The following is a 70717-nucleotide window of genomic DNA, read 5'->3' as shown; positions in this document are numbered from 1 at the left end:
GCCCATCCTGGCTGTGTGTGCGGCACAAGCAGGTTGTAGACGCTTAAGCATCTGTGTAATGAATGAACGAACAGAGGGGGCCTAGGACTGTGCAAATATTAGTCTCCGTCCACTGCCCCACCCCCAGATTCTACCCTGATTTCAGGAGTTTCCTGGGGGCGCAGGCTGGAGAAACTTCCATGGGCAAAGGCTTGCACATGTCTCCCCATGCTTCAGCTGAGTGTTATTACTACGTGTAGACTTTTCCAAAAGGCCGATGCCTGAGTCCCACCCTCAGAGATTCTGGTGTAGATCTGGGGTGCACTGGACCTCAGCATAATTAAAAGTCCCCCAGGCCAAGCCCTGGCTGGTGGAGAGATTGGGGCCCTGGCAGGGCCCTTCTAACCTGGAGACTCTCTCACTGTGGAGGGGTGGGCTCATAAAGAATGAGAGAAAGCCCAGAGACTACGATGTGCCAGACACTGTGGTAAGGACTAACCCTTAATTAGCTCATAATTGTCAGAAGAGTCTCAGAAAAAGATGGTATAATTTCCCCCATTTCGCAGATGGGGAGACTGAGGCACAGAGCTATCATGTAACTTGCACAAGTTATCCCGCCACTAGGGGGCAGAGCCAGAATGTGAACTCCAGCGGGTTTGACTCCAGCTTCCAGTGCTGCATCACCACCCTATACTGCCTCTCAGAGAGGTCCCTGCTGACCGTCCTTATCCTAATGACTGCTTTCGCATCCTTTGGGGGCGGGGGGGACCGCCGGGGGCAGGGCTGCTGCCCATCTGGCATCTCTGTCCCTTGCCCCCAGAATGTGCCCCGAGCCACCAGCAGGTGTCATGGAGCCGAGATTAGAGGGGCCCGGCTGACCCCTTCTGGGCTGGGCTTCTCCAACACCGAAATCATCCTCCTGGTGACAGGGCCCATTGTCAGCCTTAGGAGGAGATAGGTCGCTATGGAAACCATGGGACTCTCCAGCCCTACCACCAGCTGGCTTCAAGGAAATCTTTTCATGGCTCCATTTGGGGCTCTGCTGTGAGGTGGCCAAGGGGGGCGCTAGCTGATTGGGCCCCCCGTTCGGCCAGGACGTCAGGTTAACTCCTGGCGCTCAGCAGCATCCTTGGACCACCTCTCTTCCCATCACGCGCACAGAGAAATGCTGTTTCCAGCCCTCCCGTGGGCAGGTGCGTTGGTGGGGGAGGTCTGCAGGTGATTGACGTGTGGGGTTGAGTCTTTAATTAAATGCATCATGTGCCCGTCAGAAGAAAAGAAAGTTCAACTCCCTGGCGGGGTCGTTATCCTGAGCATCATTTCAAGAGCTCTTTCCCACGGAGGGGAGTGATCTTGTCTAAAGCTGGGCTGAAATTCTTTTGGAGCTTTACGGCGATGCATCTGACAGTGCGTGGTTGGGGTGCAGAACTGGACTGCAGCTGACAGCCAGCATTGGTCTGACCCTTCACCATAACTCGTGGTTCTCAACCCTGGAGTTTGTTACAATCCCCTGAGCAGCTTTTTTAGAAACACCTCCCATCCAATTAAATAAAATCTTGAAGAGTGGCACCCAGGCCATGGTCTTTGGGAAAAGCTCTGTTGGAGCTGAAGTGCAGCCAGGGCTGAGAACAGGTACACTCCTCTCTTCTCCAGGTGGGGAGACTGAGCCTCCAAGAGAAGGGGCTTGCCTCCCAGGTGGTACAGGGCTCCAAGGCTGGCAGAATGCAGGCCTTCTCCATCCCCCTGATACCCCACAGCTCCAAAGGGGGGGTAGCTGGGAGGGCCTGGCTTAAATAAGTGAGGTGGGTGGCACTGGGGACACCCAGAGCCAAAGGAAGGGTAGAGGATGACGTCATTCCGGTCCCAGCTTGGGGCTTGGGGTGCAGTGGGAGGAGGGGTACAAAACTCAGTCTCATCCCACCCTTAAAAAAAAAAAGCCGGAGTTCCCATTGTGACTCAGGGGTAAGGAACTTGACCAATATCCATGAGGATGAAGGTTCAATCCCTGGATTCGGTTAGTGGGTTAAGGATGTGGCATTGCCATGAGCTGTGGTGTAGGTGATGGATGAGGCTCAGAACCCGTGTTGCTGTGAATGTGGTGTAGGCCGGCAGCTGCAGCTCCGATTAGACCCCTAGCCTGGGAACCTCCGTATGCCGTGGGTGCAGTCCTTAAAAGACAAAAAAAAGTGGAAGATGGAGTTCCCTGGTGGCCTAGCAGGATCTGGCGTTGTTGCTGCTGTGGCACCAGTTTGATCCCTGGCCCTAGGGACTTCTGCATGCTGGAGGTGGATCCAAGAAGAAAAAAATAACATGAAAGAGTTTAAGCCCTTTCTAATAATGGTGCAGTCATTGGCCTGCTGGTTCCACATCACCAGGAGCTTGTTAGAAAGACCCTCGGTGCCGCCCCAGGCCTACTGACTCAGAGTCTGGATTTTAACAAGATCCCCGGGGCTATCTGTATGCCTCCTCAAATACAGCAGCTTTGCAGTGATGGCCCTGGGATGAAAGCTACAGCACTTGCATTCTAGGTACACGACCTTAAAAATGTTTCTCCACCTGTTACATGGAGACACCCGAACCTTCAAATGTCAAAGCTGGGAGGATCAGAGATGGGGAGCGAACTGCCCAAGTGCACACAGCAGAAGTGTGGCAGAGCTCCTTTTTTTTTTTTTTTTTTTTTTTTTTCTATTTAGGGTCACCCCTGTGGCATATGGAAGTTCCCAGCCTCAAGGTCAAATCGGAGCTGCAACTGCCGGCCTAAACCATAGCCACAGCAATACCAGATTGGAGCCTCATCTGTAACCTACACCATAGCTTGGGCAATGCTGGATCCTTAACCCACTGAGTGAGGCCAGGAATTGAACCTGCGTCCTCACAGAGACTATACCAGGTTCTTAACCTGCTGAGCCCCATTGGGAACTCCATTTTTTTATTTTCTTTTTTTTTCTTTTACTTTTTTTTTTTTTTTTTTTTTTTTTTAGAGCTTCTAGAAGCAAGAGCCAAGCTTTCAGTCCAGTGTATTTCCCTCTGCTGTGTGGGACAGGGGCATTGGGATGCTGCAGATTATAACAAGCACCCCAAGAGTCCTCTGAGTTCCTCTTTTGATGTGTCATTTTGTTCTAGCAGATTCATTGCTGGAAGTTGCATCTCCTATCAGTAAAACTTGGGGATTTGGTTCCAGTCCCGTGTCTTTGTGATCTAAAAAAATAACAAAAGATATCAAAGCAGAAGTTGGTGCCAAGGAAAAAAAGTCATCTGAAAGAAGGAGAAGAATGATGTGTCTACCTTCTCCTCCTCCTCTTCCTCCTCCTCACTTGTTCTTGGCAGATTGTTGGGAACGGCTGTGTCTGCTGTATCTGTGCATGCTTGTGTGTGTGTGTTATGGGCGTGCATGTGTGTGCAAGAGTGTCTGCATATGTGCATGTGTGTGCCTTAGGGGGTATCCATGCAGGAACGTTGTGTGTACATGTGCATGCGAGCATTCGTATGTCTGTGTGTGTGTGAGCGTGCGAGGCTGTAAATGCATGCGTGTGTGTGGCGTGCATTTGTGTGTGTGCGTGTACGTGTGGTGGGAGATGTGTGCATGCCTAGGTGCCACATGCACAGATGTGTGTTCATGTGTGAGTGTGAATACGAGTGTCTGTGTGTGCAAGTACGTGCTGTAAGTGCTGGTGTGAATGTGTATACCTGTGTGTGTGTGGCAGCATGTGCCCGCCTGTTCATGTGTGTGCATGTGTGTTAGGCAGTGGGGAATGTGAGAGGAGTTAAAGGCTGCGTTTGGGAGAGGAGGGGGATGGGAAAGCCCAAGATATCCTTGACATTCAGGGTTTAGTATGCAATTTGGGTTCATTTCAAGTGATCCAAAGGTCCATGGCTTGCAATAGTCGATTATTTTTGACGGGGCAAAAATGTCAGCAGGGAACCGAGCTAATGAGTAAGCCTAGCTGACCATTCAGTGATAAACACTGTTCATTTCAGGAAAGTGGCCTCGAAAGAATTCCAATTGCTCGTGCTGATTGTGGAAAGAAAGATGAAGACATCTGAAACATGATCGGCTTTCAGTCTGAAAAAAATAGAAGCAGAGAGTGGATTAAAGAGAAGAGAGCGGAACTCAGCCCAGGCTTAGATCTGGGGCTCCAAATGAGCCCACCATCGGCCACGGATGGTTCTCTCAGTGGAAACCAGAAGCGATTCCCCCTCCTCCCACCCCACCCCAACCCTGAGCTGCTGAGCCAGCACCAGGAGCAGCCCAAGTGATCGAGGAGTCCAGGCAGGACTGACAAGGGATGGAGCTCACGTTAATAACTGCAGAAACGGCTCTGGTCCTGATTTGGTCGCTAAACTTCCAAGACACGTTTCAATGCCACTTTGCTGCTTTTTAGAGGGACAGTTTATGCTGGAGTGCTTCCCAGGGTGGGATTAAAGCTCCCCCGTCTTATTTTTTATGTCATTTTAAGCATCAAAAAAAAGGGGGGGTAGTTCCTCTAGCGGCACCGTGGGTTAAAAATCTGACTGCAACAGTTCAGGCCACTACGGAGGCACGGGTTCGAGCCCCAGTCTAGCGCAGTGGGTTAAGAGATCTGGCATTGCCATAGGTCACAGCTGTAACTCAGATTCAATCCTTGGCCCGGAACTTCCATAGGTCATGGGTATGGCCACAAAATTAAAAAAAAAAAAAAAAACTAGGGAGAGTTGGGTGGAGTCAAACTTATAAATGGATGAACATTATTAGTAATAACATTTTAATGTCTCATCTATATCGAGGGCTGATGATAGGGCAGGCGCTGAGCTAAGAGCTTTTATAGCAAATATAATTGCACTTACATTAAGTAGAATAATAAGTTTCCCCACCTCCAGGAAGCTCTTCCCAGTAAAATTCTATAAATCCTTTAGAGGCAGCTACAATTGTTACCTCCTTGGAGAAAGCCTCCCCTCCCTTGTCAGCTTACTTCCCAGAACTGGGGTACCTGTGTGTTTCCCCCCAACCCCTCCAAGATCTCCTGAGAGCTTATTCATCTGTTCCCAGCTCCAGAGAGAGCTCCGTGTTTGTGGAGTGACTATTCGATGTCCAATGGGCTTTTTCGCTGTAGTTGTCTCTGTGAATTCCATGCCCCAGGCTCCTGGGCTGCAGCCATCCTCTCGGCTCATTACTCATTTTGGATAAAATTGATTCAGGCTTTTTCTACTTGAGGTTTAATTTCTTATAAAAACATTAGAGAGCTGAGAATGTTCTCTTGGGGACCGGCCTCCGTCCCCAGCAGGCAGCACACCAGGACGCCAATTGCTCTGGAAGGCTGAAAAGGCTTTCAGCCGCTCACACTCAGCCCCGGGCAGGCAGGCTCTCTGCTCCCCACCCCGCCCCCGCCTCCCAGGTCATCCTTCTCTCCTGATGGAAGCCTCCGCCCCCCCCCCCCCATCCCCGCCCTTCCCGCGTCTCCTGAGACCCCTCTCCAGCCCTCATCCCTTCCTCCTCTCCTGGCGTCCTCCTCCTCTTCTTCTGGATCTTTCTCAAGGGCATTTCAGCAAGCTGCAGCCTCTCCCTCTTCGAAAATGGTAAGAACAGTCCCTCGTCTCCGTCGCATCTCTCTTCCATTTTCCAGCCATGCTTCTTTACAACGTAAAAAAGACACAACACCGTAAATCAGCTATACTCCAATAAAGAATTTTTTAAAAGAACTTCGAAAGAAAGAGGACAATGTCCCCTTGCTGTCGGCTCGCCACCCCCTCCGCTCACACCCCGTCTGTCCTTTAGTTCGGCTCCTCCTGTCTCGTGGATGCCCTCAGCCCCTTCTCGGCAGCTTTGACACTGGTACCCATCCATTCCTTCTCGAACCGTCCTGGGTCCCTGCTTCCGTGGCTGCACGCTCTGGTTTTCCACCCACCTCACCCCTCTTCCTCTGCCCCGTCCTCCACTCTCTGTCTTCTTTTAAACCTGGTCTTCCTTAGGTCCTTTGTTCCCCTTCTTTTTAGGGCTGCACCTGCAGCATATGGAGGTTCCCAACCTAGGGGTCCAATCAGAGCTGCAGCTGCCAGCGTCCACCACAGTCACAGTGATGCCAGATCCGAGCTGCATCCGTGCCTACACCACAGCTCATGGCAACACTGGATCCTTAACCCACTGAGTGAGGCCAGGGATCAAACCTGCATCCCCATGGATTCGGGTTCTTGGCCCGCCGAAACACAACGGTAAGTCCTCGGGGCCTCTTCTTACTGTCTGATCTGTGCGGTTGACATTCTCCTGCTGCCGACATGACCCTCAGGTTCATCGCTCAAGGTTGGACTCTTTTCCTAAGGTCCAGACCCTCCCCTCCAGGTTCCTGCTGGTCCATTGAAGTTCCCACAGGTGCCTCAAACGCCACATGACTCAAACTTGACCCCCCCTCCCTGTCCTGGACCCCATGCTTATGGCCTTCCAACCTGGACCTTGCCCTGATGGAGCCCCTATTTTGGAGATCGTTACCACCAACCACCCAGCTGCCCAAATGCCAATCCTGAGATCCATCGTTGACTCTTCACCCAACAACTGGCTTTTGATCCCAGGTCTTCGGTTTTCCTGCCGCGAATACCCCCATCTCCTCACCATCCCACGCTACGTCTCAGAGGAGGCCCTTACCTGCCACCGGTTCCCACCTGGATGGATGCAGCCCCCCACCTGCTCTCCTTGGCTCCTCTCACGGCCCTCCAACCCTTCCCCTGCACCCAGAGTGGGCTTCCCAATGTGCAGCTGATCAGGCCCCTCTCTTCATTCCTCCACCCTCTCTGATATATCTACCGAAGACCTACTGTGTGCCAGGTGTTATGCTACCCTGGGAGGACCTGTGTCTTAAGTCTCGGTGGTTCCCATTCCACCAAGAGAGACCTACAAGAAGCATCTACGTTATCAGGAGTTACGTGATGCTCAATGATATCAGGAAAGATAAAGCAGGGAAAGAGGGCGGAGCGTGGTGGATTAGGAGAGCATCTCAAGAAGTCAAGAGAAGCTTCTCTGAGCAGAGATACACATGAAGGAACCAAGTGAGGCCCTGGGGACTGCAGAGGAAGCACATTCCAGGTGGAGATAACCGCGAGTGCAAAGGTCCTGTGGCAGCTGGGCATTTGGTGTGTTTCAAGGAACAGGTGTGCCCCAGGTGTATTGAGCTGTGGTCCCTTGCCACTCCCTCATCCCCCTATTAATCCATTAGACCCAACTCCAACATCACCTTCCCCAAAGAAGCCAATGCAGAATCTCGCACCCAGGCGGGGTTAGGGGTCCTCTCTCTGAGCGTCCACAGCCCCATCATCGCACATGGCAGGCTACACTGCAATCACTGCTACGGGCTGCTGGCTGGTTCTTTGAGGAGGTGGTGGAAGGACCACATCTGATTCATTTCTGGGCCCTGAGACCCACAGTGAGGAGGAGTTTGGTGAATGTTTTAAAGATGTATTGCTGCCTAACAAACCACTCCAACTGCAGTGCCTAAAATGACAGCTACTTTCTTCCGCTCTCAGATCCTGCGGTCAGGAATTTGGAAAGAGCATGGCAGGAATGGCCTCTCTCTGCTCCTCTGCTGTGTTTTCCTGGAAGACCGGGATGGCTGGGCTGGAGTCCCTGAGGGCTCCTGTATGTTTATGTCTGTCCTTTGGACGGGGCTCAGCCAGATCTGTGTCCAGAGCGCCCCCACACTGCCTCTCCACATGGATTGGGCTCCTTACCGTACAGCAGCTGGGTTCTGAAAGGGAGCATCCTAAGATCGAGAGCAGATTCCAAGAAAACCAGGTAGAGCCGCCTGGCCTTTTTGGAGCCACACTTAGAAGTCACATAGCATCGCTCCAGAATATGCTACTGATGAAAGCAGTCAAGCCACATCCGGATCAAGGGGAGGGAACAAAGATCCTACTTCCTTTTTTTTTTTTTTGTCTTTGTTTTAGGGCCACACCTGTGGCATATGGAAGTTCCCAGGCTAGGGGTTGAATCAGAGCTGTAGACCCCAGCTTACACTGCAGTCAGAGCCACACGAGGTCTGAGCTGCGTCTGTGACATAAACGGCAGCTCGTGGCAACGCTGGATCCTTAACCCACTGAGCAAGGCCAGGGATGGAACCTGAGTCCTCATGGATACTAGTTAGGTTCTTAACCCACCAAGCCACAACGGGAACTCCAAGGCCCTACCTCTTAAAGGAAAATTTGTCAAAGAATTTGGGGGCCATGACTTAAAGGCCTACAATCAACACGTGACAAATGATTGATGTTTGCACCCCTTTTACGGATTGCCAAGTGCTTTCGCGTACCCCTTCTTGGGTGGGCCTCCCTGAGATTCAGGGATGCAGGAACGGGGCGCAGATGTGTCCAAGGCTGGCTCATAAGAGGCACAGAGCCAGAGCTGAGGCTGCAAAGCAGGGATCACGTGGGAGTGTGCCCACCCCCGGGGGGCCTGCCGGGAGTCTCAGAGTGGGCAGGTGTGGAGAATTGTCACGTTGGCAGTCCTTGCCTTCCCCATGTTGGAACATCCAGGCAAGCCCTTTACCACCTGACTCCCTTAGAGAGGGCAGAGTCTTTCCCCACCTCAGGGGCTGTGGGCTGGCTCCATGACTTGCTTCGCCCAATGAAGTGACAGTGTGTGCTCCCAGGCTGAGGTCTCAGGAGGCATCTCATGTTTCCATCCTGTTGTGTTCCAAGGGGCGGGGGTGGGGGGGCGGTTTCCAAGAACAAACCCATGGAACAGACCAGAACCTACTTGGTAGCCTGGAGCCAGCCAGGGTGAGTGAGGGTGGCAATTGCCTCGGGTGCAAAAATTTAAGGAGATGCCAGTAAACTCAGGGTTCAAGTTAAATATTTACTGATAGTTTTAAAATAAAAAGTGATGCAAAAAATCCACTGCTGTAGGGAGTTCTCTGATGGCCTAGCGGTTGAGGCTCCTGCATTCTCACCGCTGTGGCTCTGATTGCTGCTGTGCGGCGTAGGTTCAATCCCTGGCCCAGGAATTCCCACATACTGCCTGTGTGGCAAAAAAAAACAAAAAAACAAAAAAAAAAAAAAAAAAAAAACCAAGAGAGAACCTGAAAGAAACGTTGCAACTCTCATTAAAAAAAAAAAAAAAAAAAAAAAATCCACTGCTGTAAACTAAATGTTTGTGTCCCCTCCAAGTTCATGTGTTGAAACCTAACCTCCAGTGCGATGGCATTTGGAGGTAGGGCCTTGGGATGGTGATTAGGTCATGAGGGTGAGGTCCTCATGAGTGGGGTTGGTGCTTTATAGAAGAGCTCCCACAGAGCTCCCTGGCCCCTTCCGCATGTGAGGACACAGTGAGAAGATGGCTATCTGAGAAAAAAGAAGCAGGTCCTCACCAGATATTGGAGCTGCTTGTGTCTTCATCCTGGACTTCCTAGCCTCCAGAATTGTGAAAATATGTTGGCATTTATGAGCCAGTTTACGTTGTCAATATGTAATTTGCTTAGAAGCCAATTTATGTTGTAACATGGGCATGTGGTTAATACCTATTGCATGGTACTTATAGCAGCCTAAAGCGAATAAGACATCCACAATGAACAAAATATCAGTGTTTTAAATAAAGATAGAATCAGTATTGAAGCCAAGCCCAGCAATGTCCAGCCTAAACCAGTCAAACTGCAATTGACCTGGAGTCTGGTAAACATAAGAAGAAATATGTTTCTGGATTTGGGGGTGGTTTGTTACACAGCATTTTGGCAGTGAGAGCTGACCAATACAAAAGAGATTTGCCTAAGGATACTCAACTTGAATAGCAGATCTGAGATTTGGATCCAAAAAGTCTCAGACCAGAGTTAATATTAAAATGCTGTTTTACAATTAAAATGCTGCGCCTCTCTTGTTGACGCAGACATTAAGGTGTGTGCCCAGGATACCTGGGCTGGTTCACTCCTTCCTCTGGACTCTGACCAAGCCTTCTGTCCAGTGTTTCCTGGATGAGACTGGAGAGCCCCTCCTGAGTGCCATTCCCTGACCCCCTCTTACCTGGTGGATGACCCCAGCCCACTCCCCTTCTTGTTGGTTGAGACCCAGTAAGATCGATCTCAGATTCTAAAGCAAGATGTCAAACCAAAGGCAACATTTTCAACGCAGGTGGCTAAGAACCAGCTACTTGATGCTCATACTTCTCACCTACGTCAAAGATATAAAATAGAGTCGGTAGTAAGAGGATTTCTTGGAAAAGAAAATTTTTTGTAGAGCATGATGATATTTTGTGAAAGTATCTGCCTTCATCTCAAGCCTTGAGTGCTTGGCATCTCTGCAGCCGAAGGCTCCATGGACCACTGTCCTGACCCAATATATCTAATGGGTGAAAGACCATTAGATGCTAAAGATGCTAAAGTCGGGGTTAGATGCTAAAGATCCATGGAGTTCCCGTCGTGGCTCAGCAGTAACGAATCTGACTAGTATCCATGAGGATGTGGGTTTGATCCCTGGCCTCGCTCAGTGGGTTAAAGATCTGGCATTGCCATGAGCTGTGGTGCAGGCCGCAGATGTGGCTCAGATCTGGAGTAGCTGTGGCTGTGGTGCAGGCTGACAGCTGTGGCTGGGTTTAGACCCTTAGCCTAGGACATCCGTATACCACAAGTGTGGCCCTAAAAAGCAAACAGAACAAAACAAAAAGATCTTTACTGAACTCAGATCAACTTATACTCAAGCGAAATGGGGCAAATGATGTGAGTTTCATGTGAAGCAGATATGGGGATGCCTTAAGCCCTGTCCAAGGAAGCATCCTGGAGAAGCAAGGGAACTCAGCACAGGCAATCCACGGATGCCAGAACATTCCTAAGGGCTGCACAGGACCAAGCAGGTACGCCAAACAGAGATGCATAGGACCGCGTCAAGATGCCCACAGGGGAGAGATACCCAATGGTAACGGTCTCTGAAACATCTGCAAAATTACGCCTGAGATGCTAATGCCATCATTAAACATCCCCCAAGCTCTGAGCATGACACAGGCTTATCACAAAACCTCAGTGCCTGGCCAGTAAGAAGGTCCCTGCTCCACGTACCTCCTCTCCCCCACCCCGCCCCCACCTCCACCAGACCCACCTGGAGGAGAGAGAAACTGAAATCAGCTACAGGGGACGATGGAGAGTGAAAGAATGGACTTGCCTGCCTTTCTCGCCCCCAAATTCTAGCTTTCCGTGCACAGCAGATCTGAGCTGAGGGAAGGGGTAGGAGGGGAAGTTTTTCCTTCCAATGAGGACAGAAATGTTGATCATCACAAGGGTCAATGATTTTTAATTAAGGGTGACTCAGGCGCCTTTGTTTTACTTTTTTTTTTTTTTTTGTCTTTTTAGGTCACACCCACGGCATGTGGAGGTTCCCAGGCTAGGGGTCTAATTGGAGCTGCAGCCACCAGCCTCTACCACAGCCATAGCAACGCCAGATCCGAGCCATGTTTTCGACCTACACCACAGCTCACAGCAATGCCGGATCCTTAACCCACTGAGCAAGGCCAGGGATCGAACCCACAACCTCATGGTTCCTAGTTGGATTCGTTTCCGCTACACCATGACAGGAACTCCGGAGTGCCTTTGGTATAGAGGAGAAAAATCAAGGGATTGTCCAAGTTCTCATGGAGGGGGGGGGAAGCAAAGCCCAGCGCCACTTTAAATAAGCGGGGGAGGGGGCAGAACTGCTTTCTTTCTTTCTTTGGTCTTTTTAGGGTCACACCCACAGCCTATGAAAATTCCCAGGCTAGGAGTCAAATCGGAGCTGTATCTGCCGGCCCACACCACAGCCACAGCAATGCCAGATCAGAGCCGTGTCTGCACATCACACTGGATCATGGCAACACTGGATCCTTATCCCACTGAGCGAGGTCAGGGATCGAACCCGAGTCCTCACAGATACCAGTCAGGCTCATTACTGCTGAGCCACAATGGGAACTCCAGAACTGCTTTCTGATCGTACCTACTGAGTGGAGATTATTGAAAGTCAGGTTGCTTGGGTGGAGACTGTTAGCTGGCCAGCCAATCACTCCTCTTCTTCCACCGGAATGAGTCACCCCTAGGCACGGGGCCACCTAGAAAGGAACCATGTTTCCCTGCTCTTCTCACCGGTAGGTACTAAGCCTGTCAATGGAAAGTGAGTGGCAGGGATGTGTCCAGGGCCCTGAAAACAGCAGATGTCCATCCTTTAAACTCTCTTCCCTTAACTTTCCTGTTGAACTTGGCTGTGGCAGTGGCTTTGGCCTTGCTGATATGACATGGTCCTAGAGATGGAGGAACCGAAAACCTGGATGCCTGAATGACCAGGTGGAGTGGAGTCACCCTCTGGCCTAGAACACTCACCTTGGGCTTCTCCAGGAGAGAGAAGTTCTCCTCTGACTACAGTGGCTGTGCCCTTGGCTCTGAGGGGCAGGGCATCTCACTCCCAGTGAATGATACCTGCCCAAGTTCTCTCTCTCTCTCTCTCTCTCTCTCTCTCTCTCTCTTTTTCCTGTCTTTTTAGGGCCATATCTACGGTATATAGAGGTTCCTAGGCTAGGGGTTGAATCAGAGCTACAGCTGCCAGCCTACACCACAGCCACAGCAATGCCAAATCCAAGCTAAGTCTGCAACCTACACCACAGCTCACAGCAGCGCTGGATCCTTAACTAACCAAGCGAGGCTGGGGATCGAACCTGCATCCTCATGGATACTAGTCAGATTTGTTTCCACTGAGTCATGACGGGAACTCCGAGTTCTCTGAACCACACTGCTACCTGCTGGCCTCTCCCTCCAGAGAGCAGCCCCTAGCTGGCTCAGCTCTGAAAGATCTGGGGAGAAAAACGTGCTTTGCAATGCAACTTGAATTCTAGCCCAGCTCTGCCACTTACTGGCTGTGCAACCTCGGGCACACGGCTTTCCCTCTCTGAGTCTCAGGTGCCTCCTATGGGGATTCATAATCCTTCCTTATAGCTTTCTATTGAGAATGCAGTGCGAGGATACAGGGCTGAGCACAGGGTTTGGTGCACAGCGGCGTCTCCAGCAAAGGTCAGCTCCCTTTCCCTTCCCCGTTCCCAGCAGCCTTTGCCGCTGAGCCCCAGCTGGCCTCCCATCAGCCCCCACCAAGCCAGGATACAGGCAGAAGTTTGTTTTTACATCTTTGGAGCACGTGACAGGTTCAGAGAAGTGGAACAGAACCAGTACTTAGAGTTCACCGTGCAGAATTCTCTGAAATCAAATTTCCCAATGCTCCTTTCCCAGGTTGGGAATTAAGCCGGCTATCCTGGGCTTGTCTCTGAATGACCTCCCTGGGAGGGGAATTTTCCTACAATCTTATTTCACCCTCCATCCCAGGGCTGTTTGTCAGGGATGTCTTCCTCCTCTGCCACAGCTCTTTGCTTATTAACCCCATTCCAGAGCGAATCTGTGGGATGCAGGGAGTGGGGCTGGGGCTGGGGCTGGAGCAAACGTGTTCTGTTTAGTAATGATCAGAATGCTGTGGCTTATGTAGTAGGAATATTAATTTCTTCCTGCAGAGAATGTAGGGCTGCAAGGGGCTGTTCAGGTATTGTCTGGTCCAGCTGTCCTCCTCTCCACTTCCCATTCAGAGATGGAGAAACCGAAGCCTGGGAGAAGATGGGACCCACTCACAGTCCTGAGTAGAGGGAGGGTGTGGCAGAGGTGCCTGGGCTCCCAGGGGCGGAGGAAGGCTTGCACTGGGTGCACCCAGGTGCCTCCCGGCTTAGCCCTTCTTAGGGCACAGCGTGGACCCGTGATGCGGAAGGGAATGTTCACCTCTGCGTCTCATGTTGACAAAAACCAGGCCTGGGAGAGTCGCAGAGCGGCTCGCCTCCCATCCTGACCTCCTCCAGCTGGCATGGGCAAGGATGGGAGGGGAGCCGGGCTCCCAGGGAGGTAGGGGTTGGGGGCTCCCAGGCTCACCTGGCCCTCCCCCACCATAGCCAGGATCACTCTGCTTTGTGAATATCCATACGGGGGTCTCTCCCTCTGGACCGTGAGCCCTGGGCAGGCAGGGACCTTGACCTTCTCTCTGAACCTCCCTCAGCAGACCTAACCCTCCATGCTCCATGGTGTTTGTTGATTGATCAAAAGCACAGACCCGTCTCCATCTCCCAGCTGCAAAATCCTTTCCCCGCCCACACGGAGCTCAGATGGCCTTGGTTTCCAGTTTCTGACCTGCCACTTCACTAGCTGTGCCATCCTGGACGAGATATTGAGCTCTCAGAACCTAATTCCTCCCCACAGGAGGGGGTGAACACAAGGAGCACGTCTCTGGCGGGACTGGAAGATACGAATGAGGTGTGTCAATCACGCAGCAGGTGTGTGGCTGAGTCCCTCCCCTCCCCTCTGCCCAGGGAGAACCGCAGGGCCGAGAGGGGTGTAACCTCCTGTCTTGGGGTTTTATTCCCCCTCCTCTGGGTACTTAACCTTGAAGGCTGATCTAGGGCTGACACGCAGGGCGAGGGCACCAGGCAGGTGCAATTTGGGAAGGGAAAGGCAGGCTCCTGGTTCGGGGAATAGCCACACCTTTTCTGGGAAATATAGAAAATACACAAAGTCAAGGACACAGCTTAGAAACAAACCCACTTTAATTGAGAGTGTACACAGAGATATGGGGAAGCAGGGGTGTGACCAGGTGAGACCAGCCACACACCTGTCCTGGCCAAGGTACCTGGTCCACGTAGAGGACTGGGGCTGGGGCTGGGCAGGGGCACAGAAGCAGGGTCGGAGCAGCTGCCTTGAGCAGCAGGGCTCAGGGAAGGAGTGGGGGGGTGCAGAGCTGAGGCCAGGCACGTGTGTATCTGTGTGTTCACGTGCATGTGTAGGTATATACATGAGTACAATGTACACAGAATCTACAGGAGCCCTCAGAGGCCGATCTTGGGAGAGGGACGGGGAGACGACACCTCAAATCCCCAGAGTCCCCAGGGGCTGGGACGGCATCAGGAGAGGGGCATGTCATGGTGTGTGCCGAATGCCCGGACCTAACCCTGCTTCTGCCACTCATAGGTTAGCTGTGTGACCTGGGGCAAGTTATGTACCCTCTCTGGGCCTCAGAAAGATTCACTGGATAATCACAGAAGGTTCCCTGTGGACTTAGACTTCAAGAATTTCAAGGAGATTTAAAATATAAAATGCATCTGTTAAGAGCGGATGGCAAGAGCCTTTGGTCCACAGATTCAAAACCCACCACGCCTGATGCCCAGCACAGCCCAATACCTGGCACAAGGAAAAGGCCCACCCTGCATCCTTCTCATCTACCTGTCCTGGGCTCAGCTCTGGCTTCCAGCTGTTCCTCCACGCCTCCCAACAGCTGCATGTGCAAGAGGCAGTGGGACAGGAGGGGTGGGCAGAGGCCGGGGGGCGGGGGAGGCGGGGGAGAGGTCAGAGCCAGGGAAGCTGGGCCTTGGGGTGTAAAGTGCATTGCTCATCCTCTTTGCTTCCACGCACGCAGTGGACTCAGCACCCAAAGGTGCTCAATGAACGCTTGAGGAATAAGCACAGCAGAGGACAGCCTGGCTCCAGGTGGAATTCTGCCTTGAACTAGCCGAGAGGCGGAGCTGGGGCATGTCACTTGACCCTCTGAATCTCAGCCGCCTCCTCTGGCCTCCTCTGTGACCAGGGGCAGGAGGAGAAGCAGCCCCAGCCTGCTCTGACTGTGCACGTGTAAATGCTGAAGCTCGGTAGGCGGGCAGTGTCCAGCTCGGGAACAAGGTCAGGGAGCGGTACTGGAAGGGGTCCCAAGTGGAGACGGGGCGCCTGGCCGCCGAGGGGTCACTCAGCTTGTACAGTACACCAATGTCCATTTCCACTGGGAGCCACATGATGGCTGCGACGACAAAGCACATCCAGCAGACGAGAGGAACCTGGCACAGGAGGCTGAGGAAGGCGGTCCCGGGAGATGGGCGGTCCAGGTGCCGTAGCCACGCCCACCTTCCAACCCCCAGACGCCCCTAGCTCAGTGGCGGGGACAGCGGGGGGCCACCTTGCGAGTTGGGGGATGGAAACAGCTGAGCCAGAGGGTGAGAGCTTCAGGATGGGGTGCGGGGGGGGGGGGGAGGAGGGACTTGCAGCTGCCACCTAAAGCAAGCCGGGACTTCCACCAGGAGAGCAGAGCCCTCTCTCAGCGGGCTCTGGGTATGGTTTCACCTGTGATGTGCCCCATGGCTCCAACAGATGCAGGCGTCCTGGCCCCTCTGGCATCAGCGTTTCTTGCAAGGGTAGGCGAGCTCTGACTTGGGTCCAGGCATACATCCATATGTCACCCAGCCTTACCCCCGCCTGGCAGAGATCCACCCCCGACGGAGAAGCCGACACCAAGGGGGAGCGGTGGAAAGAAGGAATTGGAAGGAAGTGACTGAAGGCAGGAGACTGTATAGAGGTTAGAGGCCGGGGTCCTCCAGTCTGGCGCCAAAGGTCTTGGAACGTGACTGCTGTTGGGGTGTCCTGGGGAGGGGGGTGGATGTGGGCAGCAAGCCTCTGGGGGGGGGTGGCCACCTCCCGTTAGGCACCGCCCAAGCCCCACCCCGGGGTCCCTCCCACTCACTGGATGGTGCATTTGTCCCGCTCTCGGGCCTGGCCCTCCCGGAGGACCTTGGCCTTGATGTATTTGAGGTCACTGTTGACACTGGGGCGGCGGGCGAAGGGCGAGACCATGCCGTAGGCGTCCATGTCCTTGACACGGCGCATGCAGAAGGGCCTGGGGTGGAAGGCGTCCCCGTACTGCACGGAGATCTTGCGGTGCAGCGCGGGGCTCATCTCGTGCGGCAGCTTGGCCATGCTGAAGAGCACGTAGAACATCTCGTCCACGTTGGTGTTCTTCTTGGCCGACACCTCGAAGTAGGCGCAGTTCCCGTCGCCGGACACCAGCAGCTCCGCCTCGGTGGTGGGCACCTGGCGGCACAGCTCGCCGTGGTCGTTCTTGTTGCCGCAGATGACCATGGGCAGCTCCGCCGCCTCCTTGGTCTTGTTCTTCAGGCAGGACTTGACCTCCAGGATCTGCTTCTGGAGGCGCTTGACCTCGTCGAAGGACTCGCGGTTATCCAGGCTGAACACCAGGATGAAGACATCGCCTGGGGGGAGAAGAGCCCCAGGTGAGTTCGCAGGTGAGTTCCCGGCTCCCTGGACTTGACCGTCGCAGTGACCCTGCGGGGGACTGCTCTTATGATATTATGACGCCCCCATTCTCCAGAGCAGCAGACGGAGGCCCAGAGGGTTAAAGCCCTTGTCATGGGGCACGCACGTGGCACAGCCTGGCTCAAACACAATGAACCTGCCCTAAGTTTCCCTGCGGGGCTGGAGATGGCACGGGTGACTTAGGAAATTGTGTGGACAGCTTAGAATAATAATACAATTTCCACGCGAACAGGGGCCTTGCTGTCTTTTTCAGCACATCCCCAAGGCCTGAAATAGCACCTGACGTCCAGTGGGAACTCAGCGTGTTGGCATCAGGCCGGCCTAGGTTAACCTCTTGCCCCATCCACTCACCAGCCACGCAGCCTTGAGCGGGTCACGCCACCTCCCTAAACCTCAGTTTCCCTGTCTGTCCAGTACAGGATGCTTTTGAGGGTTTGACCCAAGATGTATAATGAATGGAGAGTGACACATGCTCAATGATCTTGGGTCTCACAAGGATAAGGAGGACAAGCACCTTCAAGAGGCGCCTGGGTTCCCCTGGACTCCTCACACAACCTCTGTGAGGGAGATGTCACTACCTTCATGTGATAGGTGAGCAAACTGAGGCTCAGAAAGGGTGAGCAACCAGCCCAAGATCACACAGCTCAGGCATGGCTCGGCCAAGAGGTAGAGCCCATTCTATTCTCACCTGGATGGCACCTGGCACACATAGCCGCCCCATGCTTCTGGAACAAATCACGGATGGATACGCGAATGCCAGCCTCTGAGACCTGTGCTACCCCTGCTACAACTTGCTGCATCCCTTAGTGCGGGTCTTTGGAACAGGGATGCTGGGGAGGTCACAGGGGCCAGGGAGGGTGAGAGAGGGCTGGTGCCTCCATCCCAATTTCCAGATCTCACGACAGTGACCACAATTTCACACTCACATCGCCTTTTTGCATTTTGGCATAAACGCTTAAGAACCTGCAGGGAGATGTCAAGATCCCAGGATTCTCAGATCTCAGAACCGAGGCTTGGAGGCGCCAGGGACTGGCCTAAGTTCTCTGAGAGAAGAATCCAGCATTTCCAGGAGCACTGCTGCCTCCTTCCTCTGGACCCCGCCAAACAGCACACCCCACCTTCAGAAGCCCATTCCAGCCACTGATGCACTCTGGACCAGAGGGAGACCTCGCCAGGGCACATGGTGGGTGGCTGCATGAACAGCATGGGACACAAAGGAGGATGGTGTGGGCTGTTCAGAAAGGCACTTGCAAGGCAGCACCGGCCGGCCTGGCAACCGGTTCCACTTGGGCTGCCAAACCCATCCCGTTAGGCTAATCCTGGGCCCCTGAGGACTCGGCGGCCTTGACATATTCAAATGCAAGGCTGCGATGCCAAGCTTCAGTGACGCCTGGCTGGCAGCTGGAAGGAGAGCTGGCAGCAGAATTAATGGCTTTCCGAATGTGCTGCGCACCAGCAGTACCAGGTTGGAAAACGAGGCCCGGGTTGGCGAGGGAAAAAGGCGGGCAGCAGACAGATGTGCCCAGAATGATATGCGCACATAAAAAAAAAAAAAAAAAAAAAAAAAAAAAAAAAAACAGATAAAACACCCTCTGTTATGAGGACACAAATGTGAATACCAATGTGATCACGAGAGGCAGGGGTTGGGGACTGATGAGGTGGCTACCTCTGGGGAGCGGGGGGCAGGAGTCGGGGGTTGGGGGCATGGGTCATGGAGGCTTTTAAACCTTGTCTATAGGTCTAGAGGAGGGTGCGTGTGTGCATTATTTGTTATTTAAAAATCAATTTTGGAACTACACGCATGGACCTCAACATCTCTCTCCCCGCTCTGAGAGCCTTATTTCTGCCCGTGGGCACCCAGTCTCCGCCCCAAGGCAGGGAGAGCTGACACGGGTGCAAGACCCACTGCCTGCTGGACGTGCCCCCCACTCGCGCTTTCCTGCGTCCCGGCAGCCGCACAGGGAGGAAGCGAAGTGAATGCTCGACGTGCAGCAGGGACGACTGAGCTTCGGACTTCCAGTCACGTGTCTAAGCCGCCAAGTGGTAGAGCCAGGCCTGGAACCCAGGTCCCCCCCCGGCTCCTTCTGTCCACACATTCCCGTCTCCAACACGTGGGATGGGGCGGTCCCAGTGTGATCTGGGCCAGACGGCCAGTAAGGACAGCCTGGAAGAGGGAGCTCTCTGCCCAGGGCACTCAAGGAGGGGTCTTGGCTGGGCCGTGGGGGGGTGGGGTGGGCATGGCCAAGGTTTCTTGCTGCAGAGCTATCTCGATGTGCCCGGGTAAGTGATGGCTGGAGGTTACATGCTCATTCCTTCCGTTCATCACCACCCAGCAATGGCAGAGGCGTGGTTTAGGAAATGACCCCGCAGAGACCATCGAAGGCTCACTGCAAATGCTGGCTTAAGACCAATATTTATTTTCATTTCTTTCCTTTCTTTTCTTTCTTTCTTTTTTTTTTTTTTAGGGCTGCACCCACGGCATATGGAAGTTTCTGGACTAGGGGTCCAATCGGAGCTACAGCTGCCAACCTATGCCACAGCCACAGCAACATCAGATCCGAGATGCGTCTGAAACCGATGCCGCACCTCGCAGCAATGCCAGATCCTTAACCCACTGAACGAGGCCAGGGATCGAACCCACATCCTCATGGATGCTAGTGGGGTTCTTACCCTGCTGAGCCTTGAACAGGAACTTCAAGACCAATATGTACTGACCACTGACCTGCTGCTCACCAAGCACTTTTCTATATTAACGCATTTAATTCTCACAAAGACCTTTGGGATGGGTGCTCATGTGATAACATCTTATAGTTGAGAAAACTGAGGCACCAAGAGATAGAGTCACTTGCTCAGAGGTACAAAACTTGCTCATAGGAAGCAGTGGACCTGGGATTCGGATCCAGGCGCACCAGTTCCTGGGCCTGTCCCCTTAGCTCCCACACAAAACTGCTTGAATGACATAACTCATGGCCCCATCTCACATCTCCACCTGCCCTCTCAATGCCTCCAATCGCCCTCAGGGCCAAGAGGCTACAGGATAGCTCAGTGATCAAGCATAATCGCTAGCCTGCCATTTACCAGCTGTGTTACCACTTGGCATAACTCAACCTTTATGAGCCTCAATTTCCCCAAATGGAGGCAAGTATTTATCTCCTAGGTTAGTTGCGAGGATTAAATAGATACATTCCAGGCTGTAAGAACCTGCCCAGGCACACTGCTCTTAATAAGTGTTAGCTATGGTCACGGTCGTTACTGTGATTATCAGGGAGTTCCTAGCCCGGGCAGGGTCCCCACCAGGCCCTTTGGCTGATCACTGCCTGGGTCCTGCCCCTGCCCTTCTGAGAGGTGGCAAGGGCCTGGAGTTTCAACAGACCTAAGCCCAACAGACTGACCTCGGGCCCCAGAGCTCTGCTGGGTCAGCTCCCACAGGAAGAAGGTAGCAGCCCCTCCATTCCCTGGGGAGGTAAAGCCCAGGGTACAGTTTGTATCGAGTGGGTCAATATCGGCCCCTCATCCGGACGGCAACACCGGCAGCCATGAGCAATCGATCCAGAGTCAGACAGAACGGAATCGGGCCCCGGCCCCCATCCTTTGCTCCGCAAGCAGCAACACGTCTCTGACCCTCACTGGGCAAGGAGGCTTGTGAGCTTCCCCTCAGACATGCAAGCACTTTGCACACTGTAAAGTGCCGAACACACACCTGCCCACGTACTCAAGCGCCCATGCCCACCCCAGGCACCCACCTGTGAGGATGGAGAGCCTGCGCATGGCGGGGAAGGGGTGGTTGCCAGACGTGTCCAGGATGTCCAGCTGGTACATGTCGCCGCGGATGTTGTAGACTTTCCGGTGGAAGTCCTCGATGGTGGGCGTGTACTGGTCCTCGAAGCGGCCGTTGAGGAAGCGAGAGACGATGGAGCTCTTGCCCACCCGCGAGGCGCCCAGCACCACCATGCGGTACGAGTTCTTGGCTGGCACGCTGAGCGTGCAGTTCCCGCTGGACAAGGTCTTCATCATGGCTCGGGGCTGCGGCAGAGAGCAGGATGCAGGTGTCAGGTGGCCCGGAGCCTTGGCCTCGCAGCCCTTACTGGAGGCCTCCTGTCCAGTCTCAGTTTTCTGTCTGGACATTGGGAACACTGGACGGGGGTCTCTCTAAGGGCCTGGGAGTTCTGCCTGCCCATCCCTCCCTTGCTTCTTTCTTTCTTCCTTCATCCATCCACCCATGCCCTCACTCACCCACCCTTGCCTTCTGTCACTCCTTCTTTACTCCAGCATGGGACTGCTGGGGTTTGAGTCCTCGCTTTACCCCGGACTCACTACTGTGCTTCAGGAGCTTAACTTGCCCAGGGGTCCCTTTTCTCATCTATAAAATGGACTTGACTTGTAGGGCTGTTGTAAAGGCTCGGCCCATGGGAAGATCTCAAAGACGCTAACTCTTGTTGGAATCTGTTCTCTGTCTGGACCATCTGTCCTTCGCAATTCTGGCTTCCCAGGAGCCTATGTGAGTCCAGGACACGACATGGGGAAGACGCTAGAGAACACTTCTTAAGCAAAGGGGGTGCCAGAGCCTTTCAGCCCTCCCAGGAGGACGCGAAAGGCAGGTCCAGGTCACGTCCTCCGTGATTGCACTCCCTGGGCCCTGGGAATTTGCCCACCTCTAGGAGACTGGAGACCTGGACGAGGGACCCATGAATGACTCAAGTCCCTCACAGCCCCGAGGGTTTATGGAGCTGGGGCATACCCAGAACTTTCTATGGGAGCCTCTTGGTCTTGTGGGAAAAGCCAAAGTGGATCCAAGCTCCAAACCCCAATTAGAGATACGTTAACCTCCAGGGGCTCTAACAGGCCCACCCAAAGGCCGTTCACAGCCCAGCCACGCTCCTTTCCTACTCCAGCACCCACCGGAATCCCCCCAGAACCTTCAGTGAGCTCGAGTTCTGCTGGGACCTGCCTCCAGCCTTCGGCTCATGTTAGCCCCTCCCTCAGAACACCCTCTTCCCCCTGTCTGTCTCCAATGTCATTTCCTCTCTGAAGACCTCCCGGGCTCCCACCTACCCAGCAGGGATCCCTCCTCTCTCTAGAGAAGAGGAGCTACAAACAGCGACAGGCCCGCTGAAGTACCCATCTCCTCGGCCCTCAGCAGGCTGCCGCATATGGTGGTGCAGGCTGGGCACTGCACAAGGCACCCAGGGGGATGTCTTACCTACAGTTCATCTGCTCAGAAAAGGCTCCTTTTCTCAGTTTGCACAAAGGGCTGTAGTGCTTTGACTGGTCCTCAGCCCGGGATGCCCCAGGTTATAAGTGGCCTGGAAAGCCTCAATCATTTGCCCCAAAGCACTCTCGACATCATAAATTTCTACATCAGCCATGATGCTAAGAGGCGTGAGGTGGAGACACCTCCTGCGCATGGGTCTTCCGGCACATGACTTATGCAGGACTCTCGGGCATCTGCATCTGCTCGCTGTGCCAGACTGAGAGCCATCATGCCATCGACCAGCTCCCCAAAAGACCATTCTAAAGAGCTCTGACTGGTAGCCTTTGTCAATTTCCTTGGCGTAATACTCCCGCCAGGGCCGATTCCAAGCTACCAAGGTGATCTCGATGAATAAACTGCTAAGGGACACACACAATCAGCCTGCTCAGCACACCACTGACCCAGGCCTGGAGCCATGACAACCATCACCAGTCACCAAGCCCTGCAGTGTGCCAAGCATGGTGCTAAGTATAGAACAATAATAATAGCTGACATTTATTTTGCAGTTAATATATGCAGAGCACTCTCCGTGCTGAGCATGGATTAACCCACTTCATCCCTCAGCAACCCCAGAAGGTAGGTGGCTACCCCAATTTACAGATGAGGACACTAAAGCACAGAGACGTTTACTGCCTTGCTCATGGGTACACAGCCAGGAAGCAGCAAAGGAAGGATTCAACCCCAGACATTTAGTCCCATGCTAAAGAGTCTTCTTATCACCTCCCTAGAAAGTACAGATCACCTTCCTGTTTCACAAATAAGGTGATGCTTAAAAGTCTACAGGAAGGGCCCATTTTGTTAATAAGGGAGCCAGGATGGTGACTCCAAGTCCACGACTCATGCCTGAGGCTGCCTTTGAATGTATCCCATAGGATTTCAGTGCCTTGTATACAGCAGGTGCTCAATAAATGATCTGCACGCGAATGAACCAAATGGCTCTACCTTTTTTTTTTTTTTTTTTTTTTTTGTCTTTTTGCCTTTTCTAGGGCCTCTTCCCACGGCATATGGAGGTTCCCAGACTAGGGGTCTAATCGGAGCCATAGCCACCGGCCTATGCCACAGCAACACCAGATCCAGCCGTGTCTGCAACCTACACCACAGCTCACGGCAACACCGGATCCTTAACCCGCTGGGCGAGGCCAGGGATCGAACCCACAACCTCATGGTTCCTAGTCGGATTTGTTAACCGCTGAGCCACAACGGGAACTCCTAAATGGCTCTACCTTTTGGAGCTCTTTCAAAACTTTCTTCTGGGGCTTTCTAGCTGACCCAGGGGTTGTGCTGGGTGGGCAGTGGAGATAGGGGGCTATGAGCCAACAGCACTGAATTTTTTTTAGTCTCCTCCCGGTCTGGGCAACCAGACTGGACCTTCAATGGAGGCAGCGGGAAAGAGGCCCCACGCCAGGACAGTCCCCTCCCCAAGTCCCTCTGCGGGGAGCATGACTCTGCTGGTGGTCACCTCCATCTACAGAAAGAGGGAAGGAGGCCAGCGGCCCCCAGGGACCATGCATCTCCATCACCACCTGCTCCAGCCTCTAGCCCAGAGCTCCTGGTACAGACGTGCTAACATCAGCAACTCCATGGACCTGAGGAAGTAGAGAGAGGAAGCAGGGGGTCAGAGGGAGGAGGCAGGGGGTCAGAGAGAGGAGGCAGAGGGTCAGAGGGAGGAGGCAGGGGGTCAGAGGGAGGAGGCAGGGGGTCAGAGAGAGGAGGCAGGGGGTCAAAGGGAGGAGGCAGGGGGTCAGAGAGAGGAGGCAGGGAGAAAAGGGACAGGGCCAGAAAAGGGCAAGGAAGGGGGGGATAAATCTGTGGCTTTCCTCTCTGAGAGAAGACTGTGACTCTTCACAGGGCCCCAGCCATGTGGGGCTGTGTGAAGCACCCAGACACCTGGACATCAGGTGACAACACCTCCATGAGCTCTGCCGCCTGCCCCCCTGGGGGGGGGGGGTGGAGGGCATCTTTCTTCCCGTCTTCTCTCCCAGAGGAGGCACTGTGGGCAGCACTGTGGGCCCAGCTTCTCTCCTCCTTCACTGCCTGCTCCCCTCTCTCCATCCACAGCCAAGCTGACCCTGCACAATGAGGAACAGGCAGGGGTGAGAGCTCAAAGGGCTTTTCAAGAGTGTAGAGTCCCCTGCCCGGGAGGCCCAGAGAGTGGGTCATGGGGACCACTAGCAGCACAGGTCCGCGGATGCAAGTTCTGTGACGCTCAGCTGACCTCGCCCCAGGGTCATTCTGAAGGCACGTGGGGAGGGGGGGCAGAAGAGCCTGGAGCAGAGATGGGGTGGGCCGCGCTGGGGGAACAGTTGCCACAGCCAGGCAGGCTTCCATCATGCTGGGCGCTCTGTGTGTTTTATTCCAAAGACTTCACAAGAGTCCCAGGAAGAGGGGACCGCCATCGACCCACTGGACCGACGGGGACACTGGAGGTCGGAGAGGCTGAGTCACTTGCCCCAGTCCACACAGATGACTGGCCAAGCCAGGATTAGAATCAGGCCATTGGCTCCACAGTCTGGGCTCTTACCTAGAAAAACCCACCCCCTGGCCCAAATCAGTCTTTTTCACAACAGTGTCTGACTCAGTGAAGCCTCAGCTGGCGTCAGGCAGGGGAATGACCCCAGAGGCCTATTCTAATTCCCACCCCCCTCTCTCTGGCTGCAGACGGCTGGGGGCAGGCACCCTGCTCAGGACGCCCCCAAAGCTGGCCCGTCCAGCTCCCAGCAAATGCACCTGCGGGCCTATCTGGAAGATGGAGGAGTCAGAGGGGCAAGGACGGCAGGATGAGAGTCTGGATGCATCCCACCTTTGTGGGGACCCCCTCCCCCTTCCCTCCCCCACACCCTGGGGCCTCCTCCAAGAGCCCACATCCCAGCCTCTCTGGACACATATGCATTCACTGGCCTCCGTGCCCACACCAAGGGGAGTCCTGGGGGCTTGGAAAAGCCAATCTCACCACCCTTGACAGCTCAGAGTCAAAGCGGACAGGACCAGCTTCCAGCGGACCCGCTCCACCTCTCACCCGCCCAGCAACCCTGGGCAAATGACTGGGTCTGGTCATCTAGCAAATGCTAGAAGCAAACCCCCCGCATGGCCCTGGAAACTCAGTGAAAAGTCAAGAGGCCCCCAGGGCTCCTGGCACACAGGAAGCAGGTTCCTTTCTTTGTGGCACTTCCTCTTGGCAATCAGGGGGCTGTCGGGTGGGGAGGGGCTGGAGGGCAGGCAGAGATCCGGGGGGACACCATCTTGTCTCTGTGAAGCTGGGGGAAGCCTGAATCATGGGCTCCGGAGCTGGCTGCCCGACCCCAGCCTGGCCTCCCCTCTTCCCTGAGGTCCTGAGCAACATCCATCCTGCCAGGGCCGGGGGCAAGAGGAGAAGAGAGCCCCACAGAGGTGCTTGGGGGCCCTCTGGCCAGCTGAGCACAAGAAAGCCTTCCTGGGAAGGGGATCACCCAGGAAACCCACCCCTTGCACCAACACCCATCCCCACCCTTGCCCAAAGCTCGAGGAACTCTGGACAGGAAAAGCACTCCTTAAGCGTCCCTTCTCAAAGGAGGTCTTTGCCAAGGCTGGGCTGTGGGGGAGGGGGCACAAACTGGCCCCCTCCCAGCCCCACCCCACCCTTGTTCAGGTTTGCAGGCTGAAGCTGGCTTGGGAAGGGGAGAGGGAATATTTGGGGAAAGGACGGAAATGCCTGTTCCTCTCTGAGCCTCAATTTCCTTATTTTCAAACAGGCTGTTGCTCCAGATCTCTTAAATGGAAAGCTTCTAGCACCAAACCTGGCACACGGAAGAAATTCAGTAAGTCTTTCTTTGCTGGGATAAGCACCCAGCCTGACACATGGTAGGTACTCCACTAATTGCATTTTCTCTAAATAGGTGAAGTTGCGGGATTACCCTGGACCATAGTAGGTGCCCATACAGTTTTAACTTTCGCTGGTCCTCTAAAGCCTCACCTGGCCTCCCCTACCCAAGCTTCAAACCTTTCTTCCTGGCTTCCCGGCTTCCCCAGGCTCCCAGTTCTGATGGAGGGTCTCTCTCCTACCTGGGAATGGCGGGCCAGGCCTCTGGCGCGGCTGGGAGGGATGCCTGGAAGCGCCTGGAGGTGCGGGGAACCGCCTGGCTCTCCAGCCGCCGAGCCTTCCAGAGTCTGCGGCGGCTCCCGGGTCACTGCGCCGGACTCCTCCTCTGCGCGGCTCAGGGCGCAGGGCTGGGCGCGGCCGGGCGAGGGGACACGGGGAGCTGGTGTCCCATGGGTGGGTTCCGAGGGCTCAGTGGGGCCCGGGCTCAGGGCGGGCTCCGGCTCGCCGCCGCCGGCCCTGCCCTGCCCGGACCCGGGGGACTCCTGTTGAGCCAGGTGCCCGGAGGCGTGGGGACGTCCGATTCCGGGGGCCCCGCCTGGGGCTCTGGCGTTGGGGGGAGAGGGCAGAAGGGGCGACTCCGGGTCCTTAGAGACTCCGGGAGGGTCCTTTGGAGGTGACTGTGGGTGCGTGCGTATGTGCGTATCCCGGGTGAGCGAACCTATCCTGGCCCCGTATGCCACCTGCTTCGCCCGCCCCGAAGGGGATTGCTCGGGTTGGGGGGTGCCTGCCCGGCTCCGCCGCGCCGCTTCCTCTGCCCTCAGCTTTGCAGGTCCCCGGACGCCCAGAGACGGCTCCTTTCTCCCTGCGAGGTGACGCCAGCGGCTGAAGGAGGAGCAGGGTGTTCGGCTCCGCGCGCGTGTGGGAGGGGGCCTTGAACGCCGCCCCAAGGTTCCGCAGCTTCGAGTTAGCCTTAAATCGGTTCCTCCACCCACTTCACCCCTTTGGCCCCCAGAGGAGGAGAACTTTCTCGGGGCCTCTGGCTCCTCCCTCCTTCTCTCTCCCAGAGGCAGACACCCCCCTTCCTCCCGCCAGGCGAGGTCAATGGTCCCTCCTAAAAGTGATCGGAGCCCAGGCTCCTTATAGCAGTCCCGTGGCAGAAGCTCAGCTTAGGCCTGGGCGCCCTCCGCCGCCCCTGCGAACGGTTCTCCGTGCACCGGTCGCATGGCTCCCCCTCGCCCGCTCCGCAACCCGCGAGCAGCCTGTCCCGCCGCCTGTGCCTGCCTCTGCCTGCTGGAGCCCGCTCACCCGCCTTCGCCCGGCGCCCCGCCCCCGGCTCCGAGCTCAGCCAATGGCAGCGGGTCCCAAGGTCTGGCCCCGCCCCTGCCCGCCCCGCCCGCGGCCACTAGGACGCCGCAGTCCCGCGCTCCGCGTGCCCGGGCGCGTGGCGCCGAGAGGCTGGGGGCTGGGGGTGGCCGGCGCTCGTGCTGTGACCTGAAGGCTGCACGGGCTTCGGAGGCTGACATCTGCGCACACACTCACCCGCACACCTCTCTAGCCGCGGGTGACTCGCGAGGGCCCCGCTGCCAGTCTGTCAGGGACCCCAGCCGCTCGCTCCCGGTTGGCTGCAGCCCGCGCACAAACGGCTCCTGCGCCCTCCTCCTTCTCCGGAGTCCCCAGGCTTCTTCTCGGCGCCCAGCCTGCCGGCCCCGAGCCGCCGCCTCCCTCCCGAGGTCTCAGGACCTGCGGGATGACACATGGACCGCGCACGTGCCTCCAGGAGGGGCCGCAGAGTCACCTTGACCTAAACGCGCCTGCATGGAGGTCTGTGTGGCATGCAAGTCTGGGGGAGCACTGTAGAGAGAGCCCTGCTGGGGACGTACTGGGTGCCCTTGGGCAGTGCCTCTCTCACCTCGGTTCTCCCGGGCCTTGAACTAGGGCAGGCATCAGTCATTATTACTTCGTATTTTCTTTAACTCCAAGACCCACTCCCCCGCCCCCCAACACGTTTTCTGGAGAATTGTTATATCACTGCCTTAAATGGGAAACCAGTATCACTTGCCATAAATAGAAGGTAAGAGCAAAAATAAGCACAACGAAAACAAACCAAGGTTATTACATTCTCGCAGGAAACTGGCCTGCCAAGGCTTGAGATGTGCCCTCAGTGGAAAAGGGAGGTCAACAAGGTTTGGAGAGGTGTTAAAGACCTTTCAGCCCCCCTCCCCCCAAGGACACTTTCTCCTTCCGCATTATCAGGAGGCTGCAAAGAGAATGTTCCTACCGTGTGAGAACAGGAACCCTGGATGCAATGGTGTGTCTGTCCAGCCGTAACATGTATCAGCCAGGGAACTGTGCCTCGCTTCCTGAACCCTAGCCCCAGTCCAACCTCCCCCCGCATCTCAAGATGGGTGGTGGGGGTCTCAGGGGGCATCAGGTGGAAGGTCCAGCTCCACTGGATGAGAGGTGGGTTTTCAGTCTGCCTCCGAGTCCATTCAAATAGTTGGCCATGGGCCAGTCACGGAAATCTACCCCCTCCCCTGGCCTTGGTTGTGTCATTTATAAAATGGGCCTATGATATGCTAGGTCCACAGAAGTGCTAAGATGGTCTTGGACTTTGATGATAGAAAGTGGCTCCTTCTGCTTGTCCCTATGTGGTCTTGAGATTCTCCGGGAAAGTTAACCAGAGAAGATGAGGCAGGTGGAGGGACCAGATGGAGGACTCAGCAGCACTCACACTACTTGAACGTGATTAATCCCCTAACCAGAGGATGTGGAATATCTAGGCCTCAGAAAGGCTTAAGGGACATGCCCAAGGTCACCCAGCCAGCAAGCGGCAGGATCCCGGCCCAGTGTTCTTTCCTCATCCAGACTTTGCTTCCAGGAACTGGCTTCAGCCCAGGAGGGGTTTATGATCAGCTTGACATACAGAGGCCATGAGCCTTGAGCTGGCCACGAACTTGGCAGCAGGAGGCAGGCAGGGTGGTACAATTCACCTGGTAAGCTGGGGTCAGGAGGACTCAGGCCACTGGGCTGGCTCCTCCACCCGCACCCGAGAAACATGGCAGGTGGCCAGCTCTGAGCTGGCCCGGGAACCCATTACCTGTTGCTTCAGCTGTTCCCGGGGTGGGTCATGCTCCACTGACCATATGCCCATCTTGAGGGGAGCTGTATGTGGAGCTGTGGGGCCCCAGGAGACCCACCTGCCTCTGTTCCCCAGTGCAGAGTGGCTCAGTCAATAAGCAGGTGCACATAAGGGATGATGCTCAAAGAAGCGTCACGTGGCAACAGCGCACCTCCCGGGCGCTCACTTTCCGAGCCTCCCTCCCCTTCATTGGCTTCACCATCTCACGTGGACCATTTGCTGTAGCCACCTCCTTCCTTAGCGGGCTGTCACCTCCCTCTCGCATAATTCACGACCACTTTCATCTTTTTCTAAAAATACCGGCCCCCTGCTCAAGAATTTTCAATGGCTTCCTATTGCTTAAGATATGAACTCTAAATGCTTTAGCCCAGCATACAAGGCCTCCAGCCAGGATCTGATTCCCATCATGCCTCACCATCAGCCTGCATTTCAGCCAAATCAAACCACTTTCTAGGTCCCTAAAGAAGCTGAGATTTCCTCCCTCCTGGCCTTTGTGTGTGCTGAGCCCTCTCTCGAGAAAACCTTTTTCTCTCTCTTCACCCTTTGAACTTCTACACATCCTTCAAAACATGATGTCCACATTTCTCGGAGTTCCTGTTGTGACTCGTTACAGTAGAAATGAATCCGATTAGTATCCATGAGGATGTGGGTTCGATCCCTGGCCTGGTCGGGGATCCAGCACTGCTGTGAGCTGCAGTGTAGGTTGCAGACGAGGCACGGATCTGCATTGCTATGGCTGTGGCTGTGGCTGGCAGCCACTGCTCCAAATCAACCCCTAGCCTGGGAATCTCCATACGCCATGGGTGTGGCCCTAAAAAGCGGGGGCGGGGGGCGGGGGGGTTATAATGTTCCCATCTCTTCCCACAAATCTCCCTGGTCTTTGTACCGGTGTGAATCTCTTCCTCTGAGCTCCCCTGGCAGCAGAACCTGGCTCTTGCCCTGTGGGTAACTGACCAGCTCCGTAAGCCTCCGTTTCTTCATCTGTAACGTGGATGTGGTGGTAAGAACGACCTCGTGGATTGTTGGGCGGATTATAAAATGTACCATAAAGGGCCTTGCAAATCAGGGGGCCTTGCATACAGTGGCCTTTATCCTGATTCCTTCCTTTATGGCCGGTGATACATCCTGCCTCATGTTTTGGACACATGCCTCATCACCCCCACTTGCACGTGAGCTCCTCGGAGAGGGGACGAAGCCTGATTCATCTTTGTTTTCCCTCATCATTAAGGACAGCATCTTGCACATTGTGAGTTTTTAATAAATGCTTATTGAATTGTGCTCAGCTGAACAGCCTCAGAGCAAAAGAAGTGCACAAGCTCTCCTTGGAGACAAGAGGGTGGCGGGCAGATGCCGCGAGGCAGCTTGGTTTAATCTTCGCAGCGCCACTTACAGGAGGAGAAACTGAGGCTCGAGGAGGCTGTTCAAAGCCAGGCGGCCAATGGGCTGCGTGGGGAGCTCAGAGACGTTTATCCCAAGGGAAATCGGGTGTGTACCCAACCAATGTGCTGTCACCTCCCCGGCCACTTTTCTAGAACATTGGGTTCCTATCCCTGGTAATCAATCACCCAGGGGAGCTTTTAAATGATAACGAAGCCCAGGCTCCCACCCAGAGATGCCCATTTAGTTGCTCTGGGATTGGGCCTGATGGCCACTGTTTAAAGCTCCCCCAAGTGATTCTAATGTGCACCCAGGGTTGCTAGAGCAGCAGTTGTCAAAGCGTGCTCCCTGGACCAGCAGCATCACAGCATCTACGACGTGGGAGAAAAACAGGCCCCAGCCCAGACCGATGGAATCTAAAGCTCTAAGGTGGGTTTTAACCAGGGCTCCCAGGAATTCTGATGCCAAAGTTTGAAAGGACCACCGACGGGAAGTTGCAAGTTGGCAAAACCTCACAGGTCACACAGCTCAGGCTTCTTATGTTGCAAAGAGATGGTTTGCGGCTTGACCAAGTTCAATACCTGTTAATGGCAGGCTAGACCCAGCGTCCAGGTAGGTCCTGCCTCCTGCCTCCTGAATCCAGGACCACGCAGCCCCTTATTGGGTCTCTGGTGCCAGCAGGCCTGGGCATCTGAATCAGCCCTGGGCTGAGGAGAGGGTGTCACCAGCTGCACAGGCCCTGCTGGATCAGGGGCATGGGGCCGGGTGCCAGTCAATGCAGAGAACTGGCTGGAGTAAACCGGCCCCGCACTTGGCATTATAAGACCTTGCCAAATGTCCCTGGAGGTAGAGAAACAAGGACATGGGATGCCCTGGGGGCCGAAGGTCTGCAAGAGCACGTTGAACTGGCTACATCCTGTGCCCTTTCCCTCCTGTGACCACTTCTGGCTCCTGCTGAGCATAGAGATGCTACTGGTCCCATAAGAGGCGTCCGGTAAAATTCAGTAAATGAATGGCTGAACAAATACTCAGTTTTCTCTTCTTTGCAACAAGAATATTGGGTCAGATCCTCTCTGAAGCCCCATCTGATTCCACATTTCTCAGCTGGAGAAATTCCACTACAGAATAACTCAGCGCTTTCTCGCATATGTAGTGTTTAGGCAAATTTGAAAAAGATACCTTCTCCAGGCAAAGGCAGCCCCTCTCTGAGGCTCACAACTTTGGGAGGGAAAAAGCACAAGCTGAATTTCCTTGGCTGAGTGCCCTTGAGCAGTGAGCTACCTGAACAACCATACAGAGCAGCCCTTTGTGATAGTTTTGCAGGGAGCAGTGATGACCAGGAGGGCGTGATCTATACCAGGTTGGGCTAAGCTGAAGGTGTGGCTGGAAAAGAAACAACCAGAGTGAACCAGAAGCTTTGATCATAATAAGGACCGTTCATGCAGCCCTCACTCTTTGCAGGTACTGGGTTGATCCCCATAACTACAAGAACCCAATTTATCCCTATGTGTGGGTGGCCCTAGGAGGCTTGTTTGTAAACCAGGAAACTGAGGCATTAACCCAGCTGGCTTAAAAACACCTGGACAAGGAAGTGGCAGATCTTGCACTGGCACCAAGTCTGCTGGGTAGCAGTGGCTGCCTGTCTGTGAGCAGGATCTGCTCTCAGCTACAGCAGCAGCAGCAGCCACAGCTGCTTATGTGAAAAATGATTATGGCCATGATCACCACGTGTGCTTCCTGCAAAGTAAGCAGGGAAGGGGGTTTGTTCCCGTTTCGTGGGTGAGAGAACTGAGGTTCAGTTGACTAGATTGAAAAATATCTAGGTCTTTGAACAACGAGTCCATTAATCTTTTTGATACCCTTTTGCCTTCTTAGGGATCGGCCTGAACATGCCTACCAGCATGTTCATCTATCCACCCATCCAACCAGCATCATCATCACCATCACCCGCTCCTTATCTCCATCATCATCATCATCTCCTCCAGCATCATTTCTGACATGCGTATCATCACCATCACCATCATCATTCTCATCTCCTTAAGTCCATCATCTCCTCCATCAGCATCTCCCTCATCATCATCTCCATCATCATCACCTCCATCATCATCACATCCATCATCATGTCCATCATCATCTCCATCATCATCACCTCCATCATCATCACATCCATCATCATGTCCATCATCATCACCTCCATCATGTCCATCATCATGTCCATCATCATCACCTCCATCATCATCATCTCCATCATCATCACCTCCATCATCATCACATCCATCATCATGTCCATCATCATCTCCATCATCATCACCTCCATCATCATGTCCATCATCATCACCTCCATCATGTCCATCATCATGTCCATCATCATCACCTCCATCATCATCATCTCCATCATCATCACCTCCATCATCATCACATCCATCATCATGTCCATCATCATCTCCATCATCATCACCTCCATCATCATGTCCATCATCATCACCTCCATCATGTCCATCATCATGTCCATCATCATCACCTCCATCATCATCATCTCCATCATCATCACCTCCATCATCATCACATCCATCATCATGTCCATCATCATCTCCATCATCATCACATCCATCATCATGTCCATCATCATCACCTCCATCATCACCTTCATCCTTTCTCTGTCACATCATCACCACCATCATCATCATCATCTTCGCCTCCTGAGGTCATGGGACTTCTGCTCCCCTCTAGATGTCTATCGGGCCCCTTGGCCTTGGCCTGGTGTGGTCCAGATGGAGACAGAAGGGCAACCCAACTTCCTTTAGCCTTGTCCTTTGGATGGGACTTCACAGATATCTTCTCTGCCCTTTATCACATCTGATCTTCCCACAGCCCCAGGAAACATGCAGAACAAAACATTACTCAGAAGAGAAGCTGAGGCAGAAGAGGTTCAATGGCAACGGAAGAACAAGAGGCCTTCTGGCCTAGTATTTATCAAAGCTTCCCTTATGCCAGGCGTAAGTTGGGGAGACAGGCCCTGTTCCAAGCATGCTGCACAATTAACTCCTTCAGCTTTCTCAGAAAACCTTATTATCCTCATTTTCTGGACAAGAAGACTGAAGCTCAGACAGATGAAGTAACTGGACTAAGGTCACTCTGTTCTAATTGGCAGAGCTGGGATCCTGGGTCTGTCTGGGTCTCTGAAGCCAGTGCTATCTCTGCCGTAGAAAGTTCCCCCTGGTGCAGCATTCTGACTGCCCCTCTGGGGGTAGCACCCCCTGATTGTGACTTGGAATCTGCCCTGGGCCCCTTTAACTAGAGGGTGCCAAAGACCCTGGGAGTTAGCACAGCCCCAGATTCTGACAGCCAGCTGAGCCGCTGGTCTAGGACCTCTTGTCTACAGAGAGGTACCCGTAAACCCTCAATTCAGGACAGACTGAGGGAGGCCAGGCTCACGGAGTCTCAGCCAAACACTGTGTGACTTTGTGGCCTGGCCCCAGGTCCGCCTCCATCTCTGGCCTTCCTTCCCATGAGCAGTGGGGCACAGAGGGTCCTTGGCTCTCACTTCTTCTACCAGCACCCTCTCCCCCTCCTCCTCACCATTGTCCACTCTTTCACTCACCCTCATGAGCCAGGTGTAGTAGAAAGGCCACAAGTTTGGCCACCAAACAGTCTGATTCAAATCCTGGCTCCACCTCTCACCTTGTCTTAGCCTTGGATGAGCTAGTTCTCTGCTTGATAGCCACTGCCTCAGTTGTCTCATCTGGCAAATGGGCTGTTGTCAGGACTCAATCATTCCATCATTCAGTCATTCAACAAACACTTAGAGAACACTGAGCTAGGAGCCTATAGTCTAGTAGAGAGGGAGAGAGCCTGTAATTCGAGAAACGCATTGGAGTTGACCAGAGAAAGTGTTTTGGAGTTCCTGTTTGTGGCTCAGCAATAACAAACCCAACTAGTATCCATGAGGACACAGGTTTGATCCCTGGCATCACTCAGTGGGTTAAGGATCTGGCCTTGCCATGAGCTGTGGCGTAGGTCACAGACATGGCTCAGATCTGGCATGGCTGTGGCTGTGGCGTAGGCTGGTAGCTGCAGCTCTAATTTGACCCCTAGCCTAGGAACTTCCATATGCTGCAGGTATGGCCCTTAAAAAAAAAAAAAAAAAAAAAAAGGCAGAGAAAGAGTGTTTCAAGCAGAGGAAACAGTACATACAAAGGAAGAGAAAGAGTGGCCCACTGGAAAAACAGAAATATACTCAGATGGGCTGGAAGAGAGAAAAGAGTACAAAGAAAAGCAGGGTCAGACATGCCGAGCAGCATTTGGCACACAGTAGGCAGTCAATTAATGTGAGTTGCCTTCCCCTGAGCCTGGAGCTGTACCCCAAGTGCCAGGCACAGGCTGATCCTGAGCAAGGAGCCTCTCTCCTTTCCTGGTCAGCACCCAGCCCTTAGGCTACTGCCACATAATCCAGTGGGCTCATCACCTCCAAGTGCTGAGTGGGGAAGCAGCAGGTAAAGGTTTGCCAACTACCTCAGATCTGCCAGAAATAGAATCCAATATTCCAGGATGCTAATGACTGTGACCTTGGTGCATAATGACCGTGACCTTGGTGTAGTCCTCTTTCCTTTAGTGGGTCTCCAGCTGATGGGGTTGTTGGGAGGAGGAAAGCAGGGTGGTGGAAGACAGGCCGAGTCAGCTTGCAGAAACCCCAGCTCCAGCCCCACGCAGATGACAGCGAGCCTGGCTCTATGCGCCAAACATGCTTCCATGTCGTTTTGCATAAGCCACATTCGTGTGATTCGTGTCGTCCTTTCCATCTGGGTTCCAGGATCCCTGTCAACATCTTGTGTCGTCTGTCTGCAAATACAGCCGCTCATGATGCTTCCCGTGGAGAGGTGGAGCTTATTTCCCCCTCACTGGGGTCTGGGGGACTGCGGGACTGTGCAACTTGCTTTGACAGATGGGATGTGGCACGAGTGATGCAGAGCACCTCCCAGGCCTGGTGGCCTGGAACTCCTGCTATCATGCTCCCAGAATGCAGTCACCACGCAGTGAGGAAATCCAGGCTGTCTTAGGGGAAGGAGAGACCAGATGGTGAGAAAAGCCACACGGAGGCCAAGAGGCCATGGGACACGCCCTTCTAGAACCTTCCAGCCATAAGCCACATGTGTGTCCCATCTATTTCCTCTCTTGGCCAGCACCTGGCACGTGTCCAGTCTAGTCCATGTGAAAGAGGAGCCCTGTCTGGCCTGCCAGAGAAGGGTGAGAAAGCATAAAATCAGTGTTATTTTAAGCCCCAGGTTTGGGGATGGTTTGTTATATAATAAAAGACAGCTGAAATAGATCCATTTAGCTTTTTGTCTTAGCACCCTCAATTTTGACCACAGTGTCTGCAGGGCTATACGGGCCCATCATGTACCAGAAAGAAACCTGGCTTGTTCTGAGCCAACCAGAACACCCAGTAAATCCTTATTTTTCCCCACCCAGCCACTTTTTGTTTCATATCAAGGACGCCTCAGAAGAGCATCTGTGTCCTCTCTGCCTGTCCGGTCCTTCTCCCCGCTCACCCCGCCCCAGCACGTCCTGTGATCTCTTAACCCCACACTCCCTTGGGAGCCTGGCTCGATTTTGAAGAAAACGTACAGGCCTGTGAATTACCGACTGTCTTCTAGAATATTCTTAGCATTGTATTCTAAGCAGAGGCTTTATGTCCTACAGATTTTTCAGTAGCTACAAGCCATGTGAACCCTTCTTTTGCTAATACCGGTCACCTTTCATCACATAATGCATGTATGTGAAGATATGTGCAAAGAGACCTTTTTCTGGACTTCGCATTGTGGCTCACTGGTAACAAATCCAACTAGTACCCATGGGGGTGAGGGTTCAATCCCTGGCCTCGCTCAACGGGTTAAGGATCTGGTGTTGCCGTGAACTGTGGTGTAGGCCAGCAGCTTTAGCCCTGATTCAACCCCTAGCCTGGGAACTTCCCTCTGCCACAGATGCAGCCCTAAAAAAAAAAAGAAAAGAAAGAAAGAAAGGAAAAGAAAGAAAGAAAGAAAGAAAAAAAAAGAAAGAAAGAAAGAAGGAGAAAGAAAGAAAGAAAGAAAGAAAGAAAGAAAGAAAGAAAGAAAGAAAGAAAGAAAGAAAGAGAGAAAGAGAGAAAGAAAGAAAGGGGAAAGAAAGAAAGGGGAAAGAAAGAAAGAAAGAAAGAAAGAGAGAGAGAGAGAGAAAGAGAGAAAGAGAGAAAGAAAGAAAGGGGAAAGAAAAGTGGATTAATCCAGAGATTTTATTTCTCATTCAGGTGAACTATTTCTGGAGGTGAGCGAACTAATATTCCACAGGCCCAGAGATCCAGCTTCTTCCAGCTTTCTACTTCTTCCTCCCTGGGGTATGAGCTCATCCTCATGGTCCAAAGTGGCTGCTCAAGGCTAGCCATCACTTCACAATCTAATAAGCGAAGGAAGGCATGAAGAAAGGCATATTTCCCTTCTCTAAGGATATTTCCTGAAAATTGACCAGAACCGAGTCATATGGCCACATCGGGCTGCAAGGGAAGCTGGGAAAGGTAACCTTTATTCTGAGTGAACTTCTGTCCTGCTAATTAGGGCTACTGTTATTAAGGGGAAAAGAGAGCTGATATTGGAGGGTCATTCATCTGGTAGGCTCTGCCACAATGGCTAAGAGAACCATTACCTGGGAGCCCATGTCATCCTGCCATTCCATCCTGGTGACCCACTTTTTCCTCTCTCCTGTGAGCTCCCGAAGAGCAGAAGGCGTTAATCATGTGTGTGTTCTCAGTAGCCAGAGCTGAGTGTAGCACATAGTAGGCACTCATCCATTCGGGAAATACAAATATATTGAAGCGTCTACACATTCAGGAAATACAAATATATTTAAGCGTCTACACATTGTCAGGGCTGCTCTCAACGAGCTGATGGTGTAGAGTGAAGAGGGACATAATAGTTTTAACACAGGATATAATATAGTAACTATAATAAATAAATGATATAATAATCTAATATAATAATTGAATAAATAAAATAATTAATAATAATATAATAATAAGGTCACATAGTGATTCGTGCTCTAAAGAAGGACATGGGCCAGGCATGTGAGAGGGTGATGAGGAGCCAGTGTAGACAGGTGTTCAGGGGGGCGCATATCTGCAGAATGAGGCAAGGGGACGAGCCAGGTGTACCTCTGTGGGCAGGGCATTCCGGACAGAGGGAACAGCAAGTACAGATGCTCTGAGTCGGGCGTGTGCATGATGTGTCCACGGAAAAGCAAGAAGCTCGCGAGAATGTGAACGGGTAAAGGAAGAAGCAAAGGGAAGAATGAAGGAAGGAAGGAATGGGGAGCAGAACACGTCACTGAGGTCTCGCCGTTTTAGTTCACACTGTGTCTCTGGTTAACAGCGAGCGGGACCTTGTTGAACGTCAGTTTCATCCTCTACAAAGTTGAGATAACGCAAGCCCCTGCCTACTTGATCATGCAAATCAAAAGCAAGAAGCATCTGCAATTATATAGAGCCGTGCATGTGAACTCTCAGTATTGCCGTGATTACTATGAAGCCACATTCAGACAACGTCCTGCTCAAAGGTGGCTAGGAAAGTGTCCCTTTTGGCTCTACCCTAGTGACAGGCAGTCTGGGGGAACCCTCACAGTGGTGGCCCCTGCCGTCCCCTGCGGATCCCCCATCTCTCCCTCCAACATCTCTTGGTGCCCTCTCTGCACCAGACCCTGTGCAAGAAGCCCCTGTCCTCCAAACTCCTGAGTCCCCTTTGAAGACAGACTCCCAAACAGATGGGGACAGCTTTCATGGAAGTCCCTGCAGGTTGCCCAGGGGGACCGTGAAGGGAGCATTTAAATCTGCCTGGAGGAGTAACACTGAGGCTGGGCCAAGACAGGTCTGATTCTCTTCCAGCTCGCTCACGCCCCCACTCGCTATGTGACCTTGGGCACCAGCGTCCCCCCTCACCCCCGCAGGGTCCCAGACCTTAGTTTCATCTGTAAAAAGAGATGGTGCTTGTATACCCTGGCAATCTCCCAGGCGGTGCTTCTGCCAACAGAGTGGACCCAGTTGTGCTCATCTCGAAGGGTGCAGACAAGAGAAGAGAAAGTCTGGTGCAGACCACTCGGAGATGATACACCAGAGAAGGCGCAACCTCCCATTCCACCCAGCCGTGTGGTGGGCTCCCTTCCTGTTCAGGCAAGGGTTCGAGCAGAGGTGGGGATATCTTAGACTCTGAAAGCCCTAGTGGTGACTCGGCATGATGGCCACTGAGGTCCCTGGCAACAGACTCTGGGAGCCTAGGAACCATTCTAAGGGCAACAGAAGCTCAGACACAGGAAGGCATCCCATTTGGAACCCATGATGCCAGGAAGTTCAAGAAGAGACCTGTGCAGCGAGACTAGGTGGTCTGCGGAGGTTTCTGCAGGAGGCAGAACTGAAGGGGTGAAGACCTGCCCGATGGGGGAAACTTCCAGTAGTCTAGCTGCCAGACAACCTAAGGCTGGCCAAGTCCCTGAGTCTCCCAAGCCTCGGTTTCCCCACCTGTAAAACAGGGGTGGAGTTCCCTTGCAGCACAGTGGGTTAAGGACCTGGGGTTGTCACTGCTGTGGCTTGGGTCACTGCTGTCGATCCCTGGCCCGGGAACTTCCACGTGCCTCAGGCAAAGCCAAAAATAACAACAGCAAAAATGAGGATGCAGAGAGAATTCAAGAGAGTACATCAAGGGTAGCATAGTACTCAGTCCACAGCAGGCCCTCCATCGCTGGCGGTTTCTCATCCCGTTGTGTCACCAGAAGGATGCTCACGCTCTTCCTTGCTCGTGACCATGGACTTCTGGATCTCACCGCCCAAGCCCAGGCAAGCCACCTGCTCGCTGTCATCTTGAAACCGGTCCCAGACCTGGTTTCTCTCATCATCTTGCCTGACAAACCCCCAGAATCACTCCTGGTTTTTTTCTTCCTCATTTTCCCCTGGGGGCCTTTTAATTTCTTCCTCTGTATCATAAACACAAAACAAGTGTTTAAACGTCTGCCTCGAAGGCAATCTGGGAAGCGGAGCAATTCTTACATAAAGACCAGATGAAGCCCACGCTCGCCAGAAGGGCCATCTGGCCGCTCGCTCTGCCACCCATTTCTCCCTTCCCTCCCCTCCCCCTCCACTTGGGAACCACTGGCAGTTCATAATTAAGGACAACGAGGAGAAGGAGCTGGAGGGAGCAGCCGGGGTGGGGAGGGAGCCGAATGTAGGTTCATCGCCCAGGGGCCTTGGCCTTGGGTGGCCACTGCTGCAAGCCAGAGCTCACCCTCCCTCCCCACCCACTTCCCGAGTCCACGTCCTCCCACCTGGGGTTCTGCCGTGGAGGAGGAGCCCCCCGCCCTGGGGAGGGGGCAGAGAAGCAGGAGCAGAGGGAGGCAGTAAAGCCTAATGGTAACTCTCCCAGATGCTGGGGACAGACAGCCTGGGCATGGTTCTCAGAACCTCCCCCCACCGCCCGCTTGGACGGTGTAACTATGTCAGTGGGCCTCTCTGAACCTCAGTTTTCTCATCTGCAAAATAGGAATAATATGGATCTCCATTTTATAAGTTTGTCGTCACAATTCATTGAGAGCATTGCCCGCAAAGTACTTAGCTTAGGGTCTGCTTTAAAAAAAAAAAAAAAATTGTTGGCATCATTGAGGAAATTGAGTGGCTCAGCTGGGCTGGGAGAGTCCTGGCTGTGACCAGCCTCGGCTTTGAAACCACACATCCCAGGAAGGTGGGATATAGTAGGCAAACAGTGTTAGATTTTGTGGTGCATGGTGAAAATTCAAACTGGCTAATACCAACATTGGGTGGCTAATCTTAACACTGACCAGCTAATGAACCGTTGCTATTAAACCGTTAGCCAAATACAAACAATTTTTAAACAGAATTATCATTAAATAAGCAGTATTTAAAAGCTGCTAGGATGGAGTTCCCATGGTGGCTCAGCGGGTAAAAACCTGACACAGTGTCCGCAAGAATGCAGGTTTGATCCCTGGCCTCGCTCGGTGGGTTAAGGATCCGGTGTTGCCATGAGCCATGGTGTAGGTTGCAGACACGACTCGGATCTGGTGTTGCTGTGGCTGTGGTGGAGGCTGGCAGTTGTAGCTCTAATTTGACCCCTAGCCTGGGAACTTTCATATGCCGCAGGTGCAGCTGTAAAAAGAAAAGGAAAGAAAAAAAAAGCTCTGCTAGGGTGGCCTGAAGAAGTACACGCCACGCCTCTAAGGACAGATCATGAGAGACCTTTGTCTCTTCAAACTATGCCACGAACATGGGGTCAAGCCACATCGGCTCCTCCTTATTCAGTCATCAACTAGCTGGATAACCTTTCTCCGGGCTACCTACTTCCTGCCCTCTCAACCTATCTATTATGGGGAGATACAAGCAGGTTCTAGAAAATACAGCATGGCATGTCAGTGCTAGCTCATTTTTATTAGTGACGATTTACCATTACTCAGTTTAGGTTAACATAATGCTAACTTGCATTTTTTTTTTTTTTTTTTTTTGGCCGCGTCCAAGGCAGATGGAAGTTCCCAGGCCAGAGACAGACTCCAAGCTGCAGCTGCAACCTACACCACAGCTGTGGCAACACCTGATCCTTAACCTGCCATGCCACAGTGGGAACTCCTAGCTCAGATTTATGAAAACCTGGCACACCTGTAGTTTGCAAGCACACAGTGCGTGCATGTATGCACACACGTGCGGGCGCAGCACACACATATGACATGAGTGGGGTCTGCAGGGTGCTGGCAGTGGTGCGTTCCATCTAGGATACTAGTAGGTATTACTGGGATTACTAGGAATGGTGACTCTCATCATGAGCTTAAAAGAACTCTTGGGGACAGAACTGGAAAGGGGAGCCTTGCAGCGGGCAGTGCTCACCACCAGGTGAGCTGGACACACCTCTTCCTCCTCGCCCCCTCACCACCACCCAGCTAAAGATGGAGGTGGCTGCACTATCTGGGCTGGCCTCTGCCTCCCACCCTCCATGCCCTGGTCATCCAAAGAGACAGGTATGCGCCCCCAGAATGAGTCCTGGAGAAGGACCAAGGACAGCGCTGGCCCCAGGCTGCAGGTGTCTGTTGCTGCTGAATAAATCATGATTGGACCCAATCAAGCATCTTCCCCAGAGGGGCGCTCTCTGCCTCCCAGATGCCATCTCCCCGCAGGAAGCCAGGTGGCACTTATGTGACCCTTCTCCAACAGATGGCGAGCAGGGGTGAGCCTCCCACCTGGTCAGGCTTACGTTTCCCCAGCTGGAGCCAGCCTTTGCAGTGATCCACGCAAGGTCCGGCAGGCTGCCTCTCTGCCCGTGCAGCTCCCAGCTCAGAAGCCCCCCCCAACCCCCGCAGGGCTCCCCACATCCGCACCAGCCCCTTCTCTCACTACTCCCTGAAATGAACTTCTGCTAGAGTCACCCAGCATTCTTACAGCCTCTTAAAATGTGCTGCACGTGTCCACCTCCATGGCTTTGCCAACGCCGTCCACTCCCCAATGGTGTCCCCTTTCCATCTTTAAAGCCCACCCTGGTTCTGGCCCATTCCGAGGGCTGTACCCACAGGGCACATGTGAACTCTATGTGCCATCAGTCACTTTGACTCTAAGCCTGGGGACATTCTGGGTCAATGTCCACTTCCCCAGTGCTTTGCCCAGTGCCAGGCCACCATGGTCCCCACAGGTCCCCATCATTGCAATCTGCACATTCCAACCTAACTGCCCGATTCATCTGCCTTGTCCTCCCGTGGACCCAGAGTTCCAGACGGATGGGGAAGTGTCCCCATTGCCCACTCGTGTCTATCTTTGTCTCCTCTGTATTCTCAGGGCCTGGAATAAACCCCCGACCCCGAATGAATGAAAAGAAGAAAGAAAGAATGAATAGATACAGTATTTGTCTTGATGAAAGCCAGGTATCTCCAGCCTCCTCCAGCTCCTCGCATCTCTATTTAAGAAACCCTCAAGCCAGCACAACTTCCTAGTATTATCTCTTATTCCATCCTTGATATCAGGATCCTCGCCTAAAATGCCTTGGGAGCAGTTTTAACTCAATTCCAGAAAAGATAAATAGCTTGCTGCTGACACAGAGGAGTAAATAACTCTTGGATTATCTATTTTTGCTCCGGTTTCTTACGTTGACAAGGCAATCAAACTGACGTGGCATTGCATTGATCCAGCAATGCCTTTTCTGAGATGACCTTTAGAAAGCTACACATGTTCAGGCGGAGAAATTCAGTTAAACTCTGTAACTTACGCTGGCTATCACATGTCTCTGCATATGCTTTGGCCAAAAGTAACCAAATCTGAGAGGACTAGATAAGAAAGATGGAGGATTAATTACTCATCTTGGTTGAGCGCTGCTGGCGAGTGAGGCATGATTCATTTTCTCGAGAGGGAGAGGAGGATGGGAGCCAGAGGAAAGGGGGAGAGTGGGGTCGGGGGGGACACAGAAACACAGACAGAGACGGAGGGAGACAAGGTTGGGGGGTGGGATTACCCAGACCACACGTGGGACGTCCTGTTCCCCATCAACGGGACCCTGGGCTTTTCTGGCCCCAGGTGGCGGTGACACCAAGAGCAATGGCACTGTGCTTTCTCACCTCTGTCACGTGTCGCATTGTCACCTTCTCGAAAGCTTTAGTGTTCATCATCTCTCATGATTACCGACCTCAGGGCTGAGAGAGGTGCCATCGCAGAATCCTCCTGTAGAATTTATCCCACCTGTGCCGACCCAGACCCGGCAACACTCAGCACCTGGCTCCTCCCCAAGCAGCCCGTTCCAGCCTCAGTGGTACCCGTGGTTAGACGGTGTGTGTGGTGAAAAGCAAGCTTGTGGGCATTGGAGCCAAACCTGAGCTCTGGACACCTCTGAGATGTTGAGTCATGACCTTGCTGCTTCAGGGCCTCTGCCTCCTGGGCTGGAAAGTGGGGACATGGCAGGGGTCCCCTACCGACCAGGGGGTGGGATGGGAATGATAGGATGAATCCCTGTAGGCTTCTGAGCGGGCAGAGCTGGGCCCAAGTTCTGGGGCTGCCACTTTTAAGACTGGTGACTGCGGGCACATTGCTGCATCTGCATGAGCCTCAGCTTCCCCATCTGCATAATGGGGGTGATAACGGCGTTGTGAAGATTAAATGAAACCAAGTAGCTGGAGACCAAGGGAAAGTAGGGATAATGGCCAACATTCACACAGCTCTTACTAAATACGTACTCTTGGCCAAGCTCTCTTCGGGCCTGGTGTGTGTACATCTCTGTGTGTATATACGGTAATCCTTATGTTGCTGCTCCTGAGTTAGGTAATATTATTATCCCTGGTTTACCGATGAGGCTACGGAGACTGGGAGATGGGAAGGAGCTCTCCCAGGACCTCAGAGCTGGTTGGTGGCAGAGCCAAGATTCCAACCCAGGCCGTCTGGCTCCAGACCCTGTGGCCTCACCTAATCTTTATAGTCGCTCAGCAAGGACTTTCTAAAACTTAGCCGTTTCTCTTCAGAACCCAGACAGATTGCAAAGGCTTAATGCAAGCTCACGTCCCCTACTCCAAGGTCCATGGCCCTCGTGTGGGATTGAAATCTGTCCTCTTCCAGGGTCTACTCATTGTCCCCAGGACCTGTCTCTACCCATGCCTGATCTGGGCCTGTCACAGCCGTTTTGCTGCTTGGACATCTATTAACCAATTTCCCATGAACCTCTTCTCCAGGCTAACCTCAATCCCTAGTGCCAGTGGGATCTCACACAGGTTTATCATTCATACGTGTGCTTTAAGGACTCTCCATATGACAGGCGCCAGGCCAGGCACATGATAGACAGGGCCTGATCTCTGACCTCCTGCTCCAGCGGGTGGACCAGGGGGTCTGTGTCCCTTTCTGATCCCTTATGGGACCTATGCCAGCTTTGCTATGTCCCTCTAAATGCCAGGACCCAGAAATCAGCCCAGCACTGCTTTGGGCCTTCACAGCCACCCTGGAAATTGGGCAAGACAGCAATTATTGTCCCCATGTAACCAAAGAGGTCACTGAGGCCCAGACAGGGGAAGTGACTTGCCCAAAGCCACACAGCCAATCCCAGCTTCACACATTCGCTCATACACCTGGCTTCAGTCTCAACTCTCAGGGTGACGCTTTCCTTGGATTTGGGGGAGGGAGGAGCAGGAGCTTTTCTGGTGAAGGGGAGCATCAGCAGGACCTTGACCTCCTTGGCATCCCTACCCACTGAGACTGGCAGGACCTGGCCTGCCTCAGTTCCCCCTCCAGCTCAGGGCACACCTGATGCCCTACCCCTGATCTGAAAAACATAAAAGCTTAAAAAAAAAAATCCCTGAGGAGTTAAAATTAGTTTTCCACCTTCTTCTGCCCCAGAAAGAGGTATAACAAATCCCCTGGAAGGAACAATTTTCTTTCCAGAAGCTGAGAGGGGTGCTGGCAGGGGCTGTCATGGTTGGAGGGTTGTTTTTCTCCCCCCTGCCCCATCTTTCCTACAGAAAAGGCACAGCACTTGATTCTATTTTAATATGAAAAGCCAAAAGAGAGATGGTTCTGCTATAGGCCTCTTCCCCCCTCCACCCCTTAGCATCAAGAGGCCTTGGGGCTGAGCACAGTGGCTCAGAGGGAGGGAATCCTGCAGGTCACAGGCCTGGCAATTAAGGGGTGAGCTCAAGACTCCTGGTTCAGTCCCCAGCCCTGCTCTGACGATGGACTGTGAGCCCCGTCCTTCCCCTGTCTAAGCCTCAGTCTCCTTGTCTGTAAAGTGGGCTCCTCCTGCCTACCTGAGTGTCACCAGGTGAAAAGGGCAAGGGAGGAGAAGGGGAACACCCCCCCTCCTTTTAACAGGATGCTGCCCCTGAAGTCACCACCAGGTTGGGGACGGGGGCAGAGTCACAGTCCCACACGGCCACTTACAAGACTGCACATCTAGGCATGGAGAAACGGAGGCTTGGGGAAGCCAGCGTGGCTGGTGGACAAGCCTGAGTCTCTGCCATGGCAGGACCCAAGCTCTTTCCAAACACACCGCGTGACCGCACTTTGCAAACGCTTCTTTGCCTTTCGAGTGGGAGTGACCACTACCAGGATTGCTCCAGGGAGGCAGCCTGAGCTCCATGGCTGCCCCGGTGCTGCCCTCAAGTCGGGGGCCCTGGGGCCCCGCTTTCAGCTCCCATCCACCCCTGCATCCCCACCCCCAGAGAGAGTCCTCCGTTCCAACGCCCTGTGCAGCTGGGATGCCCCGGCACATCTACCTTGCACACAGGAACTGCCCACAGAAAATGATAGAGGGAGCAGGGGCTGGCAGTTTCCATAGCAACGCTGGGTTTCTCATTCCCGGCACACAAAATGCCAAAGCAGGGTTGGGGAGGTGCAGTCCCCTCTCTCATTGGAGAAGAGTCTCTCCTCCCTCCCCTGCCCCCGCCATCTCCACCTTCTTGGTCCCATCCAGACAAGGAAAGCTGGGGGAGGGGCTCCCGGACACTTGGCCCCACAAAGGCTATTAAACCCAACTCCATGGAAACTCCATGGATGAGACCCACCGGGGGCTGAGGCCAGCCCGAGGGAGCCTTCTGTCACTTGTGACCTTGTGCAGAGGGAGTTGGAGAGAGAAAAAGAGGGGAATGGAGAGAGGACAAGACTGTGCCCCACCTCCCACCCCCATCCTGGGAGAGGACTGTCTATAAGGAGTGACCCCTGTCAATACACAGAGGCTGCTGGTACCCCAGGAGGATGCTGGCTCTCGTTGCAGCCAAGGGCCTGGCCTTGGGGTCAGGTGGCCCTGAGAATCGGTCCAGTCCTTGGCACCGATTCCATGTGTGGCCTTTGCTCTCTGAGCTTGAGTTTATTCATCTGGAAAACGGGAGAAATAAGAGAATCCAGCCCCTGTGGTGCAGCGCTTGCTACCTTGGAGAGCAAAAACTGATGCTCATTCTCCCTGCTTTGTTATTATTATTATTAATAACTATGTTGGAGTTCCTGTTGTGGCTCAGGGGGTAAAGAGCCTGACGAGTATCCATGAGGATGCGGATTTGATCCCTGGCCTTGCCCAGTGTGTTAAGGATCCAGCATTGCCGTAGCTCAGATCCTGCATTGCTGTGGCTGTGGTGTAGGCCAGCAGCTGCAGCTCTGATTCAACCCCTAGCCTGGGAACTTCCATATGCTGAAGGTACAGCCCTTAAAAAGCTAATAAAAATAATAACGTTGAAATCCAAACACCTCCCCCTGGCAAGGAGCCTTCCGCATGCCCCTGTTCTGCTCTTGTCACTCACTCATCCCCTAGGAAGACCTTCTGGCCCTTCCAGACCAGCTGCTCTGCTCTCTGCCTGTGGACTTAGCTGAATCAGAAGGGCGGGTTAGGGGAGCATCTTTGCCCCAGAGCACAATTCCATTTCCCAGCCTTTGCCCAGGTGCCCCTCTCGCCAGAAGTTCTTTCCCCATGTTCCCCTGTTTGAATCCTCCCTAATTATATCGCATCCCCTGGAAAGTCTCCCAGCCCGCAGGGATCTTGCCCTCCCCTGATCTCTCCTTATTCCCTGATCCCAGCTCTAACCATATGTTACCTGGGAGCACCCATCCTTCATAAGGAACCACAGTCCCCAGCTCTTTTGGGCAAGCTGATAGAACATTTGTTGACTGTCCTAGGTGTTGGTCACTGTGCAGAGAATTTACGAGTGTCCCCTGCTATTCGAAAGTCGAACATTCCTATGAGACCTTCCATAAGTCAAAATAGTGCAAAGCAAAGAATCAGTTGCCTTAGGACACATCTTGTTAACAGATGCAAAAATGAATCTAGATGAAGCACAGATGCTCACAGACAGAATGCAAAGCTATGGCAGTTTGCTGCTACGAGGCTGAGTGTCGTTGCTGGGAAGGGGTTGGTGGGGCCACTTTTGCTGCTGGGGGTGTGGGGTGCCACTGTCATGGCTCCTTGCAAAACAAACACGGAACACCATTTTCACTTTTCACCTTTCTGCATACAAGTGAAAATCCTCTTCAGATTTCTTTCAGTTAGAAAAACAGATTCTAATAGGTCGTTCAAAAAAGTGAAGTGATGTAAAGTAGACTTTTGAAAGGTGGGGGACACGTGTATATGGGAAAATGCCCGGTACCCCGCCGATTCTCAATAAATTATTCTTACCATAGATGCTTCACATGCAATCTCCCTTCAGCCTAACAATCACTGGAAGTAAGTACCCTTGGTAGCCCCATTTTAAAGATGAGGGGACTGAGACTCCCAAGGGTTGAAGAATCCACCGAAGGTCACAGAGCTAGAAAATGGCAGAGTCTGGATTTGAACCTAGAGCCCATTATGGCAGCAATGGGGTGAAACAGTATTAAGTCTCGCCAGTAGAAGGTGACGTACCAAGAACCAAGCAGTAAGTGGTAAGAGCTGAGGCTTCATGAGCCCCTGGCAGAAACCAGGTGCCTCCCTAGGAACTTCAAGTCGATTCACAAGGTTAATCCTCCCAACAGCCCTATGAGGAAGGTATGCGCATTAGTTCAGTTTTGCAGATGAAGAAACGAAAGGGCAGGAAGTTAGACAGTTCTCCCGAGGTCCCACAGCTGGTACACAGAGGCAAGATTCAAACCAACGCACATTAAAACAAGGAGTTACCACCTCATACGGGTCAGAATGGCCATGGTTAATAGATCTACAAATACCAAATGCTGGAGAGTGTGTGGAGAAAAGGGAACCCTCCTACACTGCTGATGGGAAATAAAATTGGTACTCACATGGGAATGGGAGTGAGAACTCAAAAGACAAAGAGAGCCTGAGAAATGAAGCTATGTGCTCTGAGATTGCCCCTCAGTTTGATTGGAAACATAAAAATAAAGATTGCAATTACTTTTTAATTACCTTTGTTTGCTGAACTGTGTTTCCTGAATACAATTCCATCTGAAGACTGACCCACATGGGACCTTTGCTTATAATCAGGTTACAGGAGAAAATTAGGATAAGGAAGGACATGAGCTTCCTGTCTCCTCAGTTTGGTGTGAGCCCAAGACAATACCAGGGAAAGCAATAGTCTGTAGATAGTAGTGACTTTGATGATGAGTCCTTGCCTCTCCTCCACAGTCACAGATGTTTTGATTTAGATGTCCACAGGACATGGAATTGGAGATCAATACTAATATATTTGAAGCTTTCAAGGGGTAGGAAGGCACCATCTGACACTGAATTACATAGGGGAGTTGACTGTTAGAAATAAAGCCAAGAAGACCTGAGATCCTCATCCTCTCTCCTGCTAGCTAGCAAATGATGAATAATCAAGACTAAACCAGTCACTTATTTGTGGAATCTAAAATATGGCACAAATGAACCCATCTGCAGAACAGAAACAGATTCACAGACATGGAGAGCAGACTTGTGGTTGTCAAGGGGGAGGGGGAGGGGATGGGGTGGACTGGGAGTTTGAAGTTAGCAGATGCAAACTATTCCATTTAGAGTGGATAAGCAATGAGATCTTCCTGTGCTATACAGGGAACTATATCCAATCGCTTGTGATAGAACATGATGGAAGATAATAGGAGAAAGAGAATGTATATATATGTATACACAACTAGGTCACTTTGCTGTACAGCAGAAATTGACAGAACATTGTAAATCAACTATAGTTTAAACATTTTTTAAATAAATAAATCAACTTTTAAAAAGACTAAAACAAGAGCCTCCTTGACCGCCCACTTTCATCTCTCACAAGCGTCCTATCTTAATAAAACTATTTCTTGCCTATCAAAAAAAAAAAAGACTAAAACAGTGCTTCTGGTCACCCATGGCTAGAACAGCACTAATCTATTAGAGCACACCATTGGTCACCCATGGTTAGAACAGCACTAATCTATTAGAGCACACCATTGGTCACCCATGGCTAGAACAGCACTAATCTATTAGAGCGCACCATTGGTCACCCATGGCTAGAACAGCACTAATCTATTAGAGCGCACCATTGGTCACCCATGGCTAGAACAGCACTAATCTATTAGAGCGCACCATTGGTCACCCATGGCTAGAACAGCACTAATCTATTAGAGCGCACCATTGGTCACCCATGGCTAGAACAGCACTAATCTATTAGAGCGCACCATTGGTCACCCATGGCTAGAACAGCACTAATCTATTAGAGTGCACCATTGGTCACCCATGGCTAGAACAGCACTAATCTATTAGAGTACACCATACCTATGATATAATAGCTATAATTTGTTCTATAGACACCGGGTTATTTTAGCAAGCCTATACAGAGATCATCTGGAATACACTTCTGATTCTTCTCAACTGATTTCTTTGGTTCTCTTTGATTTGAGCAAGTTTATAAACAAGACATCTCTAACCTACAAGTATGTCCAGCCAGCTGAGTATTTGATGCCAAGGCAGTATCTCCCCAGACATCTGTTAAACCTGCAGAGCCCAGAAAGGGATATTTCTAATCAGATATACTGACCAAAGGTGGTCCACAAGGGACAGCCCCTGCTCTGGGGACTGGTCTTACCCATTCCATGTACATTTTTTCGAGTATTTCACTAGATGTGCGATAATGAGGGCAGACATCATGTTTTCTCCCTCTATTTCCCTGCTGGCTGATCCAGAAATCAAACCTAGTACCTGAGAACTGCTGAAGAGGTACCTGGCTGCTTATGCTAGAAACCTACAGGGGCCCTTGACTCCATCTGGCTCTTACGGCCCACAGCGAGGGTATCAGTAAACCCTCCTGGCTCTGTCCCCTTAAATCCTACCTAAATCTGTCCAGTTATCGCTAGCCTCCCCTTGTCTTCACCTAGCCACTGTCATTTCTTGCCCCCTACCTGGTCTCTGCCTCCAGCCTTGGCCCTGTCCCTCCTCTCCTTGACAGCAGCCAGAGAGTTCCTTTGAAAACAGAAATCAGATCGGGTCACGCTCATTGATAGCTCCCCTTCTCCTTCAGCTAAATCCCCAACTCTTCTTGTTCTAGAAGACCCTCCACGTGCTGAGCCCTGCCCACCTCGCTGCCTTCTCTTCCTATCCCACCTCTCTTGCTCACTCTCTTCCAGCCCTACAGATGTCCTGAAGGGCCCCAAACCCACCACATCTGTCCCTGCCCCCTAGACCTTGGCACTTGCTGTTCCCTCTGCCGCGAACGTTCTTCCCCAGATGTCTGCACCGCTCACAATCTTTTTATTTGAGTCTTTGCAAAGTCAACTCTTTATAAATAGTCCTTCACGGATGATCCCCTCTGAAGCAGCGTTTCCCATCCTTCTCCATCCCCTTATTCTGCTTTACTTCTCCGGGTAGCATTGATCCCTGCCTATGACTTTGTCTTTTCAATCGGTGATACGAAGAGGATAACCTCCTGGCTGAGGTCAAGGGCTTGCTTTCCTCCACTTCTAGTCAAGTCCCCAGTGCCTAGACCTGGGCATTCAGTATCTGCTCCATAATTCTTTGTTGAACAAATGAATGAGCCTCGTGTTGCAATGAAGTGCCTGGGTCTTTAAATTATTGACGGGAAAGAGACTTTGTCATGAGGGGCACGCGGTAACCATGAGGATCGTGTGGTCCCCAGACCAGCAGCATCAGCATCAGCCGTGATCTGGAAGCTTAGTAGCAAGGCCAACTCACAGGCTCCACCTCAGACCTGCTCAGCCAGACGCTGCGGGGGGCGGGGAGGGGCAGCCACCTGCAGTTGTAACAACCCCTCTGGGTGATGCTGTTCAGTTTGAAAACTACTCTGTAAGAAGGACCTTGAATCCAGCATTTGATTTACACCACACACAGCAGGCTGTTTCCTTCCAGTTGACTGCAGAAGCTATTTTGTTCAGGGGCCCGAATTCCCACCCCGAATGCCAGTGGAGAAATAATTTTCTGAGTAATGAATAACGCGTGGACCCAAGACCAAAACAGAATGTGTGTGGACCTGAGCCAAGGAGGCGAGCGTGTGCTTCAGCGCTCTGAACAGTTGCTCTGGAGTACGAGGAATTTTTAACATCAAAATATTATAAAAACGGCACCACCAATAACTACAAATTAGCCTTTGGAACGTAAAATAAATATTCCTTCCTCTTATTTGTGTGGGTGACAGCAGACATCCCCAAGCCGGATGGAGTTACAGAACTGAAGCCTGTGGGCAGTTAGTGAAGAAAGGGGGGAAAGAGAGGGAGGGAGAGGGGATGGGAAAGGTGGGGGGGGGAGAAAGGGAGAGAGGGAAAGAGAGAGAGAGAGAATGAAGGCTATTCCACCCCAGGACAATCAATGAGCATTAGTGCAGGTTGCTGGTCCTCTGGCCCCAGCCGCCCCCACCCCACCCCAAGGGCACATTCAGAAATTCACGGGGAGGTTTTTTGGTTGTTCCCTGATGGAGGTGCTACTGGCATCCAGTGGGCGGGAGCAACCGTGGGACAGACCCACACAGCAGAGAACAGGGGAACACCACTGCCACCGCCCCACCCCCAACTGAGCGACCCTCCCCCAGAGCGAGCGCAGCTCCCCACCATTCTCCCCTTCATCTCCGGTCCCATTTGCCTCTCCCGGAGCTGGAATCCAGTGCTTCCAGATGTGTTTTTCCATGTTCCCCGGACCCTACACGCATACCAGCTCCTCTCTCTGGGCAGAGGTGAGGAGCCGGGGGATCGGAGCCAGAATTAGAGGAAAAACAGATTCTTCTGGTCCCGGGTAGAGACGGTCTGCAGGGCTGCCACGTGACGGTGTCAAGGGTGATTTGCTCTTCCGGACCTTTTGCTGAGTTTATTCCTGAGCAAGGGGCAGCTTCATGGAGGAGGAGGGCGGTTCATTCAATTAAGTCTTCACAAGCATCATGTAAAAGGGCTGGACGTATCACTTTCCAAAGGGCCCCCTTCTAGCTCTGGGAGAGGCTGGCACAAACGTTAGGAGCCGTGGCCCCAGGGGCCAGCTGCAGCCTCATTTGGGCAAGTCACCTGCCTCTCTGTCTTACTTGATGGACTCAAGGGTAAAAGAGCACCTTGTTAAGTTATCGCTCTGATGATAATACAAGGATTTGACATGGCCCTGCCCTGCTGTCACTAATTCAGGATGGAAGAAAGCACGGAGCCCACGTGCGTCTTGGCTAATGCAGGTTAAAACCCTATGGTGGCTACAACCATGGGCATCCCCACCCCTCCTCTCTGGAGATGTGTGACTCCCCACTTGACATCAGCACACTCAGGGGGTCTCCAGCTGAGGAGCAGGTGTTTGTGGCCAGACCCTCTGGAGCAAAGAGGGAGAATTCTCCAGGTATGGCGGCTCCTCTAACATCAGCCGCTGAACAAGCAAACCGCGAAGGTACGTTTATAATTATGGAGAGAGGAAAATCAGCCTGTCACCCTCTTCCCCTACTCTACCCCCACAGCACTAGTGCTCCTGACATGAGATCCAAAAGCCTCTTAAAACCTGCTCAGCTTCCCAACTCTCAGCCCCCGACCACCATCAAAATGGTCTGGACACTTGGTTTTCATTTGCCATATTCTCAGTTTGTTTCATTCAAACTTCATCAAGGCAGATGGATGGAAGGGCTTATGATGGAGGTACCTAACATTTGTGGAATACCTACTCTATGCCAGACCATAAGATAGGTGAGATCAATCGATCGATCGATCGATTGATCTATGCCTATCATGCCCACAGCAAACTTTAATTTCATTTAATGGAAAGGAATCTAAGGACATATGAGAATTCTATTATACCCACTTTACAGAGGATGAATGACCATCCAGGAGGCTGACTTGTCAAAAGTCATGCAGGTGGGAAGTGGGAGACCTGAGATCCAAAGCAGCTCAGCCCACGCCCTTCCCCATCGCTAGGCTGCTTCCACAGCCCACGCCCTTCCCCATCGCTAGGCTGCTTCCCAAAGCTGTTCCCATGGAAATCATGGTAATAAGTAAATACGATAATCCCAGAAAAAAGGGAGTATTTGGTGAACATTCTGCTCATGAGAGTCTACATTTATCAGGAATCGGTACAGCTACAAAGACTAAAGTTCCAACTTCAGCAAAAACCAAAAGAGGCTGGCATGGCATCCCTATGAGGTCTTTAGAAACACAGGGTCCTTGGATTGTTCTGCTCTATCATCCTCCTTGTCTGGCTTTCATCCTCAAGATCCAGGTGGCTGCAGGAGCTCCAGTCATCACATCTATATTCCAGGCAGGAAAGAGGAGAAAGGAAAAAGAAAAAGAGGGTCCATGCTGCGACCTTAAGGAGATTTCTGAGACAGTATTCTCAAAACCTTATATTTATATTTCAGTGGCCTCCCCATCTCTTCTGGAAAATGTATTTTTTAACTGGGCACCCAACTTTGCTGTTAAGTATATATCTGGTGGTGTCTGCCATCTAGCTGGGGTCCCTATGCTCCTTAAGATCTAGATAAGGATGATTCCAATCCCCATTCCATTCCCCAAGAAAGTCCCAAGCCTCCCCCAACATTTATGCAGATTCTCAAAGGATTTACATCCTTATGGCTACCTTCAGCTTCTGTTCCTGTTAATTCCACTTATGGATTGTCTCAATGTCCTACATGTTTGTGTGTTTGTTTTGGATCAATCCAGCTGGGAGACCCAATCCTTTACCCTATGTTTACACACACACACACACACACACACACACACACACACACACACATGCACACACACAAATCTATACTTGCAGGGCAAGGCATTTCCATGTTGTATTTAAGATTGGAAGAGATGGCTAAGAGGTTACATCACATTCAGAGATTGAAAAACTTGCCCCAATCAGTCTTTATCATAAGCAGCTCTTCAAAGAGCACAACATTTTGTCCCCTCTGTAGGGGCCTCATCCAGCCCAGTGTCCCCTCTCTCCTCTTCATTTCCATGATGGTAGGTCTGGTTCCAGAGAAGTAGCATCTGAGACAGAGGTTCTTGTGTCAGTGATATATTGAGGGTGCGCTTAGAAGGAACTTAAAAGGGAGTGGAGGGAGCAGGATAAGGCAGAGGAAGAGGCAAAGCAGAGATGTGGGTTCCATGGAAGCTTAGCCTCTGTCCAATCCTATGGGGAGCTCTGGAGTGTGATGCTTTTCAGATGCATCCACCTTGAGCCAAAGGGGGTGGCCCTTTAGACTCTGTATCAGTCATTAATTGGCTGAGGGTGAGCTGAGTGACCTCCTAGGTCTCTGTGGGTGGTGGCCCATTCTCATTGGAAGGAAATGGTTAACACCCAGAACAGGAAGGGCTGGGGTGAACCAGTTCTGTCAGTGGGTCTGGGCGGGTCACCAGTAGTGTCTATGACACCCCCACCTTCTCCATGGCCACTGGGAACTCTAGGTTCGCCTTTCTTATTTAGGCAGAGGACTCAAACTCCCCCAGGCTGCCCACTCCCCAAGATGCTTTTTCAAAGGACTCAGCCAAACAGAAGGCAAACAGGGATGCAAACAACAGGGTGGGGAGTTCCCCTTGTGGCTCAGTGGGTTAAGAACCTGACCCAGTATTTGTGAGGATGCAGGTTTGATCCCTGGCCTCGCTCAGTGGATGAAGTATCCAGCGTTTCCACAAGCCACACAGTGTTGCTGTGGCTGCAGCATAGGCTGGCAGCTGCAGCTCCGATTTGACCCCTAGCCCAGGAACGTCTGTGTGCCGCAGGTGCAGCCATTAAAAAAAAGAAAGAAAAAAGAACAAACAACAAGGCAGCTTCTCTATAGATGCTGACAGTCTTGAAGATATTGATTCTGGATCCCAGGCCGAATGCCCTCACCTCACCCCAGGCTTGCCACCGCTGGAGATTTTTTCTTTGTTTGTTTTTATGGCTAATTAATTTTTTTCCCCAGACAGCCACTTCCCTGAACCACTGGGTCAGGGGGTCTCACTGACTCCACCTGTCCTTGCTCTCCAGCAGGTGATGCTGAAACTCCTGAAGGAATTGTGTCATCTCGAGCTGTTCAAGTTTATTTCCACTAAAAATACACACTGAAACTGGGGCACAGTGAAGGATTGCTGACAAATGGGAAAGAGGAATGAATAAAGACTTCAAGGCCCTCTGATTCCTCACTGAGTCACCTCCAAACACTCACCACTGAGCTGAGCTTGGACCCTCTCCACTCATCCCTGTCATCAGTAAAAGCTCAAGCAGTCCCATGTGGCTCTGGGGGTGCCTGTGAGTCATGCTTAGGAGATGCCCCTGATGGAACTGAACCTGCACTTTAACAGGGAGAAGACAGAAGGGCTAGAGGGGAAGTGACTTCGGCCTGGACCACACCGAGAAGGATTCCTGGTGGAGCGGGATTTGGAGCCCCAGCTCGGCTTACTCACTTCTCCTCCACCCCCACCTGGTACCCGTGCCTGCAGTTCCTGTGGCTCATCTTAAGGCAGCATAGGCAATGTCAGGGGGATGAGCGAGAGCATCCGCACTGTTATCAACAAAGAATATTTTCAGCTTCAAGTTACAGAAAACCAGATCAGTGGTGCCTCAACGGTAAGGCGATTAGGGTTTACTTAACGAAACCACGGAGGGAGGCGGCCCCAGGGTGGGACCACTGGTTCAGCAATGTCAAAAAGAAGCTTGGCTCTCCACATTGCCATTCTGAGCATTTTGACTCTTCTCCATCAAGCTGATTGCCTCATGTCACAAAATGGTTGCCACAGCTCTGGCTATCAAGGTCTCATATATAGAAGCCAAAGGTAAAATGAGCTTTAAAAAAAAAAAAAAAAAAAAAAAAAAAAAAAAAGGCTCCTTCCCACCTGGGTTGTTAGCTCTCCCTTCTATGGAGGAAGAAAAAATGTCCTTACATCTCATTGGCCAGAGCTAGGTCACGTGCCCACCCCTACGCCAATCACTGGCAAAGGGGAATGAGCTCATCAGGCTTGGTTTAGACCAATCAAGATTCACCTCTGAGGCTGGACACCTTGCCACACCCACACAGCCGAAGTTCTCCCTGCAGTCCCTCATCTGTGAAATGGGGATAAGCTATACCCACCGCCTGTGGTTATGGGGAAGATCATTGAATCACTCGCTATACCTCTGTGGGGCAGAAATGTTATTCTTGCAATCCTGAGAAGGGAAAAATCTATAAAAATAGACCTTTGATCATTGGAGAAATACTTGCTATGAGGAGATGGGCTACAAGATGTTGCTAAGAGACCTTTGTACTGAAGACAGAGGAGGCTTCTTTGGGAGGATAAGTCCGAGGGAACTCCCAGAATCACACGGAGACCACGGTGTTGAAGAGAAAGCAAGAATCATCGGAAAAGCTGAAAAGGTGGGGGTGGGGAGGCGGCCCGATCCATGGGCTGTGCTTGCAGCTTGATGCTCCAGGGTGTCAGATCAGAAGGGCTGGGGTGGGGGCATTTGGGAGCTGCCTGCTGGTCATCTGGGGAGATCTTCCCAGGGGCAAGCTTTGGAAAGTTCTAGGGAGAGTGTGAGGAGAGCCACATGGAGGAAGGAGGCCACAGGCAGTGAGCTCTGGGCTGAGCCAGGCTGACTCTGGGGCCCCAGGCTTGTGGTTGGGAAGCACGTGGGACAGTGGAAAGAATCTGGCCCCACCTTTAGGCTCCTGCATGGCCCAGCCCAGTCCACCTCCTGCCTCACTGAATGACCTGCTCGAGTTGCTCCTCTCTAGAGGGGCCTCAGCTTTTCCATCTGTAAAATGGCTGTGCGCTTTGTTTTTTAGTCGCTCATTCATTAATCACTCATTCAGCAAATACATATTGCACTGCACAGGCAGAGGCGGGGGGGGGGGGCGTACAGGGTCAGAGTTGGTAGTGAGCTTTGGAATTCCCGTCGTGGCTCAGTGGAAACTAGCATCCGTGAGGATGCATTCAATCCTTGGATCTGTGTAGAAGGAGAATTTGTAAATAAAACAGTCAGGGGAGTTCCCATTGTGGCTCAGCAGGTTAAGAACCCGCCTAGTATCCATGAGGATTCAGGTTTGATCTGTGGCCTCGCTGAGTGGGTTAAGGATGTGGTGTTGCTGTGGCTGTGGCATAGGCTGGCAGCTAGCAGCTCTGACTCAACCCCTAGCCTGAGAACCTCCATATGCCATGGGTGTGGCCCTAAAAAGACAAAAATTAAAAAAAAAAAAAAAGGGAGTTACCGTTGTGGCGCAGTGGTTAACGAATCCGACTAGGAACCATGAGGTTGCGGGTTCGGTCCCTGCCCTTGCTCAGTGGGTTAACGATCCAGCGTTGCTGTGAGCTGTGGTGTAGGTTGCAGACGCGGCTCGGATCCTGCATTGCTGTGGCTCTGGCGTAGGCCAGTGGCTACAGCTCTGATTCGACCCCTAGCCTGGGAACCTCCATATGCCACGGGAGCCGCCCAAAGAAATAGCAAAAAGACAAAAAAAAAAAAAAAAAAAAAAGAGTTGGTAGTGATCTTAGAGGTCTTGCTTCACCCATCTGAGCCTCAGTTTCCTCGTCTGTAAAATGGACTTGATTATTGAACCTACTTCATAGATTTCCATGTTGATTAAATGAATTACCACATGTAAAGTGCTTACAGGGTGCCTGGCACATAGTGGGTGCCTGGCACATAGTAGGTGCCTGTTCAAGGTTAGCTACTGCCTTTATGTTCCAGGGAACTGGATACTGGGGGGCTGGGGATGCATAAAGCAGGAAGCTTACTACTTTGGTCCTTCCAGTCCAGTGGGGACTACAGACATAGATCAGAGAGTCACTCGAAACAGAATAGCAAAAGGTAGTAAAAGGAGTTCCCATTGTGCTCAGTGGGTTAAGGACCCTAAGTTGTCTCTGTAAGGATGCGAGTTAAGCCTTGCTCAGAGGGTTAAGGTTCCAGCATTGCTACAAGTCGCCAAAAGCTGCAGCATAACTTGCAGATGTGGCTTGGATTTGATGTTGCTGTGGCTGTGGCATAGGCCTCAGCTGCAGCTCCAATTTCACCCTTAGCCCAGGAACTTCCACATGCTACAGGTGTGGCCAGAAAAATAAAAATAAATAAATGAAAGAGGTTTCAGGCAGAACCACAGGATCCTGTCGCCACACGACCTGGCTAGCTGTGGAGATTATGAGAGGCTTCCCCGAGGAAGCCTAGGTGAGGTGGGGAACATTCCAGACGAAGGGAGCAGTGCCTACAAACGCTGAGGTGGGGGGAGGGCAGCAGGAAATACGAAGGAAGGCCTGGGGACTGCAACTCTGAATGGGAAGAAGACACCCTAAGACGGGCTGGGGTCAGGCAAGGCCTGAGCAGAGGCCTCTCTGATCTGGTGTTTTATCCTCAGAGAAATGGAAAAGCATGATAATCACTGCTGCATTTTAAGAAGTCACCTGGAGTTCCCAGCAGTGGAACAAACCCAACTAGCATCCATGAGGACTCGGGTTCCATCCCTGGCCTTGCTCAGTGGGTTAAGGATCCGGCATTGCCATGAGCTGTGGTGAGGGCACAGACATGGCTTGAATCTGGTGTTGCTGTGGCTGTGGTGCAGGCCGGCACCTGCAGCTCCAATTCAACCCCTAGCCTGGGAACTTCCATATGCCACAGACACAGCCCTAAAAAGATAGATTAGATAGATAGATAGATAGATAGATAGATAGATAGATTGATAAATAGAAATCCCTTGGGAGTTCCCGCTGTGGTGCAGCGGAAACGAATCCAACCAGGAACCATGAGGTTTTGGGTTCGATCCCTGGTCAGTGGGTTAAGGATCCAGCATTGCCGTGAGCTGTGGTGTGGGCCAGCAGCTGTAGCTCCAATTGGACCCCTAGCCTGGGAACCTCCATATATGCCTAAAAAAAAAGAAGTCCTTTGAAAGATTGGAGGCAATCTAAACATCCATCCATAAGGAACCAACTAAATAAATGGTACATTCATACAATGGAAAACTCACTTTTTAAAAGGGGCCTGGCAGACAAGGTAGGGACTCTTCATGGACAAAGAGGGACCAGTCTCTGAGATCTGGTCACTGAGAAGGGCCAGGGTGCATCATGTTTATCACAGGCTGCCATTTGTGTGAAACCCTGCAGGAAGAGAAAAAATAGGCACCCATCTGCATATTCATATGTTCCTAGAACACCTCTGGGAGACTTATTTTAAAACCAGTACAGGAGGAGTTCCCACTGTGGCAAATTGGGTTAAGAACTGACTACAGCAGCTCTGGTCGCTGAGGAGGCATAGAGTCAAATCCTGCCCCAGCATACTGGGTTAAAGGATCCGGCATTGCTGCAGCTGCAGCTTGAATTCAACCCCTGACTCAAGAACTCCCATATGCTGCGAGTGTGGCCATTAAAAAATTTTTAAAAACACTGATACTGGAGTTCCCTGATGGCTCAATGGGTTAAGGATCCATTGCTGCCACAGCTGTGGTGTGGGTTTGATCTCTGGAGCAGGTTCGATCCCTGGCCCATGATGTGGTGGAAAAAAAAAAAAAAATCTGGTACATTAGCTGTCTCTGATGAGTAAAATCGGGTGACTGGGAAAAGAGATGAAAAGAAGACTTTTCTCTGCATTTATACCCTTTTGTACCGTTTTAGGTTTTTCATTGTTGTTGTTGTTTTTGTCTTTTAGGACCGCATCCTTAACCCACTGAGTGAGGCCAGAGATTAAACCCACATCCTCATGGAAACTAGTCAGGTTCATTACCACTGAGCCACAAAGAAAACTCCTCATTTTAATTCTGAACAATGTGTTTCTTGATTTAGGTAGATAGATAGATAGATAGATAGATAGATAGATAGATAGGCAGGCAGGCAGGCAGGCAGGCAGGCAGGCACTTTACCAAAAGAGTGGTTCCTCTGGCTGGTGTGTGGAGAACAAGTTGACAGCTGAGAGTAGGAGTCATCAGACCATTAAGTCACCAGCCAGGAGCTGGGAGTTTGGGGATGTGAGGACGGAAAGAAGTGGATAGATGGAATTCCCATTGTGGCTCACTGGGTTGCAAACCTGACTAGTATCCACAAGGATGCAGGTTAAATCCCTGGTCTTGCTCAGTGGGTTAAGGATGTAGCATTTCCGTGAGCTGTGGTGTAAGCCATAGACACAGCTCAGATCTTGTATTGCTGTAGCTGTGGTGTAGGCCAGCAGCTGCAGCTCCAATTCGACCCCTCTCCTGGAAACTTCCATATGCCACAGGTGTGGCCCTAAAAAGTAGTTTTTAAAAAAAAAAAAAAAAAAAGAAGTAGATGGAGTCAAAGCCATGGGCAAGGTGAAACAATTCTCTCTTCAGGCCCTTTCTGCTCTGCTTCTGCCACTGTTTGAACGGAAGAGGAGAACCTGAGGCAGGAGAGACCATTCCCCAGAAAACTCTCCTCCATCACACCTTTGTCTAAACAGTGGTTGTTTTGCACCCAGTGGCAGAAGTGGGATCTGAGAGGGACAACACTGGGACCTGAGAGGTCCACAAGGGGTGGTGTTAGGAGGGAGAACCACTCCCGCAGCCCCCTTCTCTCTGGAACTCTTTCTCAAGGGTCACCCTCCCTTGCAGAATTCTGGATTTCAGAGTACCTCCATATGCCGCAGGTGCAGCCCTAAAAAGATGAAAAAGATATAAGATGTAATTCACCCAACAAAAGTACAAAGCAACCCGTATAAAACTAGAGTCACATGGTCCCAGGCTAAGGAACACAGTTCACTAACCAAAAGCTACTTCTAGTTCCGCAGTTTGTTGTAAAGTGAAACATACACTCACTCTGACCCAACCATCAGTCTTAAATATCGATGCAAGAGAAATGACATTCTAAGTCCTCGCAGACTTTTATGTGAATGTTCCTAACAGCTTTAATCCTAACAGCCAAAATCTGGAAACAACCCAAATGTCCATCAGCTGGTAGGTGGACAAATTGTGGCACATCCCACACAATGGGATATTACTCGTTAATCCACAAGAACCCATATGGATACATGCGACCACAAGGATGACTCTCAAACACTGTAATGGTGAGTGGAAGAAGCCAGACACAAAAGGTTAATTCGTGCTGGATTAGCCTCATGCGACATTCTAGGAAAGGCAGAACTACATAGGAACAGGAATCAAATTGAGATCGGTTGAAGTATCCTGAATTCCAATCAGAGTTTTCCAGGGGCTGGGGGTAGGAAAACAGACTGACTGTCAGGGGCATAAGGGAATTTTCAAGAGGAGGGCAAGGTTCTATATCTTGACTGGGGTCACGGTTGCATGGCTGTATCTACAGGTTAAACCTCACTGAACTGTTCCCTTTCAAAAGTGAATTTTACCCTATGTAAATTATACCTTAAAAAACCTGACTTGAGGGAAAAAACAACAACAACAACACACAACCGTATAGGTTCTTCATTTGTTCTCAGATTCTATGAAGTGGCTATGTAGCCCTCCAACCATAAAAAAGAAACCGGGAGTTCCCAATGTGGCTCAGCGGGTTAAGGATTCAGTGTTGTCTTTGTGAGGATCCGGGTTCCATCTCCGGCCTTGCTCAGTGGGTTAAAGATCCAGCACTGCCATACACTGTGGAGGAGGTCACAGAAGGCAGCCCAGATACAGCATTGCTGTGGCGGTGGCTTAGGCCTCAGCTGCAGCCCCAATTCCAAACCCTGTGTGGGGAACCTCCATATACTGCAGGTTCAGCCATAAAAAGAAAAAAAAAAAAGAATAAAAAAGAAACTCTCCGCAGCTGGACACCCCCCCCCCCCCCCCCCCGCCTTCCCTGTCCTGAGTCTTCTGATCTTGCATCATAAAGGCCCCAGAGGCACCATCTGGGTGGGAAGGCTGCTTGAGAAGCCACCAAAGAGCACTGAGTGTCCTGGAGGCTCCCTGGAGGTACCTTGGGCACTTGGGGAAATGGGCGGCCAGGGGGAGGAGCCAAATGACCTCTGAGCCTGCCTCCCCCGGAGCCGTCAAGGTGGATCTTTCTATGCATTGAAATTTCGCTTAACTTTCCGTAGGAATCAGTAGTCCCCAGCTCAGCGAAAAAGAAATTTGAAAAGTGCTGGATCCGATGCCCTTTTAAGGTATAGTCTGCAGCACAATATGTAAAAAGGAACTAAATAGTTACTCTTTGTTCCAATTTAATCAGTTGGTTTAACCCTCACAGGAGCCCTGCGAAGTGGGGACTATTTAACAGTTTTCACACGTAGGAAGCATGGGTTCAGGCAAAAGTGGCTTGCCCAGGGGACACAGCCAGCGTTGACCCCTCCAGGCATACATGGCCCACCCCATCATCCGTGAGCCTTTTAGGGTAATCAGGGGCGCCCCCAGTGCAAAGTGCCTTAAGAGAGGAGTAGACAAAGTAGGGGAGCAGTGAGGGGGAGAAGTGGTTTCTGGCTGGAAGAAAAGACCCTTGAAAGCTAAACAGGAAGCCTACCAGGAGCAGGGTTGCAGGAGACGAAAAGCCCAGAGAAGTCCTGCAGCTGATGTGCGTTGGTGGGGGTGGTGGGTGGGGAAGGTGACTAGGCGAGGAGGGAGGTGGGTCTTCGGAGGCTGGTCAGAGAGGGGCTTACCTCGACCACCAACGCCCCTGGCAAATAGGTTTGGCAGATGCTCAGCACGAGCAGAGGGAAAGAAAGGACTCTAGGCTAAAGCCGGCGACACCTGCAGATCGCAGGGCTGAGGGTTTGCCCTCTTGCCACGTTTGTCAGGAGCAACGGCTCCCAAGCCAAAAGGGAGGATGTGTGAGTGATCCACGGGTGAATTAAGCCAATATTTATTCACCACCGCTCAGCCCCAGGGTCTGTGCCAGATGCTTTCGCTAATATTAACTTACTTAATTTTCATAATAAGCCTGTAAAATAAGTGTTATTATTCCTAAACTCTCACTTGGCAAGCACAGACTGCTTATTACGTGCCAGGCCCTCACTTCTCGAGGCCCTGGAGATAGAGTAGAACAAGACAACAGAAAAAAACGGTTTAAAGCCCAGGTTTTGTTTTGTTTTTTTTAAAATCATGATTCTGCCTTTTACTAGCTCTATGTCACTGGCTGCGTTACCTCTTTGTGCCTCAGCGTCCTTATCTATAATGATGGACATCAGGAGTTTCCGCAGCGGAAACGAATCCAACTAGGAACCATGAGGTTGCGGGTTCGATCCCTGACCTCGCTCAGTGGGTTAAGGATCCAGCATTGCTGTGATCTGTGGTGTACGTCGCAGACGCAGCTCAGATCTGGCGTTGCTGTGGCTGTGGTGTAGGCCGGCAGCTACAGTTCTGATTGAACCCCCAGCCTGGGAACCTCCATGTGCCTTGGGTGTGGCCCTAAAAAGACAAAAAGACCAAAAAAAAAAACAAAAACAAACAAACAAACAAAAAACATGGACATCATAACAGCACCTACCCAGGGCTATTAAAAAGCGCATTAGAAAGCATGGCTGCCTATGAGTCAGGCGTCACGTGAGCCATTGGCTGCAACTGATTGGAGGAGACGGTGGGGGGGGCGGGGTAGAGCCAGATGCTGAGGCAGCCAGCTCATTGGCCACGGGCTTGTGTTGCTGCCGGCAGCAAAAAGATGAGCTGAGCCCATCAGATTCTCTCTGTGAACTGGGAGATGCAGAGAATGAAGCCAACAGACCAAAAAAGCATTAATGATTTCCCATGTACTCAGCAAAGTTGGAAAGATATGTAGATGCTTCAATATTCTAAAAACTACCTCGGTTTGACTAAGCCACACCCCCTATTTATCCAGTGCCCTTCAGTTTTCCGCGGCATGTTAACATCCAATCTAACATCCCCACCACACCTCATTTTATTGATGAGAAAACTGAGGCTCCCAGAGCAGAGTGACTGGCAGTGATCGCAGAGCTGGCCCATAGGGAAGCTGGTATATGGACGCAAGACCCACTCTGGATGGAGCTCTCTCCATTACATCAGGCTTTGGGTTTCAACTGGTTCGCCGGGTGTTTAAAAGAAAATCTTGTTGACTTTGTAGTTTAGTAAAAATGAAAAAAATATATGTATTTTATTGTCAACCCTGAGATACGTTCAGGATTGGAACTGTGGTACATTTTGTTCCAGCCTTTATTTAGTACCTGGTTCAGATCCAGGCCCTGTGTACAAAACAGCCAGGGCTGCAGCTCAATTCTCTGTGCCAATAGACGGTTGCTAGCACCAGATGAGTAATCCCCCAAAATGGGCAGCCCCTGAGCCCTGCCAGCCTTCTTCTGGGATGCCTGATGGCCTTTTCGAGCCCATTTAGAAGTTTAGAAGATTCCTAAAAATGACGTCTCTGTGGTTCTTCAGAGTAGGAGTTGGGGTTCTGGTCTGCTAAGCTTGGCCTCCAAGCTCTACCAACTGGAAGAGTCTTCCCAGTTAATCTTGTACCCAGTGATCCAAGCGTTGCCCTAACTCCAGCCAGGATCACTCATTCATTATTCACTCAACATTTATTAAGCACCTAACGTGGGCCGAGGATTCTGCTAGATGCCGGGTATGTAATGACAACAGAGAGATAATGTCCCCGTATTCACCCACGTTCATGGAGCACATAGTTTAGAGCGAGACACAGACATTAATTGAATAATCATGCATGGAAACATAAAATTGCAAGTTGTGGGAAAGTCTAGAGTGTGATGATTGGTTATAAGAGAGACGTGGCTTAGTATGGGATGAATGCATCAGGCAAGGATGCTCTGAAGAAGGGCTGGCTCTGTTGAGACTGATACCCATAGTCTCACATCCCCACCCAACCCCACCTGACCTTGACCATCCCTGGGGCCAGAGTGTCCATCTGATCACGCCACTCTCTCGCTTATTAGTCCAGAGTGGCTCCCCATTGCTAGCTGGCCAAGTTAAAACTTTTCACAAGACCTTCAAAGTAGGGGTCCTCCAAGCAGGCTAAGTAGCCTATGCATAAGCCCAAGGATATAAGAGCCAGAGGGTGGACCCCTGAGGGTTATCTCTGGAGAGGTGACACCTCTGCCCCCACATGCAGTCCATCGGGGTTACATCCTGAACACGGCTTTAATCCATCCACTTCTCTCCTCTTCCTCATCCACCATCTTGGTCCAGGGCTCATCCTCCTGGGAGCTGCCTCACAACAAGAGCCTTCTCCGCTGTCTCTGCCTCTGGCCTCACCTTTTCCCTGCAGGGTCCAGAGTGCCCTGGGACCCGATGATGCCCAACACCGTGTCGCTGCCCACACTTCAACCCTTCACTGGCTCCCATCATCCCTACTAGAGCCTGGACTGATTTCGCACCCTGCCCCACCTGGCCTCGGCCTCCCCTAGAGCCTCCCCTGGAATCCTGCTTTCAGCCGGAAGGGATTACCTGCGGCTGCCCTTGTGTGCCAGGCCTTTGCCCTTGCTCTTCTCTTTGCAAGGATGCTCTTGCTCTCCCAGCACCCCTCCCCTCAGACCTCGGATCAGGGGTTACTTTCTCTGGACACCCATCCTGGGGCAGAAGCCTCCCGTGTGGCACTTGCTGCAGAGCCCAAGGCCCTTCACGATGCTCACAGCAATGGATTGTCATCGCCTGTGTATCCGTCAGTCTTTCCAACCAGAGTCTGATATGCATGAGAGCAGGACCAAGGCCACCGCTGTTGTCTTAATGGTCAGTGCAAAAATCTGATGGCTACATAATGATCAGCTGGGGCAGCCCAGGTGGAGGAAGGATGGCTGATATTTGCGTAGGCAGATGGGTGGATGGACCTATGGCTTGGTGGAAAGAGGGAGCACAAACAGGTGATAAGAAGGATGAAGAGGAGCTCCCATCGTGGCACAACAGAAAACAATCTGACTAGAAACCATGAGGTTGCGGGTTCGATCCCTGGCCTCCCTCAGTGGGTTAGGATCTGGCATTGCATGAGCTGTGGTGTAGGTCACAGACGTGGCTCGGATCCCCCATTGCTGTGGCTGTGGTGTAGGCCAGCAGCTGTAGCTCCGATTGGACCCCTAGCCTGGGAACCTCCATATGCCATGGGTGCGGCCCTACAAAGCAAAAAAAAAAAAAAAAAAGAAAAAGAAGGATGAACAGGAGTTCTTGTTGTGGCTCAACAGGTTAAGGACCCAACATTATCTCCATGAGGTTAAGGACCTGAGGCAGTCCCTGTGAGGACACTGGTTCGATCCCTGGTCTGGCTCAGTGAGTTAAGAATCCAGCATCCCCACAAGCTGCAGTTTAATTCAAAGATGCAGCTTGGATCTGGCATTGCTGTGGCTCTGATGTAGGCCACAGCTACAGCTCCAATCTGACCCCTGGCCCAGAAACTTCCACATGCCACAGGTTCAGCCTTAAAAAAAAAAGAAAAAAAAAGGAATGATGAACAGATAAGTGGTGGGAAGCTGGGGGGTCTGGGGACACGGTTCCCAGTGTGCTTGGACTCGAATCCCAACTCTACCTCTTACTAATCGTGTGACTATGAGTGAGCTATTTAATACTCCTAAGCCTCAGTTTTCTCATCTGCACAATGGAGATGATAATAATACCATCCTGGAGTTCCTGTCATGGCTCAGTGGTTAACGAATCTGACTAGGAACCATGAGGTTGCAGGTTCGATCCCTGGCCTTGCTCAGTGGGTTAAGGATCCGGCGTTGCCGTGAGCTGTGGTGTAGGTTGCAGATGTGGCTCGGATCCCACGTTGCTGTGGCTCTGGCATAGGCCAGCAGCGACAGCTCCAATTGGATCCCTAGCCTGGGAACCTCCATATGCTGTGGGAGTGGCCCTGGAAAAGACAAAAAGACAAAATAATAAAAATAATAATAATAATACCGTCCTCCTGTGGTGGCCAGGAGAGTTTAATGAGTTGATCTGACACTGGGGGGGAGGGGATGCTGTGCTAGGGGGTTACAGAGAGGGGGGCCCAACCCTGGAGAGCTTGGCCACGGGACGGGAGGACAGGTGGAGGTGGCCATGACAGGCAGGGCCTGTGACAAGGAAGGACCAAACCAGAGCATGAGGCTTCCTGAAAGGAGGATAGAGCTGCCAAAGATGGGGTGGCAGTAGCCAAAACTGGAGATGCTGCTATGCTGGGCTGGGCACTTTCATCTGCAAATGTGCAAAGTCTCCACTCAAGGGGAGGCAGAGAGGCTGGCCTGGAGGCACGCAGCTGGTGAAGGGCAGAACTGGGGTTCGCACCCAAGTCGGTCTGGCTGCAGAGTGTCTCCCCTCCACCCCACTAAGGTGGCTTCTGCTTCCAGGGCACGTCCCCTAGGACCCACTAGTCCCGCTGTGATGGCTAGAATGTGACTCTCCCTTCTCCCCAGGGTGTCGGGAGTGGGGAGGGGGGCCTCTGTCTGCGAATTGGGGAAGGAGGTGACCTGATCTTCAGTGAGCAGAGTTCCTGGGCTGGAAGCGACTTGAGAGGTGTTACTGCTGCCAGTGTAATGGAGAAGGTGTAGACACTGGATCTGGATCTTGGCAGAAAATGCCTGTAGCTGCATTGATTAGAACCTCCTGGGGAGATTCAGTAGCTCCTTTCCATAGATAAGACGCGGGGGACGGCATCGGGTATTGGCGGCCTGGGCAGGGCCAGGTGAGAGGGGAGGCCAGCCGACTTCTCATCAAAGGGGGTGAAAGGAGTGAGAGGGGAACTGGGGACCTGGTTCTCCGCCCTCTCCAACCCTCCTCCCCCAGAGTCACCACTAACGAGCACGCCTGTGGGCAAGAAAACATACCTTTTGGTGTGGCCTAGCCCATAGCATGCGGAAGTTCCCAGCCTAGGTGTCGAACCCGTGCCGCAGCAGTGACAACGCCAAATTCTTAACTGGCTAGGCCACCAGGGAACTCCCAAGAACTCATACCTTCGCCAGAGGGCTAACAAAGCTGAGGCGCCGCCCAGACTCTTGGGATTTACCCCATGACAACCCTTGTTGTTGGCCTCATTTACAGATGGGGAAACTGAGGCTCAAAGAACTAATGGCTTGCCCAAGGTCCCACTGCCAGGACATTGAAGAACTGGATCCAAACCCAGATCCATCTGTCCCCAAAGTAGATGTCACTACTTGAGCTCAGTACACCCGCCCTCTCTCTGGGCCTCAGTTTCCCCATCTGTACAATAATACTATTTGATGAGATCATTTCTCTTTCTCTCTCTCTCTTTTTTTTTTTTTTTTTTGGCTGCACCCAAGACCTATGGAAGTTCCCAGGCCAGGGATCAAATCCAAGCTGCAACTGTGACCTATACTATAGCTGGGGCAATGCCGGATCCTTAACCCGCGTGCCACAGTGGGAACTCCTGATAAGATGATTTCTAAGGGCTTGGCCTGAGTGCACTCTCAGGGTTAAGTGCACCTGTCCTTTAGTTCTAGAACCAGGAACAGAGCACCTACCCTGAGCCAGGCCCTGTGCTGGGTGGTGGGGAGAGAAAACCGAGGGCCCTGTCACTGTGCCCATGAAGAAAGCAGTCTGTGGGGACAGACAGCCACAAGGAGGGTCCCAGGACATGAAGTGAGTTCTCCTACATCCTGAAACTTTCCAGGCACCCGGCCCAGGGTCAGGGCCCAAGGGGGAGATGATAAAGAACACGGGTCCAGAGTTCCCATCATGGCACAGTGGTTAAGGAATCTGACTAGGAACCATGAGGTTGCAGGTTCAATCCCTGGCCTTGCTCAGTGGGTTAAGGATCTGGTGTTTCTGTGAGCCGTGGTGTAGTTCGCAGACGTGGCTCAGATCCTGTGTTGCTGTGGCTCTGGGGTAGGCCGGTGACTACAGATCCTATTGGACCCCTAGCCTGGGAACCTCCATATGCTGCGGGAGCAGCCCTAGAAAAGGCAAAAAGACAAAAAAAAAAAAAAAAAAAGAACACGGGTCCCAACCAAGAGGGGCTTGCCTTGCTGATGGAGGCCCATCGGAACCCTCAGAACCCACCACAAGAATGAGAGTGGGCCTCACTTGTGCATCCTTCATCCCTAAGTGAGCCAAGGAGGGATCCTTTACTTGTCTCACTTTGCAGAGGAGGCCCAAACTGAGGCTCAGAGGAGTTCAGTGGCTGATCCAAGGTCGCAGGGCTTTGAAAGAACAGGAAGCTGTAAGTCCGCCTACAGCCTTCTCTCCTTCCGCCCCCACCTCCTCCAAATCCCTTCACACTCAGAGGTGGTGCCATAGGTGGCAGACTCAACCACAGGGCAGACACAAAAGACCTCCTGAAAGAGATGGGGACTCGGGCTGTGTCCTAGGAATGGGATGGGAATCGGCTGGAGCAGGGAAGGCGTCCCGGCGGAGGAATCGCATGTGCAAAGGTCCAGGGGCAGAGTGAGCTCCTGAGCGGTGGTCAGAGCAGGGAGTACCACTGGGACAGGGAGCACACCAGCTGTGCCGGGAGCTCTGGACCAGGGCAGGGCGAGGGGCTGGGGACCCAGGTGGGTGGCACTTGGCTCCCACCACAGGCTCCAGGCTGCATTTACAGAAGCCGGGAGCTGGGGAGGTGCCAGGAACGGCTTGGGTGGTACACCTGGACTCCTCATCCTCTGAGTCTGGAAAACGGGACTTGGCTGAGCTCTCTGGTCGACTTGCGTGGTCGCTTTTTCTTTCTGAGTTTGTTCCCTTCTCAGAGGATCGGAATCTCCAAGAGTCCAGGAAGTTCTGACATTTACGACTCGGGTTGGAATGACCTTTATTAAATCAACACGGTTGCTGAGGAGCATGGGGGTGTCCGACCCCGGGTGAGGCTGAGCGTGAGGCCAGGGAACAGCCAAGATGTGGGAGCAGCAAGACCCCATCTGGGTGGCCTCGGGATCGCTGGGAGAGGGGGGAACTGGGGATGCAGAGGAGGACGAGGGGCAAGCTCTGGGCCAGGCTCATGGACCATTTGCATCTGAGGGGACTGAAGGGCGCAAGGCGACAAACCTGAAATGGCAAACCACGCCCCCCCAACTCTGGGAAACCCATCCCCCACCCGAGACCCGAGGCACTTCCGGCCCATCCTCCTGACTCGGAACTGAGTGAATTTTCTTTCCCTTTTCCAAACACCTCCCTCCCAGCCTCTCCGGCCCCTCCCAGCCCTGCCTGCTCTGTCTCATCCCCTATGTCTTCCTGTCTCCAAGAGGCCCCCGAGGAAGGAAAAGAAAACGCCCATCGTGTACTCATCCCGCAGAAAACACGTGTGAACTTAGCACCCGGGGTTGTCTTGAGCACATGGATAGAGACAGCAGGGTCTCCTGCCTCCTGGCGCTTATATGCCAGCCAAGGAGAGAACACTAAACGGAAGAGAAGGTGGCACACAGAAGACAGGACAAAGTGGCCCTGGGCAAGAGGAATGGGGCAGCTGCAATTTAAATGAGATGGTCAGGCTAGGCTTTCGGTGGCATTTACGTAGCCTCGAAGGC

At 52.3% G+C, this 70717-nt stretch overlaps 1 protein-coding gene across 3 annotated transcripts; it reads right to left on the bottom strand.

The window, feature by feature from the left end:
• Window positions 1-14490: 14490 nt before the first annotated feature.
• Window positions 14491-27407, bottom strand: RASD2 (RASD family member 2). 3 transcript variants are annotated; one of them, XM_021081470.1, is made up of 3 exons: window positions 26347-27407; window positions 20801-21080; window positions 14491-16993 (listed from the first exon to the last, which is right to left on the bottom strand). In XM_021081470.1, exons 2-3 carry the CDS (start codon window positions 21069-21071, stop codon window positions 16464-16466), a joined length of 801 nt encoding a protein of 266 aa, XP_020937129.1. In that variant the 5' UTR covers window positions 21072-21080; window positions 26347-27407; the 3' UTR covers window positions 14491-16463. The 3 variants fall into 3 exon arrangements, with proteins under 3 accessions (XP_020937129.1, XP_020937131.1, XP_020937130.1); XM_021081472.1 differs by lacking the exon at window positions 26347-27407 and adding an exon at window positions 22258-23271 and having other exon boundaries at window positions 14492-16993; XM_021081471.1 differs by lacking the exon at window positions 26347-27407 and having other exon boundaries at window positions 14492-16993; window positions 20801-26327.
• Window positions 27408-70717: the final 43310 nt, after the last annotated feature.

This window comes from Sus scrofa, unplaced genomic scaffold (genome assembly GCF_000003025.6).
Source record: "Sus scrofa isolate TJ Tabasco breed Duroc unplaced genomic scaffold, Sscrofa11.1 Contig1878, whole genome shotgun sequence".
Classification (NCBI taxonomy): Eukaryota; Metazoa; Chordata; class Mammalia; order Artiodactyla; family Suidae; genus Sus; species Sus scrofa.
This window is presented reverse-complemented; position numbering and strand designations above follow the sequence as displayed.

Excerpts from the sequence above, each read along its gene's own strand:
- RASD2 (XM_021081471.1), bottom strand. The coding sequence starts at position 21,182 with ATGTCCAGACAGAAAACTGAGACTGGACAGGAGGCCTCCAGTAAGGGC. Across the intron at positions 16,994-20,800 it reads CAGGCTCTCCATCCTCACAG|GCGATGTCTTCATCCTGGTG; the intron begins GTGGGTGCCTGG and ends TTCTCCCCCCAG.